The sequence below is a fragment of the Oncorhynchus keta genome, unplaced genomic scaffold (assembly GCF_023373465.1).
Source record: "Oncorhynchus keta strain PuntledgeMale-10-30-2019 unplaced genomic scaffold, Oket_V2 Un_scaffold_8670_pilon_pilon, whole genome shotgun sequence".
Lineage (NCBI taxonomy): Eukaryota > Metazoa > Chordata > Actinopteri > Salmoniformes > Salmonidae > Oncorhynchus > Oncorhynchus keta.
In genome coordinates this window covers 200,243-272,331 of record NW_026291010.1, presented here as the reverse complement: position 1 = coordinate 272,331, position 72,089 = coordinate 200,243, and the positions used below count along the sequence as shown (strand labels likewise).

General features: G+C 45.9%; 2 protein-coding genes across 2 annotated transcripts in view; both read right to left on the bottom strand.

Annotated features, from left to right (window-relative positions):
• The window catches only part of klhl40b (kelch-like family member 40b), a 33,979-nt gene extending 11,072 nt beyond the window's left edge, over positions 1-22,907 (bottom strand). The window contains exons 1-6 of the mRNA XM_052517595.1: positions 21,634-22,907; positions 16,009-16,458; positions 11,958-12,121; positions 8,934-9,041; positions 2,808-2,993; positions 2,340-2,489 (exon numbers count right to left, since the gene is read on the bottom strand). Of these exons, the coding sequence (XP_052373555.1) occupies positions 2,340-2,489; positions 2,808-2,993; positions 8,934-9,041; positions 11,958-12,121; positions 16,009-16,458; positions 21,634-22,338 (1,763 nt within the window). The 5' untranslated portion in view covers positions 22,339-22,907. The remainder of the gene's footprint in view (positions 1-2,339; positions 2,490-2,807; positions 2,994-8,933; positions 9,042-11,957; positions 12,122-16,008; positions 16,459-21,633) is intronic.
• Positions 22,908-27,030: 4,123 nt separating this feature from the next.
• hhatlb (hedgehog acyltransferase like, b) lies at positions 27,031-69,035 on the bottom strand. Its single transcript, XM_052517590.1, has 13 exons — positions 68,830-69,035; positions 48,604-48,762; positions 48,303-48,370; positions 48,067-48,180; positions 47,185-47,379; positions 40,563-40,772; positions 38,369-38,540; positions 34,751-34,895; positions 34,635-34,670; positions 31,810-32,011; positions 28,506-28,647; positions 27,209-27,297; positions 27,031-27,156 (listed from the first exon to the last, which is right to left on the bottom strand). The coding sequence occupies exons 2-13, from the start codon at positions 48,707-48,709 to the stop codon at positions 27,031-27,033; spliced, it is 1,605 nt and encodes a 534-aa protein (XP_052373550.1). The 5' UTR covers positions 48,710-48,762; positions 68,830-69,035.
• Between the last annotated feature and the right edge of the window lie 3,054 nt (positions 69,036-72,089).

The window sequence follows — 72,089 nt, the reverse complement described above, 5'->3', positions numbered from 1 at the left end:
TTTCAACCATAACCGTGACCTTCCCAGCCTCCAACCATAGCTCTGACCTTCCCTGCCTAAAACCATAGCTCTGACCTGCCCCACCTCCAACCATAGCCCTGACTTTCCCTGCCTCCAACCATAGCCCTGACCTTCCCTGCCTCCAACCATAGCCATGACCTTCTCTGCCTCCAACCATAGCCCTGACCTTCCCTGCCTCCAACCATAGCCCTGACCTTCCCTGCCTCCAACCATAGCCCTGACCTTCCCTGCCTCCAACCATAGTCCTGACCTTCCTTCCAACCATAGCCCTGACCTTCCCTGTCTCCAACCATAGCCATGACCTTCTCTGCCTCCAATCATAGCCCTGACCTTCCCTGCCTCCAACCACAGCCCTGACTCTCCCTGCCTCCAACCACAGCCATCACTCTCCCTGCCTCCAACCATAGCCCTGACTCCTCCTGCCCCCAACTATAGCCCTGACCTTCCCTGCCTCCAACCATTGCTCTGACTCTCCCTGCCTCCAACTATAGCCCTGATTTTCCCTGCCTCCAACCATAGCCCTGACCTTCCCTGCCTCCAATCATAGCCCTGACCTTCCCTGCCTCCAACCACAGCCCTGACTCTCCCTGCCTCCAACCATAGCCCTGAAATGATCTGCTTCCAACCATTACACTGACTCTCTCTGCCTCCAACCATAGCCCCGACCATCCCTGCCTCCAACAATAGCCCTGACTCTCCGTGCCTCCAACCATAGCCATCACTCTCCCTGCCTCCAACTATAGCCCTGACTCTCCCTGCCTCCAACCATAGACCTCACTCTCCCTGCCTCCAACTATAGCCCTGACCTTCCCTGCCTCGAACCATAGCCCTGACCTTCCCTGCCTCCAACCATAGCCCTGTCCTTCCCTGCTTCCAACAATAGCCCTCACTCTCTCTGCCTCTAACCATAGCCATCACTCTCCCTGCCTCCAACTATAGCCCTGACTCTCCCTGCCTCCAACCATAGCCCTGACCTTCCCGGCCTCCAACCATAGCTGTGACCTTCCCTGCCTCCAACCAGAGTCCTGACCTTCCTTCCAACCATAGCCCTGACCTTCCCCGCCTCCATCCATAGCCCCGATTTTCCATGCCTCCAACCATAGCTCTAACCTTCCCCGCAAACCAACCATAGCCCTGACTTTCCCTGCCTCCAACCATAGCCCTGAACTTCCCTGCCTCCAACTATAGCCCTGATTTTCCCTGCGTCCAACAATAGCCCTGAACTTCCCTGCCTCCAACCATAGTCCTGACCTTCCTTCCAGCCATAGCCCTGACCTTCCCTGCCTCCAATCACAGCCCTGACCTTCCCTGTCTCCAACCATAGCCCTGACCTCCCCTGCCTCCAATCATAGCCCTGACCTTCCCTGCCTCCAACCACAGCCCTGACTCTCCCTGCCTCCAACCATAGCCATCACTCTCCCTGCCTCCAACCATAGCCCTGAACTTTCCTGCCTCCAACCATAGCCCTGATTTTCCCTGCCTCCAACAATATCCCTGACCTTCCCTGCCTCCAACCATAGCCCTGACTCTCTCTGCCTCCAACCATAGCCCTGACTCTCCCTGCCTCCAACTATAGCCCTGACTCTCCCTGCCTCCAACCATAGCCCTGACTCTTCCCTCCAACCATAGCCCTGACTCTCCCTGCCTCCAACCATAGCCCTGACTCTCCCTGCCTCCAACCATAGCCCTGACTCTCCCTGCCTCCAACCATAGCCCTGACTCTCTCTGCCTCCAACCACAGCCCTGACTCTCCCTGCCTCCAACCATAGCCCTGACTCTCCCTGCCTCCAACCATAGCCCTGACTCTCCCTGCCTCCAACCACAGCCCTGACTCTCCCTGCCTCCAACCATAGCCCTGACTCTCTCTGCCTCCAACCATAGCCCTGACTCTCCCTGCCTCCAACCACAGCCCTGACTCTCCCTGCCTCCAACCACAGCCCTGACTCTCCCTGCCTCCAACTGTAGCCCTGACTCTCCCTGCCTCCAACCACAGCCCTGACTCTCCCTGCCTCCAACCACAGCCCTGACTCTCCCTGCCTCCAACCACAGCCCTGACTCTCCCTGCCTCCAACCACAGCCCTGACTCTCCCTGCCTCCAACCACAGCCCTGACTCTCCCTGCCTCCAACCACAGCCCTGACTCTCCCTGCCTCCAACCACAGCCCTGACTCTCCCTGCCTCCAACCACAGCCCTGACTCTCCCTGCCTCCAACCACAGCCCTGACTCTCCCTGCCTCCAACCACAGCCCTGACTCTCCCTGCCTCCAACCACAGCCCTGACTCTCCCTGCCTCCAACCCAACGTCAGTTTGTTGCTCACCTCCAGATGTCATTCATCTCCTTGGGGAGGAGTTCCTCCTTGTCCTCGCTGGGCATCATGGCGAAGCCTCCAACAGCGTAGAGACCCCCGGCCACCGATGCCAGACTGAGTGAGCTACGACCCTGAGGGAACTCCACAAAGTCTGACCACCTGGAGACACGGATTATGGGTTTAACAGCCATATGAGTAAAGGTGAATCAGGCACTGTTCATTGTTTTCTTGAATCATCATCAGCTCCCAGAGAGAATATGTTGGCAGCACAGTGAACTCAGACTTCGGGACACTTTTAGTAATGTGAAATCTGACTTGTTGGTGTTACTATCGTAGACCTCCACCAAGTCTGTCACACACACACACACACACACACACACACACACACACACACACACACACACACACACACACACACACACACACACACACACACACACCACACACACACTTTGAGGCTGCAGGCTTGCTACTGACTTGTTGGTGATGATGTCGTAGACCTCCATGGTGTCTGTCAGGCCGGTGTCTGTGACGCCTGCTGCTACGTAGATCTTGTCTTTATGGATGGTGGCTCCAAACAGAGAGCGGGCCAGCTGCATCGGAGCCAGCTCCTTCCACTCAAACCGCTGTGCGTAGTACACACACATCCTCTTCGTCACCTTCCTACAGGACAGACACACATCCTAGTAGTAGCAGCAGCAGTAGTAATGGTTGTTGTTGTTAGTGATCATACTGTCCTAACTGAGCTCTACACCGTGACTGAGCTGAACACGGTCACTGAGCTCTACACCGTGACTGAGCTCTACACCCTGACTGAGCTCTACACGGTGACTGAGCTCTACACCGTGACTGAGCTCTACACGGTGACTGAGCTCTACCCGTGACTGAGCTCTCCACGGTCACTGAGCTCTACACCGTGACTGAGCTCTACACCGTGACTGAGCTCTACACGGTCACTGAGCTCTACACTGTGACTGAGCTCTACACCGTGACTGAGCTGAACACCGTGACTGAGCTCTACACCGTGACTGAGCTCTACACCGTGACTGAGCTCTACACCGTGACTGAGCTGTACACCGTGACTGAGCTCTACACCGTGACTGAGCTCTACACGGTGACTGACACCACAGCTGAACACGGTCACTGAGCTCTACACCGTGACTGAGCTGAACACGGTGACTGAGCTCTCACCGTGACTGAGCTCTACACCGTGACTGAGCTGAACACGGTCACTGAGCTCTACACCGTGACTGAGCTCTACACCGTGACTGAGCTGTACACCGTGACTGAGCTCTACACCGTGACCACAGCTCTACACCGTGACTGAGCTCTACACCGTGACTGAGCTCTACACCGTGACTGAGCTCTACACCGTGACTGAGCTCTACACCGTGACTGAGCTGAACACGGTGACTGAGCTCTACACCGTGACTGAGCTCTACACCGTGACTGAGCTGAACACCGTGACTGAGCTCTACACCGTGACTGAGCTGAACACGGTGACTGAGCTCTACACCGTGACTGAGCTCTACACCGTGACTGAGCTCTACACCGTGACTGAGCTCTACACCGTGACTGAGCTCTACACCGTGACTGAGCTCTACACGGTGACTGTGCTCTACACCGTGACTGAGCTCTACACCGTGATATGAGCTGAACACGGTGACTGAGCTCTACACCGTGACTGAGCTCTACACCGTGACTGAGCTGTACACCAGTGACTGAGCTCTACACTGTGACTGAGCTCTACACCGTGACTGAGCTCTACACTGTGACTGAGCTCTACACCGTCACTGAGCTGTACACCGTGACTGAGCTCTACACTGTGACTGAGCTCTACACCGTGACTGAGCTGAACACGGTGACTGAGCTCTACACCGTGACTGAGCTCTACACACGTGACTGAGCTCTACACCGTGACTGAGCTCTACACTGTGACTGAGCTGAACACGGTGACTGAGCTCTACACTGTGACTGAGCTCTACACTGTGACTGAGCTCTACACTGTGACTGAGCTCTACACCGTCACTGAGCTGTACACCGTGACTGAGCTCTACACTGTGACTGAGCTCTACACCGTGACTGAGCTGAACACGGTGACTGAGCTCTACACCGTGACTGAGCTCTACACCGTGACTGAGCTCTACACCGTGACTGAGCTCTACACCGTGACTGAGCTCTACACCGTGACTGAGCTGAACACGGTGACTGAGCTCTACACCGTGACTGAGCTCTACACCGTGACTGAGCTCTACACTGTGACTGAGCTGAACACGGTGACTGAGCTCTACACCGTGACTGAGCTCTACACCGTGACTGAGCTGAACACGGTGACTGAGCTCTACACCGTGACTGAGCTGAACACGGTGACTGAGCTCTATACCGTGACTGAGCTCTACACCGTGACTGAGCTCTACACCGTGACTGAGCTGAACACTGTGACTGAGCTCTATACCGTGACTGAGCTCTACACCGTGACTGAGCTGAACACGGTGACTGAGCTCTATACCGTGACTGAGCTCTACACCGTGACTGAGCTCTACACCGTGACTGAGCTGAACACGGTGACTGAGCTCTATACCGTGACTGAGCTCTACACCGTGACTGAGCTCTACACCGTGACTGAGCTGAACACTGTGACTGAGCTGAACACGGTGACTGAGCTCTATACCATGACTGAGCTCTACACCGTGACTGAGCTGAACACGGTGACTGAGCTCTATACCGTGACTGAGCTCTACACCGTGACTGAGCTCTACACCGTGACTGAGCTGAACACGGTGACTGAGCTCTATACCGTGACTGAGCTCTACACGGTGACTGAGCTCTACACCGTGACTGAGCTGAACACCGTGACTGAGCTGAACACGGTGACTGAGCTCTACACTGTGACTGAGCTCTACACCGTGACTGAGCTCTATACCGTGACTGAGCTCTACACCGTCACTGAGCTCTACACCGTGACTGAGCTCTATACCGTGACTGAGCTCTACACGGTGACTGAGCTCTACACCGTGACTGAGCTGTACACCGTGACTGAGCTCTACACCGTGACTGAGCTCTACACCGTGACTGAGCTCTACACCGTGACTGAGCTCTACACCGTGACTGAGCTGTACACCGTGACTGAGCTGTACACCGTGACTGAGCTGTACACCGTGACTGAGCTCTACACCGTGACTGAGCTGTACACCGTGACTGAGCTCTACACCGTGACTGAGCTCTACACCGTGACTGAGCTGTACACCGTGACTGAGCTCTACACCGTGACTGAGCTCTACACCGTGACTGAGCTGTACACCGTGACTGAGCTCTACACCGTGACTGAGCTCTACACCGTGACTGAGCTCTACACCGTGACTGAGCTGTACACCGTGACTGAGCTCTACACCGTGACTGAGCTGAACACGGTGACTGAGCTCTACACCGTGACTGAGCTCTACACCGTGACTGAGCTGTACACCGTGACTGAGCTCTATACCGTGACTGAGCTCTACACCGTGACTGAGCTGAACACTGTGACTGAGCTGTACACCGTGACTGAGCTCTACACCGTGACTGAGCTCTACACCGTGACTGAGCTCTACACCGTGACTGAGCTCTACACGGTGACTGAGCTCTACACTGTGACTGAGCTGAACACAGTGACTGAGCTCTACACCGTGACTGAGCTGAACACAGTGACTGAGCTCTACACCGTGACTGAGCTGTACACCATGACTGAGCTCTACACCGTGACTGAGCTCTACACTGTGACTGAGCTGAACACAGTGACTGAGCTCTACACCGTGACTGAGCTCTACACCGTGACTGAGCTCTACACCGTGACTGAGCTCTACACCGTGACTGAGCTGAACACAGTGACTGAGCTCTACACCGTGACTGAGCTGAACACAGTGACTGAGCTCTACACCGTGACTGAGCTGTACACCATGACTGAGCTCTACACCGTGACTGAGCTCTACACCGTGACTGAGCTGTACACCGTGACTGAGCTCTACACCGTGACTGAGCTCTACACCGTGACTGAGCTCTACACCGTGACTGAGCTGTACACCGTGACTGAGCTGTACACCGTGACTGAGCTCTACACCGTGACTGAGCTCTACACCGTGACTGAGCTCTACACCGTGACTGAGCTCTACACGGTGACTGAGCTCTATACCGTGACTGAGCTCTACACGGTGACTGAGCTCTACACCGTGACTGAGCTCTACACCGTGACTGAGCTGAACACGGTGACTGAGCTCTATACCGTGACTGAGCTCTACACGGTGACTGAGCTCTACACCGTGACTGAGCTGTACACTGTCACTGAGCTCTACACCGTGACTGAGCTCTACACCGTGACTGAGCTCTACACCGTGACTGAGCTCTACACGGTGACTGAGCTGTACACCGTGACTGAGCTGTACACCGTGACTGAGCTGAACACCGTGACTGAGCTGTACACCGTGACTGAGCTGAACACGGTGACTGAGCTGAACACTGTGACTGAGCTCTACACCGTGACTGAGCTCTACACCGTGACTGAGCTGTACACCGTGACTGAGCTCTACACCGTGACTGAGCTGAACACGGTGACTGAGCTGAACACTGTGACTGAGCTCTACACCGTGACTGAGCTCTACACCGTGACTGAGCTGTACACCGTGACTGAGCTCTACACCGTGACTGAGCTCTATACCGTGACTGAGCTGTACACCGTGACTGAGCTCTACACCATGACTGAGCTCTACACCGTGACTGAGCTCTACACCGTGACTGAGCTGAACACTGTGACTGAGCTGTACACCGTGACTGAGCTCTACACTGTGACTGAGCTCTACACTGTGACTGAGCTCTACACCGTGACTGAGCTCTACACCGTGACTGAGCTCTACACCGTGACTGAGCTGTACACCGTGACTGAGCTCTACACCGTGACTGAGCTGAACACTGTGACTGAGCTCTACACCGTGACTGAGCTCTACACCGTGACTGAGCTGTACACCGTGACTGAGCTCTACACCGTGACTGAGCTCTACACCGTGACTGAGCTGAACACGGTGACTGAGCTCTACACCGTGACTGAGCTCTACACCGTGACTGAGCTCTACACCGTGACTGAGCTGAACACGGTGACTGAGCTCTACACCGTGACTGAGCTCTACACCGTGACTGAGCTCTACACCGTGACTGAGCTGAACACGGTGACTGAGCTCTACACCGTGACTGAGCTGAACACCGTGACTGAGCTCTACACCGTGACTGAGCTCTACACCGTGACTGAGCTGTACACTGTGACTGAGCTCTACACCGTGACTGAGCTGAACACTGTGACTGAGCTCTACACCGTGACTGGCTGAGCTCTGAGCTCACCGTGACTGAGCTCTACACTGTGACTGAGCTCTACACCGTGACTGAGCTCTACACGGTGACTGAGCTCTACACCGTGACTGAGCTCTACACTGTGACTGAGCTGAACACCGTGACTGAGCTGACTGAGCTCTACACTGTGACTGAGCTGAACACTGTGACTGAGCTCTACAGCTCGTGACTGAGCTCTACACTGTGACTGAGCTGAACACTGTGACTGAGCTCTAACACGGTGACTGAGCTCTACACCGTGACTGAGCTCTACACCGTGACTGAGCTCTACACCGTGACTGAGCTGTACACCGTGACTGAGCTCTACACCGTGACTGAGCTGAACACTGTGACTGAGCTCTACACCGTGACTGAGCTCTACACCGTGACTGAGCTCTACACCGTGACTGAGCTCTACACCGTGACTGAGCTCTACACCGTGACTGAGCTCTACACCGTGACTGAGCTCTACACCGTGACTGAGCTCTACACCGTGACTGAGCTCTACACCGTGACTGAGCTGAACACGGTGACTGAGCTCTACACCGTGACTGAGCTCTACACCGTGACTGAGCTCTACACCGTGACTGAGCTGAACACTGTGACTGAGCTCTACACTGTGACTGAGCTGAACACTGTGACTGAGCTCTACACCGTGACTGAGCTCTACACCGTGACTGAGCTCTACACCGTGACTGAGCTCTACACCGTGACTGAGCTCTACACCGTGACTGAGCTCTACACGGTGACTGAGCTCTACACTGTGACTGAGCTGAACACTGTGACTGAGCTCTACACGGTGACTGAGCTCTACACCGTGACTGAGCTCTACACCGTGACTGAGCTGAACACCGTGACTGAGCTCTACACCGTGACTGAGCTCTATACCGTGACTGAGCTCTACACCGTGACTGAGCTCTACACCGTGACTGAGCTCTACACGGTGACTGAGCTCTACACTGTGACTGAGCTGAACACTGTGACTGAGCTCTACACGGTGACTGAGCTCTACACCGTGACTGAGCTCTACACCGTGACTGAGCTGTACACTGTGACTGAGCTGAACACTGTGACTGAGCTCTACACCGTGACTGAGCTCTACACGGTGACTGAGCTCTACACCATGACTGAGCTCTACACCGTGACTGAGCTGAACACTGTGACTGAGCTCTACACCGTGACTGAGCTCTACACCGTGACTGAGCTGTACACCAACCGTGTGGAAGAGAATGCAGTATCACGTTAATAACTCACTTGCTATCCGATTTTCCTCCGATCACATAAATAAGACCGTTGTGAGACACAGTAGCGTGGCCGTAGACGGGGTACGGTATGGGGTCAGACTCGCCCCATTTAAAAGACCTGAGGAGGACAAACACAGAGAGGTACACATTAGACTGCTAGCTCAGACTACATTCTAACAATTTGACAACATCCTGATTACATCACTCCTCTGAGGATTACATCACTCCTCTGATGATTACATCACTCCTCTGATGATTACATCACTCCTCTGATGATTACATCACTCCTCTGATGATTACATCACTCCTCTGATGATTACATCACTCCTCTGATGATTACATCACTCCTCTGATGATTACATCACTCCTCTGAGGCAGCAGGTTGAATGACTCTTCCATTGTGTTGTGATTCATATCTCTATCTATCTATTTAACCAGGTAGGCTAGTTGAGAACACCTTTATTTAACCAGGGAGGCCAGTTGAGAACACCTTTATTTAACCAGGTAGGCCAGTTGAGAACACCTTTATTTAAACAGGGTAGGCCAGTTGAGAACAAGTTCTCATTTACAACTGCGACCTGGCCAAGGGCTATGTACAGATGGGCTATGTACAGATGGGCTATTTACAGATGGGCTATTTACAGATGGGCTATGTACAGATGGGGTATTTACAGATGGGATATTTACAGATGGGCTATGTACAGATGGGCTATGTACAGATGGGGTATTTACAGATGGGCTATGTACAGATGGGCTATGTACAGATGGGCTATGTACAGATGGGCTATGTACAGATGGGCTATGTACAGATGGGCTATTTACAGATGGGCTATTTACAGATGGGCTATGTACAGATGGGCTATGTACAGATGGGCTATGTACAGATGGGCTATTTACAGATGGGCTATGTACAGATGGGCTATGTACAGATGGGCTATGTACAGATGGGCTATGTACAGATGGGCTATGTACAGATGGGCTATGTACAGATGGGCTATGTACAGATGGGCTATTTACAGATGGGCTATGTACAGATGGGCTATGTACAGATGGGCTATGTACAGATGGGCTATGTACAGATGGGCTATGTACAGATGGGCTATTTACAGATGGGCTATGTACAGATGGGCTATGTACAGATGGGCTATGTACAGATGGGCTATGTACAGATGGGGTATGACAGATGGGCTATGTACAGATGCAGTGATGGTAAGTGTACAGATGGGCTATGTACAGATGGGCTATTCTACAGATGGGCTGATGTCAGATGGGCTATTCTAGCCATGGGCTATGTACAGATGGGCTCATTTATCCATTTGTTTTGTCTTGTTCCCTGATGGTTTCATGCCCCAATCACAGCATTCCTCTGTTCCCCCTCATGTCTTTGTGTGAGATGGGCTATGTTCAGATGGTTTTCATTCCAGATGGGCTATTCCTCTGATCCCCCTCATGTCTTTGTACAGATTGTTTTGTCTTGTTCCCTGATGGTTTTCATTCCCCAATCACACTGCATTCCTCTGTTCCCCCTCATGTCTTTGTGTGAGATTGTTTTGTCTTGTTCCCTGCTGGGCTAATCACAGATTCCTCTGTTCCCCTCATGTCTTTGTGTGAGATTGTTTTGTCTTGTTCCCTGCTGGTTTTCATTCCCCAATCACACTGCATTCCTCTGTTCCCCCTCATGTCTTTGTGTGAGATTGTTTTGTCTTGTTCCCTGCTGGTTTTCATTCCCCAATCACACTGCATTCCTCTGTTCCCCCTCATGTCTTTGTGTGAGATTGTTTTGTCTTGTTCCCTGCTGGTTTTCATGCCCCAATCACACTGCATTCCTCTGTTCCCCTCATGTCTTTGTGTGAGATTGTTTTGTCTTGTTCCCTGCTGGTTTTCATGCCCCAATCACACTGCATTCCTCTGTTCCCCCTCATGTCTTTGTGTGAGATTGTTTTGTCTTGTTCCCTGCTGGTTTTCATTCCCCAATCACACTGCATTCCTCTGTTCCCCCTCATGTCTTTGTGTGAGATTGTTTTGTCTTGTTCCCTGCTGGTTTTCATTCCCCAATCACACTGCATTCCTCTGTTCCCCCTCATGTCTTTGTGTGAGATTGTTTTGTCTTGTTCCCTGCTGGTTTTCATTCCCCAACATTTACATTTAAGCATTCCTCTGTTCCCCTTCATGTCTTTGTGTGAGATTGTTTTGTCTTACCCTGCTGGTTTCATTCCCCAATCACACTGCATTCCTCTGTTCCCCCTCATGTCTTTGTGTGAGATTGTTTTGTCTTGTTCCCTGCTGGTTTTCATTCATTTAACATTCCTTTGTTCCCCCTCATTTAGCTTTGTGTGCTTTATCTTGTTCCCTGCTGGTTTTCATTCCCCAATCACACTGCATTCCTCTGTTCCCCCTCATGTCTTTGTGTGAGATTGTTTTGTGTTACGTGTTGACGCTCTTTACTGGTATGCGTTTATTCCGTGTTTTATTTCACGAGGTATGTTATTGTGTTTATATAGTATTATTGTGACTGTTTTCACGTTTGCACTTTTGCCTGTGGGCTGGAGGTTATGACGCAGTGGCGTCAGTCTGTTGGTTTCTCCTGCCTAAATAAAGTGTGAGCCTGTTCACAACTCTCTGCTCTCCTGCACCTGACACCTGACGCACACACTTGACAGTAAGCTGCTCTGACAACTGATGTTTAAAGTTAGTGAGGTAGATATGATTCTCCAGCTTTCAGTGATTTTTGCAATTCGTTCCAGTCATTGGCAGCAGAGAACTGGAAGGACAGGCGGCCAAAGGAGGAATTGGCTTTGGGGGTGACCAGTGAGATATACCTGCTGGAGCAAGTGCTACGGGTGGGTGTTGCTGTGGTGACCAGTGAGCTGAGATAAGGGAGTGCTTTACCTAGCAAAGACTTATAGATGACCCGGAGCCAGTGGGTTTGTCGACGAATATGAAACGAGGGCCAGCCAACAAGAGCATTCAGGTCACATAGACAGGACAGTTACTGGGTGCTTTTACTGGTGCTGTCACATAGACTGTAACTTACTGTCTGTCATAGACCAGCACTGAGTCCAGTGTACTGGACTCCTGCTCCTTCAGCTCCTTCCCTCCCACCATGAAGATGCTGTTCTCCGCCTCAGCCAGGCCGAACAGGAAACGGGGCGAGGGGATGGGGGGCATGCCCAGCCAATCAGCACTCACTGGGTCGTACTGGGAGGTCACAGATGTCAGAGGTCAGAGACAGGGCAGCTGTCTACATGCTGAGATATTGACAGGACAGACAGATCTATGGACAGCCAGCCAGCCAGACAGACAGACAGAAAAACAGACAGGCAGCCAGCCAGACATCTCTGACAATGGAAATGCAGAAGATACATCTACAGGCAATGACTTGTAATGAAATGCAGAAGATACATCTACTCAATGACTTGGTGACCATGCAGAAGATACATCTACTCAATGACTTGGAATGACCATGTAAAGATAATAACTACTCAATGACTTGGTGACCATGCAGAAGATACATCTACTCAATGACTTATGACCATGCAGAAGATACATCTATCTACTCAATGACTTGGTGACCATGCAGAAGATACATCTACTCAATGACTTGGTGACCATGCAGAAGATACATCTACTCAATGACTTGGTGACCATGCAGAAGATACATCTACCTCAATGACTTGGTGACCATGCAGAAGATACCTCTACTCAATGACTTGGTGACCATGCAGAAGATACCTCTATCAATGACTTGGTGACCATGCAGAAGATACATCTACTCAATGACTTGGTGACCATGCAGAAGATACATCTACTCAATGACTTGGTGACCATGCAGAAGATACCTCTACTCAATGACTTGGTGACCATGCAGAAGATACATCTACTCAATGACTTGGTGACCATGCAGAAGATACATCTACTCAATGACTTGGTGACCATGCAGAAGATACATCTACTCAATGACTTGGTGACCATGCAGAAGATACATCTACTCAATGACTTGGTGACCATGCAGAAGATACATCTACTCAATGACTTGGTGACCATGCAGAAGATACATCTACTCAATGACTTGGTGACCATGCAGAAGATACATCTATCTACTCAATGACTTGGTGACCATGCAGAAGATACCATCTACCAATGACTTGGTGACCATGCAGAAGATACATCTATCTACTCAATGACTTGGTGACCATGCAGAAGATAACATCTACTCAATGACTTGGTGACCATGCAGAAGATACATCTATCTACTCAATGACTTGGTGACCATGCAGAAGATACATCTACTCAATGACTTGGTGACCATGCAGAAGATACATCTACTCAATGACTTGGTGACCATGCAGAAGATACATCTACTCAATGACTTGGTGACCATGCAGAAGATACATCTACCAATGACTTGGTGACCATGCAGAAGATACATCTACTCAATGACTTGGTGACCATGCAGAAGATACATCTACTCAATGACTTGGTGACCATGCAGAAGATACATCTACTCAATGACTTGGTGACCATGCAGAAGATACATCTACTCAATGACTTGGTGACCATGCAGAAGATACATCTACTCAATGACTTGGTGACCATGCAGAAGATACATCTACTCAATGACTTGGTGACCATGCAGAAGATACATCTATCTACTCAATGACTTGGTGACCATGCAGAAGATACATCTACTCAATGACTTGGTGACCATGCAGAAGATACATCTACTCAATGACTTGGTGACCATGCAGAAGATACATCTACTCAATGACTTGGTGACCATGCAGAAGATACCTCTACTCAATGACTTGGTGACCATGCAGAAGATACATCTACTCAATGACTTGGTGACCATGCAGAAGATACATCTACTCAATGACTTGGTGACCATGCAGAAGATACATCTACTCAATGACTTGGTGACCATGCAGAAGATACCTGTACTCAATGCAGATCCAAAGGAATTATCCAAGTAAAATTTGATAATAACATGATAATAACATCATATCTGTATTAATAACAGGTGTATAGTAATTATAACATCCTACCTGTATTAATAACAGGTGTATAGTAATTATAACATCCTACCTGTATTAATAACAGGTGTATAATAATTATAACATCCTACCTGTATTAATAACAGGTGTATAATAATTATAACATCATATCTGTATTAATAACAGGTGTATAGTAATTATAACATCCTACCTGTATTAATAACAGGTGTATAATAATTACAACATCCTACCTGTATTAATAACAGGTGTATAGTAATTATAACATCCTACCTGTATAAATAACAGGTGTATAATTATTATAACATCCTACCTGTATTAATAACAGGTGTATAATAATTATAACATCCTACCTGTATTAATAACAGGTGTATAATAATTATAACATCCTACCTGTATTAATAACAGGTATATAATAATTATAACATCCTACCTGTATTAATAACAGGTGTATAATAATTATAACATCCTACCTGTATTAATAACAGGTGTATAATAATTATAACATCCTACCTGTATTAATAACAGGTGTATAATGATTATAACATCCTACCTGTATTAATAACAGGTGTATAATAATTATAACATCCTACCTGTATTAATAACAGGTGTATAGTAATTATAACATCCTACCTGTATTAATAACAGGTGTATAATAATTATAACATCCTACCTGTATTAATAACAGGTTTATAGTAATTATAACATCCTACCTGTATTAATAACAGGTGTATAGTAATTACAACATCCTACCTGTATTAATAACAGGTGTATAATAATTATAACATCCTACCTGTATTAATAGCAGGTGTATAGTAATTATAACATCCTACCTGTATTAATAGCAGGTGTATAGTAATTATAACATCCTACCTGTATTAATAACAGGTGTATAGTAATTATAACATCCTACCTGTATTAATAACAGGTGTATAGTAATTATAACATCCTACCTGTATTAATAACAGGTGTATAGTAATTACAACATCCTACCTGTATTAATAACAGGTGTATAATAATTATAACATCCTACCTGTATTAATAACAGGTGTATAATGATTATAACATCCTACCTGTATTAATAACAGGTGTATAATAATTATAACATCCTACCTGTATTAATAACAGGTGTATAGTAATTATAACATCCTACCTGTATTAATAACAGGTGTATAATAATTATAACATCCTACCTGTATTAATAACAGGTTTATAGTAATTATAACATCCTACCTGTATTAATAACAGGTGTATAGTAATTACAACATCCTACCTGTATTAATAACAGGTGTATAGTAATTATAACATCCTACCTGTATTAATAACAGGTGTATAATAATTATAACATCCTACCTGTATTAATAACAGGTGTATAATAATTATAACATCATATCTGTATTAATAACAGGTGTATAGTAATTATAACATCCTACCTGTATTAATAACAGGTGTATAATAATCACAACATCCTACCTGTATTAATAACAGGTGTATAGTAATTATAACATCCTACCTGTATAAATAACAGGTGTATAATTATTATAACATCCTACCTGTATTAATAACAGGTGTATAATAATTATAACATCCTACCTGTATTAATAACAGGTGTATAATAATTATAACATCCTACCTGTATTAATAACAGGTATATAATAATTATAACATCCTACCTGTATTAATAACAGGTGTATAATAATTATAACATCCTACCTGTATTAATAACAGGTGTATAATAATTATAACATCCTACCTGTATTAATAACAGGTGTATAATGATTATAACATCCTACCTGTATTAATAGCAGGTGTATAGTAATTATAACATCCTACCTGTATTAATAGCAGGTGTATAGTAATTATAACATCCTACCTGTATTAATAACAGGTGTATAGTAATTATAACATCCTACCTGTATTAATAGCAGGTGTATAGTAATTATAACATCCTACCTGTATTAATAACAGGTGTATAGTAATTATAACATCCTACCTGTATTAATAACAGGTGTATAATAATTATAACATCCTACCTGTATTAATAACAGGTGTATAGTAATTATAACATCCTACCTGTAAGAAGTAGGAGCTGAGAGGATCCTCCTTGTTCAGCTCATTGTAGAACAGCCCCCCAGCAACAAAGATCTGGTTCTCTTTGGTGACAAGGGAGGCATGGTTCTTGGGGATCTGAGTGGAGAGCGAGGCGACGTAACAGTCGTTCCCTGTGGGGTCGTACGCCACCGCCCCCGTGTCACTCACCATGAACACCAGGTCTCTCAGGAACATCCCAAAACGCAGTTGATCATTCAAGATCCCCGGGAGTAGAGCCTCCTCCTCCTCCTCCTCCTCCTCCTCTCCCTCCTTCTCCTCTCCTCCCTTCTGCTCTGTCTTATTTTCTTCCGTCTTCTTCTTTGTTTTCTTCTGAGGCGGGAGGTCAGGCAGTTTTCCAGCATGAGCGTCTCTGACCATTTGAAGCCTCTTCTCCATTTCAGGGTTGGAGCAGATCCACTCATGCTTCTCCACCTGGTGGGACAGGGAGATTTATCAGAATCACCTGCTTCTCCACCTGGTGGGACAGGGAGATTTATCAGAATCACCTGCTTCTCCACCTGGTGGGACAGGGAGATTTATCAGAATCACCTGCTTCTCCACCTGGTGGGACAGGGAGATTTATCAGAATCACCTGCTTCTCCACCTGGTGGGACAGGGAGATTTATTAGTATCACCTGCTTCTCCACCTGGTGGGACAGGAGATTTATCAGAATCACCTGCTTCTCCACCTGGTGGGACAGGGAGATTTATCAGAATCACCTGCTTCTCCACCTGGTGGGACAGGGAGATTTATCAGAATCACCTGCTTCTCCACCTGGTGGGACAGGGAGATTTAATCAGAATCACCTGCTTCTCCACCTGGTGGGACAGGGAGATTTATCAGAATCACCTGCTTCTCCACCTGGTGGGACAGGGAGATTTATCAGAATCACCTGCTTCTCCACCTGGTGGGACAGGGAGATTTATCAGAATCACCTGCTTCTCCACCTGGTGGGACAGGGAGATTTAATACAGAATCACCTGCTTCTCCACCTGGTGGGACAGGGAGATTTATCAGAATCACCTGCTTCTCCACCTGGTGGGACAGGGAGATTTATCAGAATCACCTGCTTCTCCACCTGGTGGGACAGGGAGATTTATCAGAATCACCTGCTTCTCCACCTGGTGGGACAGGGAGATTTATCAGAATCACCTGCTTCTCCACCTGGTGGGACAGGGAGATTTATCAGAATCACCTGCTTCTCCACCTGGTGGGACAGGGAGATTTATTACAGAATCACCTGCTTCTCCACCTGGTGGGACAGGGAGATTTATCAGAATCACCTGCTTCTCCACCTGGTGGGACAGGGAGATTTATCAGAATCACCTGCTTCTCCACCTGGTGGGACAGGGAGATTTATCAGAATCACCTGCTTCTCCACCTGGTGGGACAGGGAGATTTATCAGAATCACCTGCTTCTCCACCTGGTGGGACAGGGAGATTTAATACAACAATCACCTGCTTCTCCACCTGGTGGGACAGGAGATTTATCAGAATCACCTGCTTCTCCACCTGGTGGGACAGGGAGATTTAATCAGAATCACCTGCTTCTCCACCTGGTGGGACAGGGAGATTTATCAGAATCACCTGCTTCTCCACCTGGTGGGACAGGGAGATTTATCAGAATCACCTGCTTCTCCACCTGGTGGGACAGGGAGATTTAATACAACAATCACCTGCTTCTCCACCTGGTGGGACAGGGAGATTTATCAGAATCACCTGCTTCTCCACCTGGTGGGACAGGGAGATTTATCAGAATCACCTGCTTCTCCACCTGGTGGGACAGGGAGATTTAATACAACAATCACCTGCTTCTCCACCTGGTGGGACAGGGAGATTTATCAGAATCACCTGCTTCTCCACCTGGTGGGACAGGGAGATTTATCAGAATCACCTGCTTCTCCACCTGGTGGGACAGGGAGATTTATCAGAATCACCTGCTTCTCCACCTGGTGGGACAGGGAGATTTATCAGAATCACCTGCTTCTCCACCTGGTGGGACAGGAGATTTATCAGAATCACCTGCTTCTCCACCTGGTGGGACAGGAGATTTATCAGAATCACCTGCTTCTCCACCTGGTGGGACAGGGAGATTTATCAGAATCACCTGCTTCTCCACCTGGTGGGACAGGGAGATTTATCAGAATCACCTGCTTCTCCACCTGGTGGGACAGGGAGATTTATCAGAATCACCTGCTTCTCCACCTGGTGGGACAGGAGATTTATCAGAATCACCTGCTTCTCCACCTGGTGGGACAGGAGATTTATCAGAATCACCTGCTTCTCCACCTGGTGGGACAGGGAGATTTATCAGAATCACCTGCTTCTCCACCTGGTGGGACAGGGAGATTTATCAGAATCACCTGCTTCTCCACCTGGTGGGACAGGGAGATTTATCAGAATCACCTGCTTCTCCACCTGGTGGGACAGGGAGAGATTCACCTACCTGGTGGGACAGAATCACCTGCTTCTCCACCTGGTGGGACAGGGAGATTTATCAGAATCACCTGCTTCTCCACCTGGTGGGACAGGGAGATTTATCAGAATCACCTGCTTCTCCACCTGGTGGGACAGGGAGATTTAATCAGAATCACCTGCTTCTCCACCTGGTGGGACAGGGAGATTTATCAGAATCACCTGCTTCTCCACCTGGTGGGACAGGGAGATTTATCAGAATCACCTGCTTCTCCACCTGGTGGGACAGGGAGATTTATCAGGGAGATTTATCAATCACCTGCTTCTCCACCTGGTGGGACAGGGAGATTTATCAGAATCACCTGCTTCTCCACCTGGTGGGACAGGGAGATTTATCAGAATCACCTGCTTCTCCACCTGGTGGGACAGGGAGATTTATCAGAATCACCTGCTTCTCCACCTGGTGGGACAGGGAGATTTATCAGTATCACCTGCTTCTCCACCTGGTGGGACAGGGAGATTTATCAGAATCACCTGCTTCTCCACCTGGTGGGACAGGGAGATTTATCAGAATCACCTGCTTCTCCACCTGGTGGGACAGGAGATTTATCAGAATCACCTGCTTCTCCACCTGGTGGGACAGGGAGATTTATCAGAATCACCTGCTTCTCCACCTGGTGGGACAGGGAGATTTATCAGAATCACCTGCTTCTCCACCTGGTGGGACAGGGAGATTTATCAGAATCACCTGCTTCTCCACCTGGTGGGACAGGGAGATTTATCAGAATCACCTGCTTCTCCACCTGGTGGGACAGGGAGATTTATCAGAATCACCTGCTTCTCCACCTGGTGGGACAGGGAGATTTATCAGAATCACCTGCTTCTCCACCTGGTGGGACAGGGAGATTTATCAGAATCACCTGCTTCTCCACCTGGTGGGACAGGGAGATTTATCAGAATCACCTGCTTCTCCACCTGGTGGGACAGGGAGATGTATTAGTATCACCTGCTTCTCCACCTGGTGGGACAGGGAGATTTAATACAACAATCACCTGCTTCTCCACCTGGTGGGACAGGGAGATTTATCAGAATCACCTGCTTCTCCACCTGGTGGGACAGGGAGATTTATCAGAATCACCTGCTTCTCCACCTGGTGGGACAGGGAGATTTATCAGAATCACCTGCTTCTCCACCTGGTGGGACAGGGAGATTTATCAGAATCACCTGCTTCTCCACCTGGTGGGACAGGGAGATTTATCAGAATCACCTGCTTCTCCACCTGGTGGGACAGGGAGATTTAATACAACAATCACCTGCTTCTCCACCTGGTGGGACAGAGAGATTTAATACAACAATCACCTGCTTCTCCACCTGGTGGGACAGGGAGATTTAATACAACAATCACCTGCTTCTCCACCTGGTGGGACAGGGAGATTTATCAGAATCACCTGCTTCTCCACCTGGTGGGACAGGGAGATTGATCAGAATCACCTGCTTCTCCACCTGGTGGGACAGGGAGATTTATCAGAATCACCTGCTTCTCCACCTGGTGGGACAGGGAGATTTATCAGAATCACCTGCTTCTCCACCTGGTGGGACAGGGAGATTTATCAGAATCACCTGCTTCTCCACCTGGTGGGACAGGGAGATTTATCAGAATCACCTGCTTCTCCACCTGGTGGGACAGGGAGATTTATCAGAATCACCTGCTTCTCCACCTGGTGGGACAGGGAGATGTATTAGTATCACCTGCTTCTCCACCTGGTGGGACAGGAGATTTATCAGAATCACCTGCTTCTCCACCTGGTGGGACAGGGAGATTTATCAGAATCACCTGCTTCTCCACCTGGTGGGACAGGGAGATTTATCAGAATCACCTGCTTCTCCACCTGGTGGGACAGGGAGATTTAATCAGAATCACCTGCTTCTCCACCTGGTGGGACAGGGAGATTTAATACAGTATCACCTGCTTCTCCACCTGGTGGGACAGGGAGATTTAATACAACAATCACCTGCTTCTCCACCTGGTGGGACAGGGAGATTTATCAGAATCACCTGCTTCTCCACCTGGTGGGACAGGAGATTTATCAGAATCACCTGCTTCTCCACCTGGTGGGACAGGGAGATTTATCAGAATCACCTGCTTCTCCACCTGGTGGGACAGGGAGATTTATCAGAATCACCTGCTTCTCCACCTGGTGGGACAGGGAGATTTATCAGAATCACCTGCTTCTCCACCTGGTGGGACAGGGAGATTTATCAGAATCACCTGCTTCTCCACCTGGTGGGACAGGGAGATTTATCAGAATCACCTGCTTCTCCACCTGGTGGGACAGGGAGATGTATTAGTATCACCTGCTTCTCCACCTGGTGGGACAGGGAGATTTAATACAACAATCACCTGCTTCTCCACCTGGTGGGACAGGGAGATTTATCAGAATCACCTGCTTCTCCACCTGGTGGGACAGGGAGATTTATCAGAATCACCTGCTTCTCCACCTGGTGGGACAGGGAGATTTATCAGAATCACCTGCTTCTCCACCTGGTGGGACAGGGAGATTTATCAGAATCACCTGCTTCTCCACCTGGTGGGACAGGGAGATTTATCAGAATCACCTGCTTCTCCACCTGGTGGGACAGGGAGATTTATCAGAATCACCTGCTTCTCCACCTGGTGGGACAGGGAGATTTATCAGAATCACCTGCTTCTCCACCTGGTGGGATAGGGAGATTTATCAGAATCACCTGCTTCTCCACCTGGTGGGACAGGGAGATTTATTAGTATCACCTGCTTCTCCACCTGGTGGGACAGGGAGATTTATCAGAATCACCTGCTTCTCCACCTGGTGGGACAGGGAGATTTATCAGAATCACCTGCTTCTCCACCTGGTGGGACAGGGAGATTTATCAGAATCACCTGCTTCTCCACCTGGTGGGACAGGAGATTTAATACAACAATCACCTGCTTCTCCACCTGGTGGGACAGGGAGATTTAATACAACAATCACCTGCTTCTCCACCTGGTGGGACAGGGAGATTTATCAGAATCACCTGCTTCTCCACCTGGTGGGACAGGGAGATTTATCAGAATCACCTGCTTCTCCACCTGGTGGGACAGGGAGATTTATCAGAATCACCTGCTTCTCCACCTGGTGGGACAGGGCGATTTAACACGAGACCATACTGCTCACCATCTCAGTAAAGTAGTCCTTGTGGACCAGTCTGAGTCTGACACAGTCCATCAGTCCGGGTAGTTCCTTCAGCCTGTTCTCCACATCTTGACCGACCCACTTCTCCACGGCCTCAAACACCTCTTCCTCCGTTTCTACATTCAGTGTGTCCGCTGTCAAGATAGCTGCCAGCTCGCTGGGCCCCAGCGTCAGGAACTCATCGTCACGGGAGATGAGCTGGAAGCGTTCGCAGGCGTAGTTGCGAGCGGAGACAGCGAGGCGAGGACAGTCCAGCATCAGGCCCAGTCTGAATATAGCCAGACAGTTACTTAGACTAAGTTTCTTCTGGAGGAAGGAGACACACACTGTGAAGATCGAGGGGATCTGGAACATGTTGGCTACAGAGAAGATGTCCTGGACATTCTGCTCTGTCACGTTAATGGTGGAGGTATAGAGGTACTTCAGAATCAGACCCATGACCCCCGGCTCTACATCCTCCAACACCACCTCTCTCTTCTTCTCCTCTTCCAGATCTGACAGGAACAGGGCCCTAAAGAAGGACGAGCAGGCACACAGCACCAGACGGTGGCAGGGGAACTCCTTGCCCTTGATCTTCAGGACACAGTCCACCAGCTTGTCATTCTCCAGTAGATCATAGAGTCCGTCCTGCAACAGGGTCTGCTGGTACATCCTGGGCTCCTCCGTTGGGTCGATGGACAGAGCCATGATGCCTCGGTCCAGGGGGACAACTCCCAGTCGATAAGCAGGGAACAAGAGACCTAGGGCGTTTTGGTCCTTGGTGTCTGTCCTGTCTGTTGGTCCTTGGTGTCTGTCCTGTCTGTCTTCTGTCCACACGGCAGAGCTCCGAGCTTAGGCTCCCTTCACTGCCCAGCCTGGAAAGAGGAGTATAGGGTTCGGCCTTTGTGGTATAAGGAGGCTCGGTCTTTGTGATTTGAACCATAAGGAGTGTACTCCGGGGCGGCTGGTCTCTCTCCCTCAGCTGTCCCGACCCTTTACCTCCTGCTGCAACTGGTAGGTTATATATAGCCTTGTTCTCAGTGTGGGGCACTCTGTGGAATCCATTCTGGAACATGTGAAATGTAATAGACCCCTCATCACCACCCGCCGTCCCCCTCCCCGCTCGGACAGCTGACACTGCCTCATGCGAGATCAGTTCTTCCTGAGTCATGTGGGGTTAAGTTAAAGTGGCTTCCTCCTCTCTGCTCCTTCCCTTCCCCCTTCCAACCTCTCTAGTCCTTCGTCTCCTCCTTCCTTCTCTCCACTCCTTCCCTTTCACCTTCCTCCTCTCCACTCCTTCCCTTCCACCTCTTTACCTTCCCATTCTCCTCTCCATTCCATCCAACGTCCTCCTCTCCACTCCTTCCCTTCCACCTTCCTCCTCTTCACTCCATCCCTTCCACCTTCCTCCTCTCCACTAATTCACTTCCTCCATTCTCCTCTCCTCTCCACTCCTTCCCTTCCTCCACCTTCCTCCTCTCCACTCTTTCCCTTCCAACAACCTCCTCTCATCTCCACTCCTTCCCTTCCATCTTTCTCCTCTCCACACCTTCTCTTCCACCTTCCGCCTCTACACTCCTTCCCTTCCACCTTCCTCCTCTCCACTCCTTCCACCTTCCCCCTCTCCACTCCTTCCACCTTCCTCCTCTCCACTCCTTCCCTTCAACCGTCCTCCTCTCCACTCATTCCCTTCAACCGTCCTCCTCTCCACTCATTCCCTTCATCCTTCCCCCTATCCACTATTCTATTCTCCTCCTTCAACAGCTGTGACAAGTTGTTTCTGAGCTGATCATACTTTTAGGTTTAACTTAGTGGGTAATGTCAGTGTCAGAGGCTATAATAATGTAGCTTAGATAGGCTTTTCTTGCCATATAATGAAGCAACTGAGTGTCCAGCTTGAAACTCGGCAATACTGCTTGCAGATTTAATCTTGTTTTATACATTTTGGTTTTGAAATAGGTGTACTACCGATCACATTTTTTAGAACACCTACTCATTCAAGGGTTTTTCTTTATTTTTTTACTATTTTCTACATCGTGGAATAATAGTGAAGACATCAAATAGCCACCCTTTGCCTTGATGGCAGTTTTGCCAATTCTTGGCATTCTCTCAACCAGTTTCATGAGGTAGTCACCTGGAATGCATTTCAATTAACAGGGGAGCCTTCTTAAAAGTTAATTTGTGGAATTTCTTTCCTTCTTAATGCATTTGAGCCAATCAGTTGTGTTGTGACAAGGTAAGGTGGTATACAGAATATATCCCTATTTGGTGAAAGACCAAGAACAAGCAAAGAGAAGAAGGAAGACGTTTTTTGTGTCCCCAACTGATTGTGTTTTTTTTTGTTCGTTTATTTGTGTTTCTTGGCACGAAGACAGCATTCAATGAGCTGTAATTCTGCCATAAGCAAACAAGAAAACACTCACCCAGAGGTGGGTGCTCCTAGTAGCCTGGGAATTTAATGCGGCGAAACTTCAATCCATTTCACCAAATATCTACCAGCATGTTAAATGTGCAACCAGAAGGAAAAAAAATTCTAGACCACCTTTATTCCACACACAGAGACACGTACAAATCTCTCCCTCACCCTCCATTTGGCAAATCGGACCTTAATTCTATCCTCCTGATTCCTGCAAAAATTAAATTATTCCACGATGTAGAAAATAGTACAAATAAAGAAAAACCCCTGAATGAGTAAAGTGTTCTAAAACGTTTGACCGGTAGTGTAGATTAAGTCAGGGTTACATTGAATTTTGTTGTATTTTGTTTACCTGTTTTTATGGACTCCTGACCCATGAGGAGGACTTCAATGGATTGTGAGCTGGTTGTGACTCTGAGGATTCCTATGAAGTTTTGTGTTCATCATTGAGTGGGACCTTAACAAACTTAATCTCGTACAAGACGGGGGTATTGGGGCTCGTGGATCCCCCGCCTTGTGGAGTATGTGGGGGGTGTGGGCCACACCAGTGAGAGTATTGAGATTGAGGTCATTCTCCATATTAGAGGGTGTAAGCGCGGACTCTGAGTCAGACGCAGGATCTACTACAGTGACTCAGTCATATTTATAGTGCTTATTAAGCCTCTGTCTCTCTGTTTCTCATGGTCTCTCTGATTGTCTCTCTTTCTCCCTCACACTGTCTCTCTGTTTCTCATGGTCTCTCTCATTGTCTCTCTGTTTCTCATGGTCTCTCTCATTGTCTCTCTATTTCTCATGGTCTCTCTCATTGTCTCTCTGATTCTCATGGTCTCTCTCATTGTCTCTCTGATTCTCACGGTCTCTCTCATTGTCTCTCTTTCTCCCTCACACTGTCTCTCTGTTTCTCATGGTCTCTCTCTCTGTCTCTCTGATTCTCACGGTCTCTCTCATTGTCTCTCTTTCTCCCTCACTCTGTCTCTCTGTTTCTCATGGTCTCTCTCATTGTCTCTCTGTTTCTCATGGTCTCTCTCATTGTCTCTCTGTTTCTCATGGTCTCTCTCATTGTCTCTCTTTCTCCCTCACACGGTCTCTCTGACTCTCTCTCTGTCTCTCTGACTCACGGTCTCTCTCATTGTCTATCTTTCTCCCTCACACTGTCTCTCTGTTTCTCATGGTCTCTCTCATTGTCTCTCTGTTTCTCACGGTCTCTCTCATTGTCTATCTTTCTCCCTCACACTGTCTCTCTGTTTCTCACGGTCTCTCTCATTGTCTCTCTTTCTCCCTCACACTGTCTCTCTGTTTCTCAAAGTCTCTCTCTCTGTCTCTCTGTTTCTCATGGTCTCTCTCATTGTCTCTCTGATATCTCATGGTCTCTCTCATTGTCTCTCTTTTCCCTCACACTGTCTCTCTGTTTCTCATGGTCTCTCTCATTGTCTCTCTGTTTCTCACGGTCTCTCTCATTGTCTCTCTTTCTCCCTCACACTGTCTCTCTGACTCTCACGGTCTCTCTCATTGTCTCTCTTTCTCCCTCACACTGTCTCTGTTTCTCATGGTCTCTCTCATTGTCTCTCTTTTCCCTCACACTGTCTCTCTGTTTCTCGTGGTCTCTCTCTCTCATTGTCTCTCTTTCTCCCTCACACTTTCTCCCTGACGGTCTCTCTCTCATTGTCTCTCTTTCTCCCTCACACTGTCTCTCTGACTCTCACGGTCTCTCTCATTGTCTCTCTTTCTCCCTCACACTGTCTCTGTTTCTCACGGTCTCTCTCATTGTCTCTCTTTCTCCCTCACACTGTCTCTCTGTTTCTCGTGGTCTCTCTCATTGTCTCTCTTTCTCCCTCACACTGTCTCTGTTTCTCACGGTCTCTCTCATTGTCTCTCTTTCTCCCTCACACTGTCTCACTGACTATCACAGTCTCTCTCATTGTCTCTCTTTCTCCCTCACACTGTCTCTCTGACTCTCTCACGGTCTCTCTCATTGTCTCTCTTGTTCCCACACACTATCTCTCTCTGACTCTCTCACAGTCTCTCTCATTGTCTCTCTTTCTCCCTCACACTCTCTCTCTGACTCTCTCACGGTCTCTCTCATTCTTTCTCTGTCTCTTTCTTTCTCTCTCTCTTCTCTCTCATCTTTCTCAAATAGTTTTTACAGTTACAGCATCAGAGAGGTCAATGGTCACATTCTTTAAATGAGAATGAAGTAAAAGAGACAAAAAGTTGGAGTCACGTATCAGTAAATCAATATATTATATTTGGATGTACAGTACATTTGACAGGAAAGGAGTGTCTAAGCTCCACAGAGTTGAAGCCCTTTCTATTCTATCCAGAGGTGTGTATCTTAGTTAAAACCAGAGGTGTGGAACAGGTTAAAACCAGAGGTGTGTATCTTAGTTAAAAACAGAGGTGTGGATCTTAGTTACAACCAGAGGTGTGGATCTTAGTTACAACCAGAGGTGTGTATCTTAGTTAAAACCAGAGGTGTGTATCTTAGTTAAAACCAGAGGTGTGTATCTTAGTTAAAACCAGAGGTGTGTATCTTAGTTAAAACCAGAGGTGTGTATCTTAGTTAAAACCAGAGGTGTGGATCTTAGTTAAAACCAGAGGTGTGGATCTTAGTTAAAACCAGAGGTGTGGATCTTAGGTAAAATCACATCTTTGAGCACCACTTAGAGGATTTAATTACAATAAAGGCAGTTTTACATGATTAGCAATGAAACACAACTTCTGATTAAAACATTGTAGAACATCTATATTGATGACAGCACTCTCAGGGTGTTTTAGGCAGTAGCCTGAGTAGAAATCTTAGATATTGCTCTTTGTCGATATTACAGTAGATAGATATTGCTGCTCAATAGATTTTATTGCTATGAAGAACTTCTAAATATACCTGGTCGGTTAACTGTAGCCTCGCCATCTCCATGATGACACAGAGGAAACCATGACTCATAAAGACATTTGGGACTTTGACAGACACTGTCACCTTCCAATCACTACTCTGCTTTCTCCTTGCTGGGGTCCACCACCGGCTGAATGGGGGCTGTGGATGTGACTGTTGTGGGGGCGGGGGCGGGGGCGGGGGCGGGGGCGGGGGGAAGATCGATCAGAGCCTGGATGAGCTGGGGGTCACTATGAAGGGATGGGGTGATGGGGAAGCCTCATCATCAGAGCCTGTCTTCTAATAACAAAATCTCTCTCCTTGATGAGCTGGACAAGACAATAGGTCACTATGAAGACAGTGATGGTGGTGATGGGGAAGCCTGGAGGGGGAGGAACAAGTCAACATGGGACACTAATAACTATATCATAATAACAAGTAACATACTAGTTATCAACACAGTGATGGTGGTGGTGGGGAAGCCTGGAGGGGGAGGAACAAGTCAACATAGTCTAATAACAATATATACATTAACATACTAGTTATCAACACAGTGATGGTGGTGATGTGAAGCCTGGAGGGGGAGGAACAAGTCAACATAGTCTAATAACTATATATACATTAACATACTAGTTATCATCACAGTGATAGTGGTGATTGGAAGCCTGGAGGGGGAGGAACAAGTCAACATAGTCTAATAACAATATATACATTAACATACTAGTTATCATCACAGTGATGGTGGTGATGGTGAAGCCTGGAGGGGGAGGAACAAGTCAACATAGTCTAATAACAATATATACATTAACATACTAGTTATCATCACAGTGATGGTGGTGATGGGAAGCCTGGAGGGGGAGGAACAAGTCAACATAGTCTAATAACAATATATACATTAACATACTAGTTATCATCACAGTGATGGTGGTGATGGTGAAGCCTGGAGGGGGAGGAACAAGTCAACATAGTCTAATAACAATATATACATTAACATACTAGTTATCAACACAGTGATGGTGGTGATGGTGAAGCCTGGAGGGGGAGGAACAAGTCAACATAGTCTAATAACAATATATACATTAACATACTAGTTATCATCACAGTGATGGTGGTGATGGTGAAGCCTGGAGGGGGAGGAACAAGTCAACATAGTCTAATAACAATATATACATTAACATACTAGTTATCATCACAGTGATGGTGGTGATGGTGAAGCCTGGAGGGGGAGGAACAAGTCAACATAGTCTAATAACAATATATACATTAACATACTAGTTATCATCACAGTGATGGTGGTGATGGGAAAGCCTGGAGGGGGAGGAGTCAGTCATAGTGTGTCTACTGTTACTCAAGGAAATACTAGGTCTAGTTACTACATAACATAGTAACATATAGTGTGATCATAGTATGCCAGTACCAAAACCAAAACAGTTGTTCAATATCATGTTCAGTATGAGCATTGACATTCTTCAACATCGAGATCAAGAGACAGGTCAGAAGGAAATCTATCTGTTACCTTTAAGCAGCAGTCTCCTGGTGACCAGCTTAGTGAACTCCAGGCTGTTGAGGGGAAATCTATCTATCTGTTACCTTTAAGCAGCAGTCTCCTGGCGACCAGCTTAGTGAACTCCAGGCTGTTGAGAGCGATGATGTTGTAGAGGACGATGGTCCAGAAGTTAAAGGTGTTGAACACAGCTCTGATCCTACGAGACATGGCAGGAGACATCGCCATCTAGAGGAGGGGAGAGGGAGATGTTAAACAGAGCTCTGATCCTATGAGACATGGCAGGAGACATCGCCATCTATAGGAGGGGAGAGGGAGATGTTAAACAGAGCTCTGATCCTATGAGACATGGCAGGAGACATCGCCATCTATAGGAGGGGAGAGGGAGATGTTAAACAGAGCTCTGATCCTATGAGACATGGCAGGAGACATCGCCATCTATAGGAGGGGAGAGGGAGATGTTAAACAGAGCTCTGATCCTATGAGACATGGCAGGAGACATCGCCATCTATAGGAGGGGAGAGGGAGATGTTAAACAGAGCTCTGATCCTATGAGACATGGCAGGAGATATCGCCATCTCGAGGAGAGGACAGGATGAGGGAGAGGAAGAGAGAGATGTTAAACAGAGCTCTGAGCATACGAAACAGCAGGAGACATCACCATCGAGAAGAGAGGAGAGGGAGAGGGAAAGATGTTAAACAGACTTTTGATCATAGGAGACACAGCGCCATCTGGAGGAGAGGAGAGGAGAGGGGAGGAGAGGGGAGGAGAGGAGAGGAGAGGAGAGGAGAGGAGAGGAGAGGAGAGGAGAGGAGAGATGTTAAACAGAGATCTGATCATACGAGACACAGCAGGAGACATCGCCATCTAGAGAGAGAGAGAGTTAACCTCTTGAACCTCTGGGGGCAGTATTTCATTTTTTGATGAAAAACGTTCCCGTTTTAAACAAGATATTTTGTCACAAAAAGATGCTCGACTATGCATATAATTGACAGCTTTGTAAGGAAAACACTCTGACGTTTCCAAAACTGCAAAGATATTGTCTGTGAGTGCCACAGAACTAATGCTACAGGCGAAACCAAGATGAAACTTCAAACAGGAAGTGAGACAGATTTTTGAGGCGCTGTGTTCCAATGTCTCCTTATATGGCTGTGAATGCGCCAGGAACGAGCCTACACTTTCTGTCGTTTCCCCGAGGTGTCTGCAGCATTGTGACGTATTTGTAGGCATATCATTGGAAGATTGACCATAAGAGTCTACATTTACCAGGTGTCCGCTTGGTGTCCTCCGTCGAAATTGGTGCGTAATCTCCAGCTGCATGTATTTTTCCATGTGATTCAGAGGAGAAACCAAACTGCCACGAATGACTTATCATCGAATAGATATGTGAAAAACACCTTGAGGATTGATTCTAAACAACGTTTGCCATGTTTCTGTCGATATTATGGAGTTAATTTGGAAAAAAGTTTGGCGTTTTGATGACTGAATTTTCGGGGTTTTTCTTAGCCAAACGTGATGAACAAAATGGAGCGATTTCTCCTACACAAATAATATTTTTGGAAAAACTGAACATTTGCTATCTAACTGAGAGTCTCCTCATTGAAAACATCAGAAGTTCTTCAAAGGTAAATTATTTTATTTGAATGCTTTTCTTGTTTTTGTGAAAATGTTGCCTGCTGAATGCTAGGCTTAATGCTATGCTAGCTATCAATACTCTTACACAAATGCTTGTTTTGCTATGGTTGAAAAGCATATATTGAAAATCTGAGATGACAGTGTTTTAACCTCTTAAGACTAGGCCTCAATACTGCCCCCTTTGGAGGAAGTGCGTGCCCATAGTAAACTGAAAATATTTTCCCCCAAAATTGCTAATATATGCATATAACAATTATTATTGAATAGAAAACACTCTAAAGTTTCTAAAACCGTTTAAATTATGTCTGTATGTAAAGTAGAACTCTCAGGGCAGCCTTTCTCCCAAACTCTCTCTTGTCAAGAGAAAAGTTGGGTCAACTTTGACGTCATCGCCCCCACCCTTCCCAGGCAGCTACCGATCTGGGAACAGTATGTATGTGTTCAGCGCGATGCCTGCTTTCAAATGGCGCGTTCATTATGAGAATCCCGCGAGCCCTCGTCGTTTGGCGGGCGAAAATGTTAGTGTCACTCTCAAATACATGCACTCTATTGCGCGCGGCCGATTTGGGGCACGTTCTTTTCCAAGTAACAGCAATTGAAGGCGGTTTGTCTGTTCGCGCTGATCATTGTTTTACATGTTAAAAACATCATAAAGCTCAATTCTGCACATAGTTTGACCAGTTTAGTCGACATATAATATGTCAATTTTAAGTTTTGATGTGCAAGAGTGCGGGACCAGAAGTCATTTTGGGTGCATTTCAGCTGAAGCTGATAGCATATGCTAATACAGAGACACACAACGTGAAACCAAACGATGTATTGGGTAAGTATGACTCCTTCTACGTCTTCTGATGGAAGAACATCAAAGGTAAGGGAATATTTATGTGGTTATTTTGGGTTTCTGTGGACTCCAAACGTAGAGGAGACATAATGCTAATATCTGAGCGCCGTCTCATTGTATAGCCAGTGAACGAATTCTGAAACGTTAAAAATAAATGTAATACAGCGGTTGCATTAAGAAGAAGTGTATCTTTGTAACTATATGTAGAACATGTATATTTAGTCATGTTTATTGCTTGTTATCTGACGTTATCTGTCGGAGCTATCATCATTTCTCCTGACATTTGAGTAGCATTTTTTGAAATGTCGTCATTGTAAACAGAGATTTATGGATATAAATGGCATATTATTGAAAAAAAAATGTATTGTGTAACATGTACTATTACTGTCATCTGATGAAGATTTTCAAAAGGTTAGTGAATGATTTATTTTTTTAATCCTGCTTTTATAATTGTATATTTTCTGGGACAAAATGGCTGCCTCTCGTCTTTTGTTTCGGTGGTGGTCTAATATAAATATGTGCTATGTTTTCGCCGTAAAACATTTTAGAAATCTGACTTGCTGGGTAGATGAACAAGGTGTTTATCTTTCATTTGAGCTATTGGACTTGTTAATGTGTGGAGGTTAAATATTTCTAAGAATATTTTTTTTGCATTTTGCGTTATGCTAATGAGCTTGAGCCGTAGTCACGATACCGGATCCGGGTCGCCGCAAGAATTAAAGGTGTTGAAGGGATTTTGACAGAGGCCCTTTACCTACTTCCCTAGAGTCAGATGAACTCGTGGTGGATACCATTTTAATGTCTCTTGTGTCCAGTAGGGAGGATGTTTATGGTTATTTGCGAGCCAATGCTAACTAGCAATAGCGCAATGATTGGAGGTTTGTAGGTATCGACTAGCATTGCTCTCTCTTACCTCTATAGAAGCAAAGGGTTCCATGCAGACGAACTTGGCAGTCCAGAGCTCGAAGTTGAGTCCGAAGCAGTTGAAGAAGGCCCAGATGAACACCACCTGACAGGGTCCCAGCCACAGCACAGTGATGCCAAAAGTACACAGCGTAGCAATGGCCTCATCCCACACAGTGTCATGCTTCCCTCCCAGGTAGTTATACACATACCTGGAGACACAGACACAGGTAATTATACACATACCTGGAGACACAGACACAGGTAATCATACACATACCTGGAGACACAGACACAGGTAATTATACACATACCTGGAGACACAGACACAGGTAATCATACACATACCTGGAGACACAGACACAGGTAATTATACACATACCTGGAGACACAGACACATACCTGGAGACACAGACACATACCTGGAGACACAGAAACATACCTGGAGACACAGACACAGGTAATCATACACATACCTGGAGACACAGACACAGGTAATCATACACATACCTGGAGACACAGACACAGGTAATCATACACATACCTGGAGACACAGACACATACCTGGAGACACAGACACATACCTGGAGACACAGACACAGGTAATCATAAACATACCTGGAGACACAGACACATACCTGGAGAGACAGACACAGGTAATCATAAACATACCTGGAGACACAGACACATACCTGGAGAGACAGACACAGGTAATCATAAACATACCTGGAGACACAGACACATACCTGGAGAGACAGACACAGGTAATCATACACATACCTGGAGACACTTACACAGGTAATCATAAACATACCTGGAGACACAGACACATACCTGGAGAGACAGACACAGGTAATCATACACATACCTGGAGACACAGACACAGGTAATCATACACATACCTGGAGACACAGACACAGGTAATCATACACATACCTGGAGACACAGACACAGGTAATCATACACATACCTGGAGACACAGACACATACCTGGAGAGACAGACACAGGTAATCATAAACATACCTGGAGACACAGACACATACCTGGAGACACAGACACATACCTGGAGACACAGACACAGGTAATTATACACATACCTGGAGACACAGACACAGGTAATCATAAACATACCTGGAGACACAGACACATACCTGGAGAGACAGACACAGGTAATCATACACATACCTGGAGACACAGACACATACCTGGAGAGACAGACACAGGTAATCATAAACATACCTGGAGACACAGACACATACCTGGAGAGACAGACACAGGTAATCATAAACATACCTGGAGACACAGACACAGGTAATCATACACATACCTGGAGACACAGACACAGGTAATCATACACATACCTGGAGACACAGACACAGGTAATCATACACATACCTGGAGACACAGACACAGGTAATCATACAAATACCTGGAGACACTTACACAGGTAATCATACACATACCTGGAGACACAGACACAGGTAATCATACACATACCTGGAGACACAGACACATACCTGGAGAGACAGACACAGGTAATCATAAACATACCTGGAGACACAGACACATACCTGGAGAGACAGACACAGGTAATCATAAACATACCTGGAGAGACAGACACAGGTAATCATACACATACCTGGAGACACAGACACATACCTGGAGAGACAGACACAGGTAATCATAAACATACCTGGAGACACAGACACATACCTGGAGAGACAGACACAGGTAATCATAAACATACCTGGAGACACAGACACATACCTGGAGAGACAGACACAGGTAATCATACACATACCTGGAGACACAGACACAGGTAATCATACACATACCTGGAGACACAGACACAGGTAATTATACACATACCTGGAGACACTTACACAGGTAATCATACACATACCTGGAGACACAGACACATACCTGGAGAGACAGACACAGGTAATCATAAACATACCTGGAGACACAGACACAGGTAATCATACACATACCTGGAGACACAGACACAGGTAATCATACACATACCTGGAGACACAGACACAGGTAATCATACACATACCTGGAGACACAGACACATACCTGGAGACACAGACACAGGTAATCATACACATACCTGGAGACACAGACACAGGTAATCATAAACATACCTGGAGACACAGACACATACCTGGAGACACAGACACATACCTGGAGACACAGACACAGGTAATCATACACATACCTGGAGACACAGACACAGGTAATCATAAACATACCTGGAGACACAGACACATACCTGGAGACACAGACACATACCTGGAGACACAGACACAGGTAATTATACACATACCTGGAGACACAGACACAGGTAATCATAAACATACCTGGAGACACAGACACATACCTGGAGAGACAGACACAGGTAATCATAAACATACCTGGAGACACAGACACATACCTGGAGAGACAGACACAGGTAATCATAAACATACCTGGAGACACAGACACATACCTGGAGAGACAGACACAGGTAATCATACACATACCTGGAGACACAGACACATACCTGGAGAGACAGACACAGGTAATCATACACATACCTGGAGACACAGACACAGGTAATCATACACATACCTGGAGACACAGACACAGGTAATCATACACATACCTGGAGACACAGACACAGGTAATCATACACATACCTGGAGACACAGACACAGGTAATCATACACATACCTGGAGACACAGACACAGGTAATCATACACATACCTGGAGACACAGACACATACCTGGAGACACAGACAGACACAGCTCTGATGTTTGCTATGAATGAAGTTACATGCCGGTGACTTACTTGGACAGCCAGTCATTTATTCCTCTGTCAAAGTGTCTATGAGGGAGAGAAATAACAAATGATTTGGTTGAAAACAGAAAGATGTGGAGAAGGGAGAAGGTGTGATGTTGACGTACGTCTCAGAGAAGACGTAGAGCATTGTGATACATTTTGGAGGTTGAGGAGGGTCCAGATGATCCAGTCTAGACACAGTGTTGATCACCCCAAACATCACCGCTGCCTTCACCCAGTCGTACACCAGGTTACAGTAGGACAGACCAACTACAGGAGACAGAGAGACCAGACAGACACCAGGTTACAGTAGGACAGACCAACTACAGGAGACAGAGAGACCAGACATACACCAGGTTACAGTAGGACAGACCAACTACAGGAGACAGAGAGACCAGCCAGACACCAGGTTACAGTAGGACAGACCAACTACAGGAGACAGAGAGACCAGACATACACCAGGTTACAGTAGGACAGACCAACTACAGGAGACAGAGAGACCAGCCAGACACCAGGTTACAGTAGGACAGACCAACTACAGGAGACAGAGAGACCAGCCAGACACCAGGTTACAGTAGGACAGACCAACTACAGGAGACAGAGAGACCAGACATACACCAGGTTACAGTAGGACAGACCAACTACAGGAGACAGAGAGACCAAACAGACACCAGGTTACAGTAGGCCAGACCAACTACAGGAGACAGAGAGACCAGACATACACCAGGTTACAGTAGGACAGACCAACTACAGGAGACAGAGAGACCAGACAGACACCAGGTTACAGTAGGACAGACCAACTACAGGAGACAGAGAGACCAGACATACACCAGGTTACAGTAGGCCAGACCAACTACAGGAGACAGAGAGACCAGACAGACACCAGGTTACAGTAGGACAGACCAACTACAGGAGACAGAGAGACCAGACAGACACCAGGTTACAGTAGGACAGACCAACTACAGGAGACAGAGAGACCAGACAGACACCAGGTTACAGTAGGACAGACCAACTACAGGAGACAGAGAGACCAGACAGACACCAGGTTACAGTAGGCCAGACCAACTACAGGAGACAGAGAGACCAGACAGACACCAGGTTACAGTAGGACAGACCAACTACAGGAGACAGAGAGACCAGACATACACCAGGTTACAGTAGGACAGACCAACTACAGGAGACAGAGAGACCAGACAGACACCAGGTTACAGTAGGACAGACCAACTACAGGAGACAGAGAGACCAGACATACACCAGGTTACAGTAGGACAGACCAACTACAGGAGACAGAGAGACCAGACAGACACCAGGTTACAGTAGGACAGACCAACTACAGGAGACAGAGAGACCAGACAGACACCAGGTTACAGTAGGACAGACCAACTACAGGAGACAGAGAGACCAGACAGACACCAGGTTACAGTAGGCCAGACCAACTACAGGAGACAGACAGACCAGACATACACCAGGTTACAGTAGGCCAGACCAACTACAGGAGACAGAGAGACCAGACAGACACCAGGTTACAGTAGGACAGACCAACTACAGGAGACAGAGAGACCAGACAGACACCAGGTTACAGTAGGACAGACCAACTACAGGAGACAGAGAGACCAGACAGACACCAGGTTACAGTAGGACAGACCAACTACAGGAGACAGAGAGACCAGACATACACCAGGTTACAGTAGGACAGACCAACTACAGGAGACAGAGAGACCAGACAGACACCAGGTTACAGTAGGACAGACCAACTACAGGAGACAGAGAGACCAGACAGACACCAGGTTACAGTAGGCCAGACCAACTACAGGAGACAGAGAGACCAGACAGACACCAGGTTACAGTAGGACAGACCAACTACAGGAGACAGAGAGACCAGACAGACACCAGGTTACAGTAGGACAGACCAACTACAGGAGACAGAGAGACCAGACATACGCCAGGTTACAGTAGGACAGACCAACTACAGGAGACAGAGAGACCAGACAGACATGTTACTGTTACAGACCTACAGCCCAGTCAGTCATGTTACTGTTACAGACCTACAGCCCAGTCAGACATGTTACTGTTACAGACCTACAGCCCAGTCAGACATGTTACTGTTACAGACCTACAGCCCAGTCAGACATGTTACTGTTACAGACCTACAGCCCAGTCAGACATGTTACTGTTACAGACCTACAGCCCAGTCAGACATGTTACTGTTACAGACCTACAGCCCAGTCAGACATGTTACTGTTACAGACCTACAGCCCAGTCAGACATGTTACAGACCTACAGCCCAGTCAGACATGTTACTGTTACAGACCTACAGCCCAGTCAGACATGTTACAGACCTACAGCCCAGTCAGTCATGTTACTGTTACAGACCTACAGCCCAGTCAGTCATGTTACTGTTACAGACCTACAGCCCAGTCAGACATGTTACTGTTACAGACCTACAGCCCAGTCAGTCATGTTAATGTTACAGACCTACAGCCCAGTCAGACATGTTACTGTTACAGACCTACAGCCCAGTCAGACATGTTACTGTTACAGACCTACAGCCCAGTCAGTCATGTTACTGTTACAGACCTACAGCCCAGTCAGTCATGTTACTGTTACAGACCTACAGCCCAGTCAGTCATGTTTCTGTTACAGACCTACAGCCCAGTCAGACATGTTACTGTTACAGACCTACAGCCCAGTCAGACATGTTACTGTTACAGACCTACAGCCCAGTCAGACATGTTACTGTTACAGACCTACAGCCCAGTCAGACATGTTACTGTTACAGACCTACAGCCCAGTCAGACATGTTACTGTTACAGACCTACAGCCCAGTCAGACATGTTACTGTTACAGACCTACAGCCCAGTCAGACATGTTACAGACCTACAGCCCAGTCAGACATGTTACTGTTACAGACCTACAGCCCAGTCAGACATGTTACAGACCTACAGCCCAGTCAGTCATGTTACTGTTACAGACCTACAGCCCAGTCAGTCATGTTACTGTTACAGACCTACAGCCCAGTCAGACATGTTACTGTTACAGACCTACAGCCCAGTCAGTCATGTTAATGTTACAGACCTACAGCCCAGTCAGACATGTTACTGTTACAGACCTACAGCCCAGTCAGACATGTTACTGTTACAGACCTACAGCCCAGTCAGTCATGTTACTGTTACAGACCTACAGCCCAGTCAGTCATGTTACTGTTACAGACCTACAGCCCAGTCAGTCATGTTACTGTTACAGACCTACAGCCCAGTCAGACATGTTACTGTTACAGACCTACAGCCCAGTCAGACATGTTACTGTTACAGACCTACAGCCCAGTCAGACATGTTACTGTTACAGACCTACAGCCCAGTCAGACATGTTACTGTTACAGACCTACAGCCCAGTCAGACATGTTACAGACCTACAGCCCAGTCAGACATGTTACAGACCTACAGCCCAGTCAGTCATGTTACTGTTACAGACCTACAGCCCAGTCAGTCATGTTACTGTTACAGACCTACAGCCCAGTCAGTCATGTTACTGTTACAGACCTACAGCCCAGTCAGACATGTTAATGTTACAGACCTACAGCCCAGTCAGTCATGTTACTGTTACAGACCTACAGCCCAGTCAGACATGTTACTGTTACAGACCTACAGCCCAGTCAGACATGTTACTGTTACAGACCTACAGCCCAGTCAGTCATGTTACTGTTACAGACCTACAGCCCAGTCAGTCATGTTACTGTTACAGACCTACAGCCCAGTCAGACGTGTGTTTGAGCAGCTTCATGTCCGTGGGGATGCTCAGGATGTACAGGAAGTGGAAGAGGATGTCCACTGTTAATATGGCCCCCAGGTGAATGAGTCCCTGCAGAGATATGTTCCATATCGCCCCCTCCTTACGGGTCAGGTCAGCCTTGTTGGCCTGGAGGAGAGACACAGACGCACGCACACACACGCACACACACACACACACACACACACACACACACACACACACACACACACACACACACACACACACACACACACACACACACACACACACACACACACACACACACACACACAGGTAAGATGAGCCTATAGATGACAGGAGACATCAAAAATGCCAGTCACCGATGCTCTCTGCATTTTGCATATCGGTGACTGATATTCTGTGTGCATATACATAATGTTTACCTGACCATAGCACTGAATCCATGATGTGTACCTGACCATAGCAATGAATCCATGATGTTTACCTGACCATAGCACTGAATCCATGATGTTTACCTGACCATAGCACTGAATCCGTAGGTTACATAATGTTTACCTGACCATAGCACTGAATCCGTAGGTTACATAATGTTTACCTGAATATAGCACTGAATCCGTAGGTTACATAATGTGTACCTGACCATAGCACTGAATCCATTATGTGTACCTGACCATAGCACTGAATCCATGATGTTTACCTGACCATAGCACTGAATCCATGATGTGTACCTGAACATAGCACTGAATCCATGATGTTTACCTGACCATAGCACTGAATCCATGATATGTACCTGACCATAGCACTGAATCCATAGGTTGCATGATGTTTACCTGACCATAGCACTGAATCCATAGGTTGCATGATGTTTACCTGAACATAGCACTGAATCCATGATGTTTGCCTGACCATAGCACTGAATCCATGATGTTTACCTGACCATAGCACTGAATCCATGATGTTTACCTGACCATAGCACTGAATCCATAGGTTACATGATGTTTATCTGACCATAGCACTGAATCCATGATGTTTACCTGACCATAGCACTGTATCCATAGGTTACATGATGTTTACCTGACCATAGCACTGAATCCATGATGTTTACCTGACCATAGCACTGAATCCATGATGTTTACCTGACCATAGCACTGTATCCATAGGTTACATGATGTTTACCTGACCATAGCACTGAATCCATGATGTTTACCTGACCATAGCACTGAATCCATGATGTGTACCTGACCATAGCACTGAATCCATGATGTTTACCTGACCATAGCACTGAATCCATGATGTGTACCTGACCATAGCACTGAATCCATGATGTTTACCTGACCATAGCACTGAATCCATGATGTGTACCTGACCATAGCACTGAATCCATGATGTTTATCTGATCATAGCACTGAATCCATGATGTTTGCCTGACCATAGCACTGAATCCATGATGTGTACCAGACCATAGCACTGAATCCATGATGTTTACCTGACCATAGCACTGAATCCATGATGTTTACCTGACCATAGCACTGAATCCATAGGTTGCATGATGTTTACCTGACCATAGCACTGAATCCATAGGTTGCATGATGTTTACCTGACCATAGCACTGAATCCATGATGTTTACCTGACCATATCACTGAATCCATTATGTTTACCTGACCATAGCACTGAATCCATAGGTTACATGACGTGTACCTGACCATAGCACTGAATCCATGATGTTTACCTGAACATAGCACTGAATCCGTAGGTTACATAATGTTTACCTGACCATAGCACTGAATCCATTATGTTTACCTGACCATAGCACTGAATCCATGATGTTTACCTGAACATAGCACTGAATCCGTAGGTTACATAATGTTTACCTGACCATAGCACTGAATCCATGATGTTTACCTGACCATAGCAATGAATCCATGATGTTTACCTGACCATAGCAATGAATCCATGATGTTTACCTGACCATAGCACTGAATCCATAATGTGTACCTGACCATAGTACTGAATCCATCGGTTACATGATGTTTACCTGAATATAGCACTGAAATCGTAGGTTACATAATGTTTACCTGAATATAGCACTGAAATCGTAGGTTACATAATGTTTACCTGAACATAGCACTGAATCCATGATGTTTACCTGAACATAGCACTGAATCCGTAGGTTACATGATGTGTACCTGAGCGTAGAACTTGTCGAAGGTCATAATTGGTCCGAAGTAGAAGAAGGGCAGGTAGAAGTTGTACTTGAGGAGTTCCAGGATGCTGTAGTTCCCTTCTTTCTTCTCACAGTTCTCCAGAGCAAAACTCATACAGCGCATGATGGTGAACCCACAACCGCCGTAGAACAGGACAGAACGGAGCTCAAAATCCCCCGTCACAAAACCAGCCTGGTGGAGAGGGAGAGGAAGAGGAGGGTTAGAGTGGAGGAGGGAGAGGAAAGAGAGGAAGAGGAGGGTTAGAGGGGAGGAGGGAGAGGAGATAGAGGAAGAGGAGGGTTAGAGGGGAGGAAGAGAAGTGTTAGAGGGGAGGAGGAAGAGGAAGAGGAAAGAGAGGAAGAGGAGGGTTAGAGGCGAGCAGGGAGAGGACGGAGAGGGAGACAACAGAGAGGAAGAGGAGGGTTGTTGGAGAGGACAGAAGGAGGGGAAAGAGAGGAAGAGGAGGGTTGTAGGAGAGGACGGAGAGGGAGACCAAAGAGAAGAAGAGGAGGGTTGTTGGAGAGGACAGAAGGAGGGGAAAGAGAGGAAGAGGAGGGTTGTAGGAGAGGATGGAGAGGGAGAGGAAAGAGAGGAAAAGGATGGTTAGAGTGATAGTACAACATTACAGTTTTAGTAAAGTAATAGCATAGTGGTATTATAGTAGTAGTATAGTAGGAGTGTAGTACAGCGGTAGTATAGTAATATTATAGTGTAAGTATAGTAATCGTTGAGCTGTAGTATGTTAGTAGTATGGTAATAGTACAGTGGTAGTAGTAGAGTAATATTACACTAATATTATAGTGGTAGCTTAGTAATAGTATAGTAGCTGCATAGTAATGGTAGTAGTAGTATAATGGTACAGTAATATTATAGCAGTAGTAGTATAACGGTAGCATATAAATAGTACTGGCATAGTATGGTAATAGTATAGTAGTAGTAGTACAGTAGCAGTATAGTAATACCATAGTACTACCATGGTAATAGCATAGTAATAGTATAGTATACGTAGTACATTAATAGTATAGTAATAGTATAGTGGTAGCATAGTAATAGTATAGTATAAGTAGTACATTAATAGTATAGTACTAGTATAGTGGTAGCATAGTAATAGTATAGTATAAGTAGTACATTAATAGTATAGTAATAGTATAGTGGTAGCATAGTAATAGTATAGTATAAGTAGTACATTAATAGTATAGTACTAGTATAGTGGTAGCATAGTAATAGTATAGTGGTAGCATAGTAATAGTATAGTGGTAGCATAGTAATAGTATAGTGGTAGCATAGTAATAGTATAGTGGTAGCATAGTAATAGTATAGTGGTAGCATAGTAATAGTATAGTATAAGTAGTACATTAATAGTATAGTAATAGTCTAGTGGTAGCATAGTAATAGTATAGTATAAGTAGTACATTAATAGTATAGTACTAGTATAGTGGTAGCATAGTAATAGTATAGTATAAGTAGTACATTAATAGTATAGTACTAGTATAGTGGTAGCATAGTAATAGTATAGTATAAGTAGTACATTAATAGTATAGTACTAGTATAGTGGTAGCATAGTAATAGTATAGTGGTAGCATAGTAATAGTATAGTGGTAGCATAGTAATAGTATAGTGGTAGCATAGTAATAGTATAGTATAAGTAGTACATTAATAGTATAGTAATAGTATAGTGGTAGCATAGTAATACTATAGTATAAGTAGTACATTAATAGTATAGTAATAGTCTAGTGGTAGCATAGTAATAGTATAGTATAAGTAGTACATTAATAGTATAGTAATAGTCTAGTGGTAGCATAGTAGTTACAGTGATAATATAGTAATATAAATACAGTAAAAGGATAGTAATAGTATTGTTTTAGCAAAGTAATGTAATAGTATTATTATAGTGATTGTGCAGTAGCAGTAGTATAGTAACAGTATAGGTGTAGCACAGTAATTGCATAGTAGCAGTGCAGTAATAGTATAGAAACAGAATTGTAATAGTATAGTAAAGTATTAAAAGTAGTACAGTAATAGTAGAGTAGTAGCAGTGCAGTAATAGTATAGAAACAGAATATCAATAGTATAGTAAAGTATTAAAAGTAGTACAGTAATAGTAGAGTAGTCGCAGTGCAGTAATATTATAGAAATATAATTGTAATAGTAGTGTAAAGTATTAAAAGTAGTACAGTAATAGTAGAGTAGTAGCAGTGCAGTAATAGTATATAAACAGAATTGTAATAGTATAGTAAAGTATTAAAAGTAGTACAGTAATAGTAGAGTAGTAGCAGTGCAGTAATAGTATAGAAACAGAATTGTAATAGTATAGTAAAGTATTAAAAGTAGTACAGTAATAGTAGAGTAGTAGCAGTGCAGTAATAGTATAGAAACAGAATATCAATAGTATAGTAAAGTATTAAAAGTAGTACAGTAATAGTAGAGTAGTAGCAGTGCAGTAATAGTATAGAAACAGACTATCAATAGTATATTAAAGCAGTGCAGTAATAGTTTAGTAGTAGCAGTGTAGTACTGTTATAGTAATAGTATAGTAGCAGTATAGTAATAGTAGAGTAATAGTATAGTCATATTAGTACACCAATAGTATCATGGTAACATATTAAAAGTATGGTTGCAGTATAGTAATAGTATGATGATAGTATAGCAATATCATAATGGTAGCATAGTAATAGTATAGCAGCAGTGCACTAAGAGTATGGCAAAAGTGTAGTAATAGTACAGCAGCAGTACAGTAAGAGTATGGCAATAGTGTAGTAATAGTACAGCAGCAGTACACTAAGAGTATGGCAAAAGTGTAGTAATAGTATAACAGCAGTACAGTAAGAGTATGGCAATAGTGTAGTAATCGTATAGGAGCAGCATAGTCCGTTTATTAATAGTATATTAGCAGTATAGTAATAGTATAGTGGTATCATAGTGATAGTATAGTTGCAGCTGTGGTAATAGTGGTAGTATAGTGGAAGCATAGTATTTGTATAGTAACAGCATAGTAATAGTATAGGAGCAGTATAGTAGTAGTACAGAGGTAGCATAGCAATATTATAGTAATGGTATAGTGATAAAATAGTGGTAGCGGAGGGGTGGCATAGTAGTATAGTAGTAGTGCAGAAATAGTATAGTGGTAGTATAGTAGCAGTAGTGGTAATGGAATATTGGCAGTATAGTATAGTGATAGATAGTAATGGTATAGTAATAGTAAGTAACACATTGTAATAGTATGGTAACATTATATTAATATATAGTTGTGGAATAGTAATAGTATTATAAATAGTACAGCGATTGTATAGTAGTAGTAGTAGTAGTATAGTAATATCATAGTGGTAGCGTAGTAATATTATAGTAGCAGTATAGTACTTGTATAGTAGCAGTATAGTAGTGGTTTGGTAATAGTATAATACTAGTATATCAGCAGTATAGTAACAGTACAGTAATAGTATAGTAATATCATAGTATCAGTATAGTACATCGGTAGCATAGCAATAGTATAGTACCAGTATATCAATATTATAGTGGTAGTACCGTAACAGTATATTACACATGTAGTAATACTATAGTAGTAGTATAGTAATAGTTTAGTGGTGGCGATATAGTAGTAGTGTAGTAGCAGTTCAGTAATATTATTATAGTAGTGTATTAATAGTATGGTTGTATATAGTAATGCTATAGTGATAGTATAGTACCAGTGTAGTTGTACCATGGTGTTAGTATAGTAGAAATAGTATAGTAGCAGTATGGTAGTATTATAGTAATAATACAGCAACAGCATAGTAATATTGTTGTAGTATAGCAGCAGTGTTGTAATAGTGTAGTAATAGTATTGCCATAGTATAGTATTAGTTTACTAGTATATAGATTTAGTGTTGTGGTAGTGTAGTAATAGTATTGCCATAGTATAGTATTAGTTTACTAGTATATAACTTTAGTGTTGTAATAGTGTAGTAATAGTATTGCCATAGTATAGTATTAGTTTACTAGTATATAGCTTTAGTGTTGTAATAGTGTAGTAATAGTATTGCCATAGTATAGTATTAGTTTACTAGTATATAGCTTTAGTGTTGTGGTAGTGTAGTAATAGTATTGCCATAGTATAGTATTAGTTTACTAGTATATAGCTTTAGTGTTGTGGTAGTGTAGTAATAGTATTGCCATAGTATAGTATTGGTTTACTAGTATATAGCTTTAGTGTTGTGGTAGTGTAGTAATAGTATTGCCATAGTATAGTATTAGTTTACTAGTATATAGCTTTAGTGTTGTGGTAGTGTAGTAATAGTATTGCCATAGTATAGTATTAGTTTACTAGTATATAGCTTTGGTACAGTGGTAGTGTAGTAATAGTGCAGTAGTAGCTTAGTAACAGTATAGTGGTATTATAGTGATAGTACATTAATACTGGTGTAGTAGTATAGTCATGGTATATTAGTAATAGTATAGTAGCAGTATGTTACTCGTATACTGTTAGGTTCTAATATAACCTAGTAAAACTCACTGACGATTAGTAAAGTATAAACCAAGTTTATTCACCCACTGGGTCGATACAGCTGCATAAGACAAAGACATATTTACACCAGTGGTAAAAAAAAAACGACTTGGGTCTCCTCCTTCCTTCTAAACAGCTTTATTACTAGGCAGGAAGTTAAGTAATACGGCCCTCAAACTGTTCATTCTCCCTTAAGGTGACCTGACATGTCCTAAACCCCCTTCCTCACTACTCCACAGCTCTCCTGCCATTATCATCAGTGACTGCAATCATGCGATTGCCTCTCCTCTACTCAGCATCTCCCAAAGCCCCCTGACTCCTATCCAACTTGACCCTCCTACAGATACCCATTCACTTCTGGTGAAGAAACCAGACTATGGCACTCTTCATGTCTCTAGTTTAACTGACGATTAACAATGTTTAAAGTTTGAAATACGAACCCATCAATAGTAATAGTATGGTAAAAGTATAGTACTAAAACAGTAATAATATAGTAGCAGTATAATAATAGGGTTAGCCTAGTAGTAGTATAGTAGTAATATTACATTAATACTATAGTAGTAGCAGTATAGTAATATGATAGTAGTAGTAGTAGTAGTATAGTACTAAAACAGTAATAATATAGTAGAAGTATAATAATAGGGTTAGCCTAGTAGTAGTATAGTAGTAATATTACATTAATACTATAGTAGTAGCAGTATAGTAATAGGGTTAGCCTAGTAGTAGTATAGTAGTAATATTACATTAATACTATAGTAGTAGCAGTATAATAATAGGGTTAGCCTAGTAGTAGTATAGTAGTAATATTACATTAATACTATAGTAGTAGCAGTATAATAATAGGGTTAGCCTAGTAGTAGTATAGTAGTAATATTACATTAATACTATAGTAGTAGCAGTATAGTAATATGATAGTAGTAGTAGTATAGTAGCAATAGTACAGTAATAATAGTAGCGGTATAGTAGCATTATAGTAGCAGTATAGCAATATGATAGTAGTAGTATAGTAGTAATATTAATACTATAGTAGTAGCAGTATAGTAATATGATAGTAGTAGTATAGCAATATGATAGTAGTAGTATAGTAGTAATATTAATACTATAGTAGTAGCAGTATAGTAATATGATAGTAGTAGTATAGCAATATGATAGTAGTAGTATAGTAGTAATATTAATACTATAGTAGTAGCAGTATAGTAATATGATAGTAGTAGTATAGCAATATGATAGTAGTAGTATAGTAGTAATATTAATACTATAGTAGTAGCAGTATAGTAATATGATAGTAGTAGTAGTATAGTAGCAATGGTACAGTAATAGTAGTAGTAGTATAGTAGCATTATAGTAGCAGTATAGCAATATGATAGTAGTAGTATAGTAGTAATATTAATACTATAGTAGTAGCAATAACCCTAACCCAACACTGGACGCCCTAATCCTAACCCTAATCCTAACTCTAACCCTAACCCTAACCCTAACCCTAACCTCTAACCTCTAACCCTAACCCAACACTGGACGCCCTAACCCTAACTCTGACCTCTAACCCTAACCCTAACCTCTAACCTCTAACCTCTAACCCTAACCCAACACTGGACGCCCTAACCCTAACTCTAACCTCTAACCTCTAACCTCTAACCCTAACCCTAACCCAACACTGGACTCCTTAACCCTAACTCTAACCTCTAACCCTAACCCAACACTGGACACCCTAACCCCAACCTCTAACCTCTAACCCTAACCCTAACCCAACACTGGACACCCTAACCATAACCCTAACCCAACACTGGACGCCTTAACCCTAACCCTAAACCAACACTGGACACCTTAACCCTAACTCTAACCTCTTACCTTAACCCTAACCCAACACTGAACGCCCTAACCCTAACCTCTAACCCTAACCCTAACCCTAACCTCTAACCTCTAATCCTAACCCTGTTGAGGGGGGTTAAGTGTTTTACTCAAGGGTACAAAGGCAGGAAAAGGCATCTAGGATTTGAAACCAGCAGCTTTCCAGTTGCCAGCTCACTTCCCGTCAGAATTCTCCCCTCCAGTTGCTGGCTCACCTCTCTAACCACGAGGCTACCTGCCACCCAGTAGTAATGTATTGTAGTGTATTCTTCTTACCTGCCAGGATATGAATGGTTCCATCTTGAATGTGGACAGGGTGGTGAGTCCAGCTAGGAAGCAGAGCCAGCGCAGTTTAACCAGAGAGATACTGTAGAGCAGCACACAGTGGGACAGGATCAGAGTGGTGTAGGTCCAACCCATAGTGACCAGCACCGCCAGGGTACCGTAACACAGGTACATCAGGCTCCTATGCTGTGGACAGACAGACAGACAGGGGTACCACAACACAGGTACATCAGGCTCCTATGCTGTGGACAGACAGACTGACAGACAGACAGACAGACAGACAGACAGACAGACAGACAGACAGACAGACAGACAGACAGACAGACAGACTGACTGACTGACTGACTGACTGACTGACTGACTGACTGACTGACTGACTCACTCACTCACTCACTCACTCACTCACTCACTCACTCACTCACTCACTCACTCACTCACTCACTCACTCACTCACTCACTCTGTAAGCATACACAGAGACAAATCTATGGATAGATCTTTATGTACTGTATATATTTAAACGTATGGATATATGTATATTTCTGAAGAACCTTGTCCTCCCTCCCTCCCTCCCTCCCTCCCTCCCTCCCTCCCTCCCTCCCTCCCTCCCTCCCTCCCTCCCTCCCTCCCTCCCTCCCTCCCTCCCTCCCTCCCTCCCTCCACCTGTCCCCTCCCATCACTAAGTATCTAAAGATATTAAAAGCTACTGTACAGTGTAGCATGGCTTTGGAGGGTGACAAAACTGGTTCCAAAGGATGATGAAGCTGATATTCTAAATTGGTAAGATGATGCCTGTGTCCTAAATGGTACCCTATTCCCTACATAGGGCACTACATTTGACCATTTTGGATACAGGGTTGCAGATGTAAATCCACCTGTGGAGCCAGCATGGAGCAGATCTTAGCGAAGATCACATGACCAGACAGGGCGAAGAGGATGTGGTCTCGGAACGTGGAGAACCACATCACCCACTCAAAGTCAGCCGTATCCTGCAGCCAGATAAAATAAGAGTAGGGATCTCAGTCATATCAGAGGATGATTTGGATCTCAGTTGTTACTAACATATAAAAGGTACACAAGTCACAGCCTGAATCTAAAGCGTTCCTCTCACCATCCTCCTGCCGAAGTAGTACCATCCTGGTGTCACACTGGACTTGAACGACTTTCTGTTGGCATTCGCTGGAAAAATAAAACTTCGATTAGCTTAGATTTTAAGTTAGAAAAAATGTGACACAAAAAAATCCATTCTGTAATGCTTAGGACCGTGTGTGTGTGTGTGTGTGTGTGTGTGTGTGTGTGTGTGTGTGTGTGTGTGTGTGTGCGTGCGCGTGCGCGTGCGCGTGTGCGTGTGTGTGTTTGTGTTTGTGCGCGCGTGCGTGTGTGTGTGCGTGTGTGTGTGTGCGTATACTTACAGCTGGACACATCAAAGATCCAGCTGGCAGCCCACAACAAGCCCAGATAGACCACTGTGTTATAGAAGTACAGCTCATATCTGGGCAGGGCTGCCTTGATCCCCATGGTGACCGATCAGCTGGTGGAACCCACACACTCAGAACCTGGAGGGTAGGGAACTGCAGAGGTGGAACAATCACTATCACCAGTTAACATCACTAACATCAGTTAATATCAGTTAACATCACTAATATCAGTTACCATCACTAACATCAGTTAACATCACTACTATCAGTTAACATCAGTTAACATCACTAATATCTGTTAACATCAGTTAACATCACTACTATCAGTTAACATCAGTTAACATCACTAATATCTGTTAACATCAGTTAACATCACTAATATCAGTTAACATCACTAACATCTGTTAACATCACTAACATCACTAACATCAGTTAACATCACTAATATCAGTTAACATCAGTTAACATCACTAATATCAGTTAACATCAGTTAACATCAGTTAACATCACTAACATCAGTTAACATCAGTTAACATCACTAACATCAGTTAACATCAGTTAATATCACTAACATCAGTTAACAGCAGTTAACATCACTAATATCAGTTAACATCACTAACATCAGTTAACATCACTGACATCAGTTAACATCAGTTAACATCACTAACATCAGTTAACATCAGTTAACATCACTAACATCAGTTAACATCACTAACATCAGTTAACATCAGTTAACATCACTAATATCAGTTAACATCACTAATGTCAGTTAACATCAGTTAACATCAGTTAACATCACTAATATCAGTTAACATCACTAATATCAGTTAACATCACTAACATCAGTTTACATCACTAACATCAGTTAACATCACTACTATCAGTTAACATCAGTTAACATCAGTTAACATCACTAATATCAGTTAACATCAGTTAACATCAGTTAACATCAGTTAACATCACTAACATCAGTTAACATCACTAACATCAGTTAACATCACTAACATCAGTTAACATCAGTTAACATCAGTTAACATCACTAACATCAGTTAACACCACTAATATCAGTTAACATCACTAACATCACTAATATCAGTTAACATCACTAACATCAGTTAACATCAGTTAACATCAGTTAACATCACTAACATCACTAATATCAGTTAACATCACTAACATCAGTTAACATCACTACTATCAGTTAACATCAGTTAACATCAGTTAACATCACTAATATCAGTTAACATCAGTTAACATCAGTTAACATCAGTTAACATCACTAAAATCAGTTAACATCAGTTAACATCAGTTAACATCACTAACATCCGTTAACATCACTAACATCACTTAACATCAGTTAACATCACTAATATCAGTTAACATCACTAATATCAGTTAACCACACTAACATCACTAATATCAGTTAACATCACTAATATCAGTTAACATCACTAATATCAGTTAACATCACTAACATCAGTTAACATCAGTTAACATCACTAACATCAGTTAACATCACTAACATCAGTTAACATCAGTTAACATCACTAATATCAATTAACATCAGTTAACATCACTAACATCAGTTAACATCACTAACATCAGTTAACATCACTACTATCAGTTAACATCAGTTAACATCACTAATATCTGTTAACATCAGTTAACATCGGTTAACATCACTAACATCAGTTAACATCACTAACATCAGTTAACATCACTAACATCAGTTAACATCACTACTATCAGTTAACATCAGTTGTCATCACTAATATCTGTTAACATCAGTTAACATCACTAATATCAGTTAACATCACTAATATCAGTTAACATCAGTTAACATCAGTTAACATCACTACTATCAGTTAACATCAGTTAACATCACTAATATCTGTTAACATCAGTTAACATCACTAATATCAGTTAACATCACTAACATCAGTTAACATCACTAATATCAGTTAACATCGGTTAACATCAGTTAACATCACTAATATCAGTTAACATCACGAACATCAGTTAGCATCAGTTAACATCAGTTAACATCACTAACATCAGTTAACATCACTAACATCAGTTAACATCACTAACATCAGTTAACATCACTAACATCAGTTAACATCACTAATATCAGTTAACATCACTAACATCAGTTAACATCACTAACATCAGTTAACATCACTAACATCACTAATATCAGTTAATATCACTAACATCAGTTAACATCACTAATATCAGTTAACATCAGTTAACATCACTAACATCACTAACACCAGTTAACATCACTAATATCAGTTAATATCAGTTAACATCACTAACATCAGTTAACATCACTAACATCACTAATATCAGTTAACATCAGTTAACATCACTAACATCACTAATATCAGTTAACATCACTAACATCAGTTAGCATCAGTTAACATCACTAACATCAGTTAACATCACTAACATCAGTTAACATCACTAACATCAGTTAACATCACTAATATCAGTTAACATCAGTTAACATCAGTTAACATCACTAACATCAGTTAACATCAGTTAACATCACTAATATCAGTTAACATCAGTTAACATCACTAATATCAGTTAACATCAGTTAACATCAGTTAACATCACTAACATCAGTTAACATCAGTTAACATCACTAACATCAGTTAACATCAGTTAACATCACTAATATCAGTTACCACTAATATCAGTTAACATCACTAACATCGGTTAACATCAGTCAACATCACTATCATCAGTTAACATCACTAATATCAGTTAGCATCAGTTAACATCAGTGGGGTAACATCTCACAGCAAGAACTGGCAAATCTGGTGCAGTCCATGAGGAGGAGATGCACTGCAGTACTTAATGCAGCTGGTGGCCACACCAGATACTAACTGTTACTTTTGATTTTGACCTCCCCTTTGTTCAGGGACACATTATTCCATTTCTGTTAGTCACATGTCTGTGGAACATGTTCAGTTTATGTCTCAGTTGATGAATCTTGTTATGTTCATACGTATTTTTACACATGTTAAGTTTGCTGAAAATAAATGCAGTTGACAGTGAGAGGACATTTATTTTTTGCTGAGTTTATGCACAGTATATATGTACAGGATGTACTGTATTCTAGTCAGAGACTTGATTGATCCAAGAAACACGCACAATGGACATTAGACTGGTGGAACTCTGTCCTTAGGTCTGATGAGTCCACATTAGATTGACATTAGACTGGTGGAACTCTGTCCTTAGGTCTGATGAGTCCACATTAGATTGACATTAGACTGGTGGAACTCTGTTCTTAGGTCTGATGAGACCACATTAGATTGACATTAGACTGGTGGAACTCTGTCCTTAGGTCTGATGAGTCCACATTAGATTGACATTAGACTGGTGGAAATCTGTTCTTAGGTCTGATGAGTCCACATTAGATTGACATTAGACTGGTGGAACTCTGTTCTTAGGTCTGATGAGACCACATTAGATTGACATTAGACTGGTGGAACTCTGTCCTGAGGTCTGATGAGACCACATTAGATTGACATTAGACTGGTGGAACTCTGTTCTTAGGTCTGATGAGACCACATTAGATTGACATTAGACTGGTGGAACTCTGTTCTTAGGTCTGATGAGACCACATTAGATTGACATTAGACTGGTGGAACTCTGTCCTTAGGTCTGATGAGACCACATTAGATTGACATTAGACTGGTGGAACTCTGTCATTAGGTCTGATGAGACCACATTAGATTGACATTAGACTGGTGGAACTCTGTTCTTAGGTCTGATGAGACCACATTAGATTGACATTAGACTGGTGGAACTCTGTCATTAGGTCTGATGAGACCACATTAGATTGACATTAGACTGGTGGAACTCTGTCATTAGGTCTGATGAGACCACATTAGATTGACATTAGACTGGTGGAACTCTGTCATTAGTTCTGATGAGACCACATTAGATTGACATTAGACTGGTGGAACTCTGTTCTTAGGTCTGATGAGACCACATTAGATTGACATTAGACTGGTGGAACTCTGTTCTTAGGTCTGATGAGACCACATTAGATTGACATTAGACTGGTGGAACTCTGTCCTTAGGTCTGATGAGACCACATTAGATTGACATTAGACTGGTGGAACTCTGTTCTTAGGTCTGATGAGACCACATTAGATTGACATTAGACTGGTGGAACTCTGTTCTTAGGTCTGATGAGACCACATTAGATTGACATTAGACTGGTGGAACTCTGTTCTTAGGTCTGATGAGACCACATTTGATGTTTGTTTACAACCGCTGTGTCTTTGTGAGAAGCAGAGTAGGTGAACGGATGATTACCACATGCGTGCTTCCCACCGTGAAGCATGGAGGAAGAGGTATGATGGTATGGGGGTGCTTTGCTGGTGACACTGTCTGTGATTTATTTACAATTCAAGGCACACTTAACCAGCATGGCTGACACAGAATTCTGCAGCGATATGCCATCCTAACTGGTTTGCGCTTAGTGGGACAATCATTTGTTTTTCAACAGGACAATGACCCAACACAACTCCAGGCTGTGTATGGGCTATTTGACCAAGAAGGAGAGTGATTGAGTGCTGCATCAGCCAACCTCAACCCAATTGAGATGGTTTGGGATGAATTGGACCGCAGAGTGAAGAAAAAGCAGTCAACAAGTGCTCAGCATATGTGGGAACTACTTCAAGACTGTTGGAAAAGCATTCCAGGTGAAGCTGGTTGAGAGAATGCCAAGAGTGTGAAAAGCTGTCATCAAGGTACGTTGAAGAATCTGTATTTTGATATGGTTAACACTTATGTGGTTACTACATAATTCCATATGTGTTATTTCATCGTTTTAATGTCTTCACTATTATTCTACAATGTAGAAGATAGTAAAAATAAAGACAAAACCCTGGAATGAGTAGGTGTGTCCAAACTATTGACTGGTCCTGTATATCTATTCCAGACTCTGATATTTGTAACTTTGTGCATTCAGTGTGTATTGTTATTGTGTTGATATATATTATTGCTCTATTGGAGCTAGAAACATTAGCATTTCACAGCATCTGCGATAACAAGTTACTTTGATATGATTTGAACATCTGTGAATCTGTGTAGGTGACCAATAAACATTGATTGAATTGGACTTCCTCTTTCCTAAACCTTTTCTGACCTTAGGGCTCTATTCAATCCGTATAAATTCATCTTCATAGTGAAATTGACAATTATTGGCAAAATGTTCCCGTGGTGTCGGAGACGACTGTACATTCACGGTAAATGCTGCATATGTCAGGTCAATGGGAAATCACCTTCACATTTCTAGCGGGCAATCTGTAACGCGTCAGTGACCCCGATTGAATAGAGTCTCTCTCTCACTCTCTCAAAGTGAACAAATGTCACATTGTAGCTCATCTATCTGTAAAGCTAGCAATTGTCTCTGTTAGCACCAGCCCCATGTCGTCAACAGGCTAGGGTTGTGTCCCAAATGGCACCCTATTGCCTAAAGCTCTTGGTCAAAAGTAGTGCACTAAATATGGAATAGTGTCCCATTTGAGATGCAGTCGGGCCTGGTCTATAGTTACCACTGTTTCAATCAGAGTCAGATATCAATGTGATTGAGCGGCAGGCATAAAAATAGTCCCTCGCCCTCCAGTTTACATTCAGGTCAGTGTCACGTTTGGACAAACTACTGTATTTGGCTGCAGTACTAGTAGTCTAATGACTACTGTATTCACAGTAACTCTCCCTCTCTGAGTTATACGAAGTGGTCATTTATATACACTAGTGTTATCAGAGACGGTAGAGAACCTGGAGACCTCTCTCTCTTTCTCTGGAATTATATACAGTAGTGTTATTAGAGATGGTAGAGAACCTAGAGACCTCTCTCTCTTTCTCTGGAATTATATACAGTAGTGTTATCAGAGATAGTAGAGAACATAGAGACCTCTCTTTCTCTGGAATTATATACAGGAGTGTTATTAGAGATGGTAGAGAACATAGAGACCTCTCTCTTTCTCTGGAATTATATACACTAGTGTTATTAGAGATAGTAGAGAACCTAGAGACCTTTCTCTTTCTCTGGAATTATATACACTAGTGTTATTAGAGATGGTAGAGAACCTAGAGACCTCTCTCTTTCTCTGGAATTATATACACTAGTGTTATTAGAGATGGTAGAGAACATAGAGACCTCTCTCTTTCTCTGGAATTATATACAGTAGTGTTATCAGAGATAGTAGAGAACCTAGAGACCTCTCTCTTTCTCTGGAATTATATACACTAGTGTTATTAGAGATAGTATAGAACCTAGAGACCTCTCTCTCTTTCTCTGGAATTATATACACTAGTGTTATTAGATACGTCCTTTCATGGGCAATGTTAGCTAGTTAACATTAGCTTTCTACATCTAGCTACATATTGAACTTCCATCCTCTCAGTCCAGGGGCACAATGTATTTTACGGGTGGATCAGAGTCGCTGATGGACATTTCAACTAGCTAGCTTTTGATAGCTATTTTGTCCTGGGAGATGAACATCGGGTTGTTATTTTACCTTGACATGCATATGGTCCGATGTACGGCACGTCTTCCTCCATTTAGATGTTGTGTAGATACTAGATCATATTACCATATTATTACTACAAGATACTGATCACTTGTCAACGTTTGTCCAGACACAGGACGGATAGGCTGTCATCAGCTTTATATCTGACTGGACCTTTAATATAATGTCTTTGAACATGGTTCATGTGTATCTAGAAGGAGAGGAACAACGGGACAGACAAGGACTCTGAGAGGTCATCTATTCCTATACAGCAGCTGTTGCCTATTTGGAGCAAACTGCAGAACATTTCAGACACTGGTTTGTTATATATATATATATATATAGACTACCGTTCAAAAGTTTGGGGTCACTGAGAAATGTCCTTGTTTTTGAAAGAAAGGCATATTTTTTGTCCATTAAAATAACATCAAATTGATCAGAAATACAGTGTAGACATTGTTAATGTTGTAAATGACTATTGTAGCTGGAAATGGCAGATTTTTTATGGAATATCTACAGAGGCCCATTATCAGCAACCATCAGTCCTGTGTTCCAACGGCACGTTGTGTTAGCTAATCCAAGTTTATCATTTTAAAAGGCTAATTGATCATTAGAAAACCCTTTTGTAATTATGTTAGCACAGCTGAAAACGGTTGTTCTGGTTAAAGAAGCAATAAAACGGGCCTTCTTTAGACTAGTTGAGTATCTGGAGCATCAGCATTTGTGGGTTCGATTACAGGCTCAAAATGGACAGAAACAAAGACCTTTTTTCTGAAACTCGTCAGTCTATTCTTGTACTGAGAAATGAAGGCTATTCCATGTGAGAAATTCCCAAGAAAATGAAGATCTCGTACAACGCTGTGTACTACTCCCTTCACAGAAAAGCGCAAACTGGCTCTAACCAGAATAGAAAAAGGAGTGGGAGGCATCGGTGCACAACTGAGCAAGAGGACAAGTACATTAGAGCGTCTAGTTCGAGAAACAGACGCCTCACAAGTCCTCAACTGGCAGCTTCATTAAATAGTACCCGCAAAACACCAGTCTCAACGTCAACTGTGAAGAGGCGACTCCGGGATGCTGGCCTTCTAGGCAGAGTTGCAAAGTGAAAAGCCATATCTCAGACTGGCCAATAAAAATAAAATATTAAGATGGGCAAAATAACACAGACACTTGACAGAGGAAGATTGGAAAAAAGTGTTATGGAGAGACTAATGTAAGTTTGACGTGTTCGGATAACAAAGAAGAACATTATTGAGACGTAGAAAAAATGAAAAGATGGTGGAGGAGTGACGTCATCTGTCAAGCATGGTGGAGGCAATGTGATGGTCTGGGGGAGGTGGAGGCAATGTGATGGTCTGGGGGAGGTGGAGGCAATGTGGTGGTCTGGGGGAGGTGGAGGCAATGTGGTGGTCTGGTGGAGGTGGAGGCAATGTGATGGTCTGGGGGAGGTGGAGGCAATGTGATGGTCTGGGGGAGGTGGAGGCAATGTGATGGTCTGGGGGAGGTGGAGGCAATGTGATGGTCTGGGGGAGGTGGAGGCAATGTGATGGTCTGGGGGAGGTGGAGGCAATGTGATGGTCTGGGGGAGGTGGAGGCAATGTGATGGTCTGGGGGAGGTGGAGGCAATGTGATGGTCTGGGGAGGTGGAGGCAATGTGATGGTCTGGGGGAGGTGGAGGCAATGTGATGGTCTGGGGGAGGTGGAGGCAATGTGATGGTCTGGGGGAGGTGGAGGCAATGTGATGGTCTGGGGGAGGTGGAGGCAATGTGATGGTCTGGGGGAGGTGGAGGCAATGTGATGGTCTGGGGGAGGTGGAGGCAATGTGATGGTCTGGGGGAGGTGGAGGCAATGTGATGGTCTGGGGGAGGTGGAGGCAATGTGATGGTCTGGGGGAGGTGGAGGCAATGTGATGGTCTGGGGGAGGTGGAGACAATGTGATGGTCTGGGGGAGGTGGAGGCAATGTGATGGTCTGGGGAGGTGGAGGCAATGTGATGGTCTGGGGGAGGTGGAGGCAATGTGATGGTCTGGGGAGGTGGAGGCAATGTGATGGTCTGGGGGAGGTGGAGACAATGTGATGGTCTGGGGGAGGTGGAGGCAATGTGATGGTCTGGGGGAGGTGGAGGCAATGTGATGGTCTGGGGGAGGTGGAGGCAATGTGATGGTCTGGGGGAGGTGGAGGCAATGTGATGGTCTGGGGGAGGTGGAGGCAATGTGATGGTCTGGGGGAGGTGGAGGCAATGTGATGGTCTGGGGGAGGTGGAGGCAATGTGATGGTCTGGGGAGGTGGAGGCAATGTGATGGTCTGGGGGAGGTGGAGGCAATGTGATGGTCTGGGGGAGGTGGAGGCAATGTGATGGTCTGGGGAGGTGGAGGCAATGTGATGGTCTGGGGGAGGTGGAGGCAATGTGATGGTCTGGGGGATGCGGAGGCAGGGTGGTGGTCTGGGGAGGTGGAGGCAATGTGATGGTCTGGGGGAGGGAATGTGATGGTCTGGGGGAGGTGGAGGCAATGTGATGGTCTGGGGGAGGTGGAGGCAATGTGATGGTCTGGGGGAGGTGGAAGCAATGTGGTGGTCTGGGGGAGGTGGAGGGAATGTGATGGTCTGGGGGAGGTGGAGGCAATGTGATGGTCTGGGGGAGGTGGAGGCAATGTGATGGTCTGGGGGAGGTGGAGGCAATGTGATGGTCTGGGGGAGGTGGAGGCAATGTGATGGTCTGGGGGAGGTGGAGGCAATGTGATGGTCTAGGGGAGGTGGAGGCAATGTGATGGTCTGGGGGTGGTGGAGGCAATGTGGTGGTCTGGGGGAGGTGGAGGCAATGTGGTGGTCTGGGGGAGGTGGAGGCAATGTGATGGTCTGGGGGAGGTGGAGGCAATGTGATGGTCTGGGGGAGGTGGAGGCAATGTGATGGTCTGGGGTGGTGGAGGCAATGTGGTGGTCTGGGGGAGGTGGAGGCAATGTGATGGTCTGGGGGAGGTGGAGGCAATGTGATGTTCTGGGGAGATGGAGGCAATGTGATGGTCTGGGGGAGGTGGAAGCAATGTGATGGTCTGGGGGAGGTGGAGGCAATGTGATGTTCTGGGGGAGGTGGAGGCAATGTGATGGTCTGGGGGAGGTGGAGGCAATGTGATGGTCTGGGGGAGGTGGAGGCAATGTGATGGTCTGGGGGAGGTGGAGGCAATGTGATGGTCTGGGGGAGGTGGAGACAATGTGGTGGTCTGGGGGAGGTGGAGGCAATGTGATGGTCTGGGGGAGGTGGAGGCAATGTGATGGTCTGGGGGAGGTGGAGGCAATGTGATGGTCTGGGGAGGTGGAGGCAATGTGATGGTCTGGGGGAGGTGGAGGCAATGTGATGGTCTGGGGGAGGTGGAGGCAATGTGATGGTCTGGGGGAGGTGGAGGCAATGTGATGGTCTGGGGGAGGTGGAGGCAATGTGATGGTCTGGGGGTGGTGGAGGCAATGTGATGGTCTGGGGGAGGTGGAGGCAATGTGATGGTCTGGGGGAGGTGGAGGCAATGTGATGGTCTGGGGGAGGTGGAGCCAATGTGATGGTCTGGGGGAGGTGGAGGCAATGTGATGGTCTGGGGGAGGTGGAGACAATGTGATGGTCTGGAGGAGGCAATGTGATGGTCTGGGGGAGGTGGAGGCAATGTGATGGTCTGGGGGAGGTGGAGGCAATGTGATGGTCTGGGGAGGTGGAGTCAATGTGATGGTCAGGGGGAGGTGGAGGCAATGTGATGGTCTGGAGGAGGCAATGTGATGGTCTGGGGGAGGTGGAGGCAATGTGATGGTCTGGGGGAGGTGGAGGCAATGTGATGGTCTGGGGGAGGTGGAGGCAATGTGATGGTCAGGGGGAGGTGGAGGCAATGTGATGGTCTGGGGGAGGTGGAGGCAATGTGATGGTCTGGGGGAGGTGGAGGCAATGTGATGGTCTGGGGGAGGTGGAGACAATGTGGTGGTCTGGGGGAGGTGGAGGCAATGTGATGGTCTGGGGGAGGTGGAGGCAATGTGATGTTCTGGGGGAGGTGGAGGCAATGTGATGGTCTGGGGGAGGTGGAAGCAATGTGATGGTCTGGGGGAGGTGGAGGCAATGTGATGTTCTGGGGGAGGTGGAGGCAATGTGATGGTCTGGGGGAGGTGTAGGCAATGTGATGGTCTGGGGAGGTGGAGGCAATGTGATGGTCTGGGGGAGGTGGAGGCAATGTGATGGTCTGGGGGAGGTGGAGGCAATGTGATGGTCTGGGGGAGGTGGAGACAATGTGATGGTCTGGGGGAGGTGGAGGCAATGTGATGTTCTGGGGGAGGTGGAGGCAATGTGATGGTCTGGGGGAGGTGTAGGCAATGTGATGGTCTGGGGGAGGTGGAGGCAATGTGATGGTCTGGGGGAGGTGGAGGCAATGTGATGGTCTGGGGGAGGTGGAGGCAATGTGATGGTCTGGGGGAGGTGGAGACAATGTGATGGTCTGGGGAGGTGGAGGCAATGTGATGGTCTGGGGGAGGTGGAGACAATGTGATGGTCTGGGGTGGTGGAGGCAATGTGATGGTCTGGGGAGGTGGAGGCAATGTGATGGTCTGGAGGAGGCAATGTGATGGTCTGGGGGAGGTGGAGGCAATGTGATGGTCTGGGGGAGGTGGAGACAATGTGATGGTCTGGAGGAGGCAATGTGATGGTCTGGGGGAGGTGGAGGCAATGTGATGGTCTGGGGGAGGTGGAGGCAATGTGATGGTCTGGGGGAGGTGGAGACAATGTGATGGTCTGGGGGAGGTGGAGGCAATGTGATGGTCTGGGGGAGGTGGAGACAATGTGATGGTCTGGGGGTGGTGGAGGCAATGTGATGGTCTGGGGGAGGTGGAGGCAATGTGATGGTCTGGAGGAGGCAATGTGATGGTCTGGGGGAGGTGGAGGCAATGTGATGGTCTGGGGGAGGTGGAGACAATGTGATGGTCTGGAGGAGGCAATGTGATGGTCTGGGGGAGGTGGAGGCAATGTGATGGTCTGGGGGAGGTGGAGGCAATGTGATGGTCTGGGGGAGGTGGAGACAATGTGATGGTCTGGAGGAGGCAATGTGATGGTCTGGGGGAGGTGGAGGCAATGTGATGGTCTGGGGGAGGTGGAGGCAATGTGATGGTCAGGGGGAGGTGGAGGCAATGTGATGGTCTGGAGGAGGCAATGTGATGGTCTGGGGGAGGTGGAGGCAATGTGATGGTCTGGGGGAGGTGGAGGCAATGTGATGGTCTGGGGGAGGTGGAGGCAATGTGATGGTCTGGGGGAGGTGGAGGCAATGTGATGGTCTGGGGGAGGTGGAGGCAATGTGATGGTCTGGGGGAGGTGGAGGCAATGTGATGGTCTGGGGGAGGTGGAGACAATGTGGTGGTCTGGGGGAGGTGGAGGCAATGTGATGGTCTGGGGGAGGTGGAGGCAATGTGATGGTCTGGGGGAGGTGGAGGCAATGTGATGTTCTGGGGGAGGTGGAGGCAATGTGATGGTCTGGGGAGGTGGAGGCAATGTGATGGTCTGGGGGAGGTGGAGGCAATGTGATGGTCTGGGGGAGGTGGAGGCAATGTGATGGTCTGGGGGAGGTGGAGGCAATGTGATGGTCTGGGGGAGGTGGAGACAATGTGATGGTCTGGGGGAGGTGGAGGCAATGTGATGTTCTGGGGGAGGTGGAGGCAATGTGATGGTCTGGGGGAGGTGGAGGCAATGTGATGGTCTGGGGGAGGTGGAGGCAATGTGATGGTCTGGGGGTGGAGGTGGAGGCAATGTGATGGTCTGGGGGAGGTGGAGGCAATGTGATGGTCTGGGGGAGGTGGAGGCAATGTGATGGTCTGGGGGAGGTGGAGGCAATGTGATGGTCTGGGGGAGGTGGAGGCAATGTGATGGTCTGGGGGAGGTGGAGGCAATGTGATGGTCTGGGGGGAGGTGGAGGCAATGTGATGGTCTAGGGGAGGTGGAGGCAATGTGACGGTCTGGGGGAGGTGGAGGCAATGTGACGGTCTGGGGGAGGTGGAGGCAATGTGACGGTCTGGGGGAGGCAATGGTGGTCTGGGGAGGTGGAGGCAATGTGACGGTCTGGGGGAGGTGGAGGCAATGTGATGGTCTGGGGGAGGTGGAGGCAATGTGATGGTCTGGGGGAGGTGGAGGCAATGTGATGGTCTGGGGGAGGTGGAGGCAATGTGATGGTCTGGGGGAGGTGGAGGCAATGTGATGGTCTGGGGGAGGTGGAGGCAATGTGATGGTCTGGGGGAGGTGGAGGCAATGGGATGGTCTGGGGGAGGTGGAGGCAATGTGATGGTCTGGGGGAGGTGGAGGCAATGTGATGGTCTGGGGGGTGGAGGCAATGTGATGGTCTGGGGGAGGTGGAGGCAATGTGATGGTCTGGGGAGGTGGAGGCAATGTGATGGTCTGGGGAGGTGGAGGCAATGTGATGGTCTGGGGAGGTGGAGGCAATGTGATGGTCTGGGGAGGTGGAGGCAATGTGATGGTCTGGGGGAGGTGGAGGCAATGTGATGGTCTGGGGGAGGTGGAGGCAATGTGATGGTCTGGGGAGGTGGAGGCAATGTGATGGTCTGGGGGAGGTGGAGGCAATGTGATGGTCTGGGGGAGGTGGAGGAATGTGATGGTCTGGGGGAGGTGGAGGCAATGTGATGGTCTGGGGAGGTGGAGGCAATGTGATGGTCTGGGGGAGGTGGAGGCAATGTGATGGTCTGGGGGAGGTGGAGGCAATGTGATGGTCTGGGGGAGGTGGAGGCAATGTGATGGTCTGGGGGAGGTGGAGGCAATGTGATGGTCTGGGGGAGGTGGAGGCAATGTGATGGTCTGGGGGAGGTGGAGGCAATGTGATGGTCTGGGGGAGGTGGAGACAATGTGATGGTCTGGGGGAGGTGGAGGCAATGTGATGGTCTGGGGAGGTGGAGGCAATGTGATGGTCTGGGGGAGGTGGAGGCAATGTGATGGTCTGGGGGAGGTGGAGGCAATGTGATGGTCTGGGGGAGGTGGAGACAATGATGGTCTGGGGGAGGTGGAGGCAATGTGATGGTCTGGGGGAGGTGGAGGCAATGTGATGGTCTGGGGGAGGTGGAGGCAATGTGATGGTCTGGGGGAGGTGGAGGCAATGTGATGGTCTGGGGGAGGTGGAGGCAATGTGATGGTCTGGGGGAGGTGGAGGCAATGTGATGGTCTGGGGGAGGTGGAGGCAATGTGATGGTCTGGGGGAGGTGGAGGCAATGTGATGGTCTGGGGGAGGTGGAGGCAATGTGATGGTCTGGGGAGGGGTGAGGTCTGGAGGCAATGTGATGGTCTGGGGGAGGTGGAGGCAATGTGATGGTCTGGGGGAGGTGGAGGCAATGTGATGGTCTGGGGGAGGTGGAGGCAATGTGATGGTCTGGGGGAGGTGGAGGCAATGTGATGGTCTGGGGGAGGTGGAGGCAATGTGATGGTCTGGGGGTGGTGGAGGCAATGTGATGGTCTGGGGGAGGTGGAGGCAATGTGATGGTCTGGGGGAGGTGGAGGCAATGTGTGATGGTCTGGGGGAGGTGGAGACAAGGTGATGGTCTGGGGGAGGTGGTGGCAATGTGATGGTCTGGGGGAGGTGGAGGCAATGTGATGGTCTGGGGGTGGTGGAGGCAATGTGATGGTCTGGGGGAGGCAATGTGATGGTCTGGGGGAGGTGGAGGCAATGTGATGGTCTGGGGGAGGTGGAGACAATGTGATGGTCTGGAGGAGGCAATGTGATGGTCTGGGGGAGGTGGAGGCAATGTGATGGTCTGGGGGAGGTGGAGGCAATGTGATGGTCTGGGGGAGGTGGAGTCAATGTGATGGTCAGGGGGAGGTGGAGGCAATGTGATGGTCTGGAGGAGACAATGTGATGGTCTGGGGGAGGTGGAGGCAATGTGATGGTCTGGGGGAGGTGGAGGCAATTTGATGGTCTGGGGGAGGTGGAGGCAATGTGATGGTCAGGGGGAGGTGGAGGCAATGTGATGGTCTGGGGAGGTGGAGGCAATGTGATGGTCTGGGGGAGGTGGAGGCAATGTGATGGTCTGGGGGAGTTGGAGACAATGTGGTGGTCTGGGGGAGGTGGAGGCAATGTGATGGTCTGGGGGAGGTGGAGGCAATGTGATGTTCTGGGGGAGGTGGAGGCAATGTGATGGTCTGGGGGAGGTGGAGGCAATGTGATGGTCTGGGGGAGGTGGAGGCAACATGATGTTCTGGGGGAGGTGGAGGCAATGTGATGGTCTGGGGGAGGTGGAGGCAATGTGATGGTCTGGGGGAGGTGGAGGCAATGTGATGGTCTGGGGGAGGTGGAGGCAATGTGATGGTCTGGGGGAGGTGGAGGCAATGTGATGGTCTGGGGGAGGTGGAGACAATGTGATGGTCTGGGGGAGGTGGAGGCAATGTGATGTTCTGGGGGAGGTGGAGGCAATGTGATGGTCTGGGGGAGGTGGAGGCAATGTGATGGTCTGGGGGAGGTGGAGGCAATGTGATGGTCTGGGGGAGGTGGAGGCAATGTGATGGTCTGGGGGAGGTGGAGGCAATGTGATGGTCTGGGGGAGGTGGAGGCAATGTGATGGTCTGGGGGAGGTGGAGGCAATGTGATGGTCTGGGGGAGGTGGAGGCAATGTGACGGTCTGGGGGAGGTGGAGGCAATGTGATGGTCTGGGGGAGGTGGAGGCAATGTGATGGTCTGGGGAGGTGGAGGCAATGTGATGGTCTGGGGGAGGTGGAGGCAATGTGATGGTCTGGGGGAGGTGGAGGCAATGTGATGGTCTGGGGGAGGGGCAATGTGATGGTCTGGGGGAGGTGGAGGCAATGTGATGGTCTGGGGGAGGTGGAGGCAATGTGATGGTCTGGGGAGGTGGAAGCAATGTGGTGGTCTGGGGGAGGTGGAGGGGAATGTGATGGTCTGGGGAGGTGGAGGCAATGTGATGGTCTGGGGGAGGTGGAGGCAATGTGATGGTCTGGGGGAGGTGGAGGCAATGTGATGGTCTGGGGGAGGTGGAGGCAATGTGATGGTCTGGGGAGGTGGAGGCAATGTGATGGTCTAGGGAGGTGGAGGCAATGTGATGGTCTGGGGGTGGTGGAGGCAATGTGGTGGTCTGGGGGAGGTGGAGGCAATGTGGTGGTCTGGGGGAGGTGGAGGCAATGTGATGGTCTGGGGGAGGTGGAGGCAATGTGATGGTCTGGGGGAGGTGGAGGCAATGTGATGGTCTGGGGTGGTGGAGGCAATGTGGTGGTCTGGGGGAGGTGGAGGCAATGTGATGGTCTGGGGGAGGTGGAGGCAATGTGATGGTCTGGGGGAGGTGGAGGCAATGTGATGGTCTGGGGGAGGTGGAGGCAATGTGATGGTCTGGGGGAGGTGGAGGCAATGTGATGGTCTGGGGGAGGTGGAGGCAATGTTATGGTCTGGGGGAGGTGGAGGCAATGTGATGGTCTGGGGGAGGTGGAGGCAATGTGATGGTCTGGGGGTGGTGGAGGCAATGTGATGGTCTGGGGGAGGTGGAGGCAATGTGATGGTCTGGGGGAGGTGGAGGCAATGTGATGGTCTGGGGGAGGTGGAGGCAATGTGATGGTCTGGGGGAGGTGGAGGCAATCTGGTGGTCTGGGGGTGCTTTGGTGGTGGTAAAGTGGGAGAGTTGTTCAGGGTAAAAGGGATCTTGAAGAAGGAAGGCTATCACTCCATTTTGCAACGCCATGCCATACCCTGTGGACGGTCCTTAATTGGAGACAATTTCCTCCTACAACAGGACAATGACCCAAAGCACAGCTCCAAACTATGCAAGAACTATTTAGGGAAGAAGCAGTCAGCTGGTATTCTGTCTATAATGGAGTGGCCAGCACAGTCACCAGATCTCAACTCTATTGAGCTGTGGTGGGAGCAGCTTGACCGTATAGTAACTATGTAGGGAGCCAGCAGTCAGCTGGTATTCTGTCTATAATGGAGTGGCCAGCACAGTCACCTGATCTCAACCCTATTGAGGTGTTGTGGAAGCAGCTTGACCGTATGGTACGTAAGAAGTGCCCATCAAGCCAATCCAACTGGGGGGAGGAGCTTCAGGAAGCATGGGGTGAAATCTCTTCAGATTTCCTCAACAAATTGACAACTTTAATTGCTAGATTGTAATCTGAACACTGACGCGTTTAAATAGACTTTCATAAAAACGTTTTGTTATATGTCCAGATCGTAAACACTTGGTTTAGCAGTTTAGGCAGTTCCATATATGTTACAATGTCATTTGAGACCAAAAAAGCACCAATGTAATGTACACACACCACTGTTTCAAAGGGGTCACTTAGAAATGTCCTTGTTTTCCATGAAAACATACATGAAATTAGTTGCAAAATGAATAGGAAATATAGTCAAGACGTTGACAAGGTTATAAATAATGACTTTTAATGGAAATAATAATTGTGTCCTTCAAACTTTGCGTTCGTCAAAGAATGCTACTTTTGCAGCAATTAAAGTTGTCAATTTGTTGAGGAAATCTGGAGAGATTTCACCCCATGCTTCCTGAAGCACCTCTTAGTTATGGACTAGTTATCCTCAGTCTTTAGTTATGGACTAGTTATCCTCAGTCTTTAGTTATGGACTAGTTATCCTCAGTCTTTAGTTATGGACTAGTTATCCTCAGTCTTTAGTTATGGACTAGTTATCCTCAGTCCTTAGTTATGGACTAGTTATCCTCAGTCTTTAGTTATGGACTAGTTATCCTCAGTCTTTAGTTATGGACTAGTTATCCTCAGTCTTTAGTTATGGACTAGTTATCCTCAGTCTTTAGTTATGGACTAGTTATCCTCAGTCTTTAGTTATGGACTAGTTATCCTCAGTCTTTAGTTATGGACTAGTTATCCTCAGTCTTTAGTTATGGACTAGTTATCCTCAGTCCTTAGTTATGGACTAGTTATCCTCAGTCTTTAGTTATGGACTAGTTATCCTCAGTCTTTAGTTATGGACTAGTTATCCTCAGTCTTTAGTTATGGACTAGTTATCCTCAGTCTTTAGTTATGGACTAGTTATCCTCAGTCTTTAGTTATGGACTAGTTATCCTCAGTCCTTAGTTATGGACTAGTTATCCTCAGTCTTTAGTTATGGACTAGTTATCCTCAGTCTTTAGTTATGGACTAGTTATCCTCAGTCTTTAGTTATGGACTAGTTATCCCCAGTCTTTAGTTATGGACTAGTTATCCTCAGTCCTTAGTTATGGACTAGTTATCCTCAGTCTTTAGTTATGGACTAGTTATCCTCAGTCTTTAGTTATGGACTAGTTATCCTCAGTATTTAGTTATGTCCTAGTTATCCTCAGTCTTTAGTTATGGACTAGTTATCCCCAGTCTTTAGTTATGGACTAGTTATCCTCAGTCCTTAGTTATGGACTAGTTATCCTCAGTCTTTAGTTATGGACTAGTTATCCTCAGTCTTTAGTTATGGACTAGTTATCCTCAGTCTTTAGTTATGGACTAGTTATCCTCAGTCTTTAGTTATGGACTAGTTATCCTCAGTCTTTAGTTATGGACTAGTTATCCTCAGTCTTTAGTTATGGACTAGTTATCCTCAGTCTTTAGTTATGGACTAGTTATCCTCAGTCTTTAGTTATGGACTAGTTATCCTCAGTCTTTAGTTATGGACTAGTTATCCTCAGTCTTTAGTTATGGACTAGTTATCCTCAGTCTTTAGTTATGGACTAGTTATCCTCAGTCTTTAGTTATGGACTAGTTATCCTCAGTCTTTAGTTATGGACTAGTTATCCTCAGTCTTTAGTTATGGACTAGTTATCCTCAGTCTTTAGTTATGGACTAGTTATCCTCAGTCTTTAGTTATGGACTAGTTATCCTCAAAATTGTGTCCTAAAAATCCAGGATAAAGGGCCACATCAGAACAAGTCAAAATACACTGGTTTGTGAAGTGATTAGAAATTCCTATCTGAATCCAGCCAAAGAGAGAGCATCCAACAATTGAAATACCCCACAATCTGCACTCATTATTACTGCTATGGCAATTGACATATCAAACAGTACTAGCTCAACCATGTCAACTGGAAAAACCATCTCAGTAATGGGTACAATAAATCCAACCCCTTTCAGATTGGATTCGTTTTCGGGTGCAATATGTCCAACCCCTTTCAGATTGGATTAGTTTTCGGATGCAATATGTCCATCCCCTTTCAGATTGGATTCGTTTTCGGATGCAATATGTCCAACCCCTTTCAGATTGGATTCGTTTTCAGGTGCAATATGTCCAACCCCTTTCAGATTGGATTCGTTTTCAGGTGCAATATGTCCAACCCCTTTCAGATTGGATTAGTTTTCGGATGCAATATGTCCATCCCCTTTCAGATTGGATTCGTTTTCGGATGCAATATGTCCAACCCCTTTCAGATTGGATTCGTTTTCAGGTGCAATATGTCCAACCCCTTTCAGATTGGATTCGTTTTCGGGTGCAATATGTCCAACCCCTTTCAGATTGGATTCGTTTTCAGATGCAATATGTCCATCCCCTTTCAGATTGGATTCGTTTTCGGATGCAATATGTCCAACCCCTTTCAGATTGGATTCGTTTTCAGGTGCAATATGTCCAACCCCTTTCAGATTGGATTCGTTTTCGGGTGCAATATGTCCAACCCATTTCAGATTGGATTCGTTTTCGGATGCAATATGTCCAACCCCTTTCAGATTGGATTCGTTTTCAGGTGCAATATGTCCAACCCCTTTCAGATTGGATTCGTTTTCAGGTGCAATATGTCCAACCCCTTTCAGATTGGATTCGTTTTCGGGTGCAATATGTAAAACCCCTTTACAGATTGGATTATTTTAGAAAAATGTAAGTTATTTATCTTTGTATAGTAAAATATCAATAAATCAATCAACATACATGATAAAACCATAGATATTAAAACAAACTATTCTAAAAACTAACCTGCAACAAAGCATGCTGTGAAATATGATGATGAGGCCCCTTTCACGTCTTTTTCACTCTAGAAAGTTGATGGTGATTAACTCAATACAGTCAAGTAAAAACAACAACATGCGGTTAAACCTATTTATTGAATCAAATGTCCTGTTCAGTTGTCCTGAAATGTAGATAAGGTGACAGACATTCATAAAACTGATCTGAAAAAGAAAATCAATGGAAAGTCACATACATTTCTAATGACTAAATACACTCTAAACAGGACAATGTCACATACATTTCTAATGACTAAATACACTCTAAACAGGACAATGTGAAAGTAAACACTTATGTTTAAAATCTGAATACTTTGCAGAGGTAGGTGTTATCCTGGTTGGAAACGGACTGGAAAAAGATGACTATAGTGTTTAATCTAGCATGCTAAACACTTATTGGCTAATATAAATGCTTTATCTTTAAGTTTTAAACACTCTGGTATTTCGGTTATGAACGTGTCACGTTTCATGGTTTTCCAGTGTAGCCTGTTGTATTAGTGGAAGGGTCATTGACTAGTGACCAATTTTAGTCTACTTAATATTTTTACTAGGCTACTTTATTCTGCTTGCTAGGAATAATAGCCCACATTGCATTAAACATTCACATTTGATCTCCATAATGAAAACTGTCGCTGCTATTAAAATCACTTCTCTGTGATGTTAGCTGGTTAAATGTCACATGGTCATGCATTGCAATTTGTAACCTTATTGCGCTTATAATAGCAACAACTGTTGCGGTACTGACCTTGAGGAGGCAAAGTAGCTGTAACCCCCAAACAAGTCAACAAAGTAAATGCAATCCCCCTTAAAACGAAATAAAAATACCAAATGGAAAATGAAGGTAGGGAAAGAAAGCAGTCTCGTGCATCTGCAGTGTTGTTAACGGTCCTGTGGTGTGGTCGGCGCGCGGGACCACTGACTCCCGGGGAGGAAGCGGACAACAATTAAAGTTGCGTCTGAATTTATTTATTTTCTCAGAGGGGGCGGACCCGTTTTAGTGCCTGTCACAACAAAATATAGTGGTAACTGTAGCTCACCGTTATATCTGTTGCCCAGTAATATCTCTAATTTAACTATTATTATCTGTCAATTCATCTTGTATCAAATAGATAAAGGTTCATTGTGTTTCCAAGTCCAGGTTATACAGAAGAGCTCTGTTGGTTCTGGAACTCATGACCAGGATGAGCTGAAACAAGGGAGGGTCATGACCAGGATGAGCTGAAACAAGGGAGAGAGGGGCATAGCCAGGATGAGCTGAAACAAGGGAGGGTCATGACCAGGATGAGCTGAAACAAGGGAGAGAGGGTCATAGCCAGGATGAGCTGAAACAAGGGAGAGAGGGTCATAGCCAGGATGAGCTGAAACAAGGGAGAGAGGGTCATAGCCAGGATGAGCTGAAACAAGGGAGAGAGGGTCATAGCCAGGATGAGCTGAAACAAGGGAGAGAGGGTCATGACCAGGATGAGCTGAAACAAGGGATAGAGGGTCATAGCCAGGATGAGCTGAAACAAGGGAGAGAGGGTCATAGCCAGGATGAGCTGAAACAAGGGAGAGAGGGTCATGACCAGGATGAGCTGAAACAAGGGAGAGAGGGTCATAGCCAGGATGAGCTGAAACAAGGGAGAGAGGGTCATGACCAGGATGAGCTGAAACAAGGGAGAGAGGGTCATAGCCAGGATGAGCTGAAACAAGGGAGAGAGGGTCATAGCCAGGATGAGCTGAAACAAGGGAGAGAGGGTCATAGCCAGGATGAGCTGAAACAAGGGAGAGAGGGTCATAGCCAGGATGAGCTGAAACAAGGGAGAGAGGGTCATAGCCAGGATGAGCTGAAACAAGGGAGAGAGGGTCATAGCCAGGATGAGCTGAAACAAGGGAGAGAGGGTCATAGCCAGGATGAGCTGAAACAAGGGAGAGAGGGTCATAGCCAGGATGAGCTGAAACAAGGGAGAGAGGGTCATAGCCAGGATGAGCTGAAACAAGGGAGAGAGGGTCATAGCCAGGATGAGCTGAAACAAGGGAGAGAGGGTCATGACCAGGATGAGCTGAAACAGGGGAGAGAGGGTCATAGCCAGGATGAGCTGAAACAAGGGAGAGAGGGTCATAGCCAGGATGAGCTGAAACAAGGGAGAGAGGGTCATAGCCAGGATGAGCTGAAACAAGGGAGAGAGGGTCATAGCCAGGATGAGCTGAAACAAGGGAGAGAGGGTCATGACCAGGATGAGCTGAAACAGGGGAGAGAGGGTCATGACCAGGATGAGCTGAAACAAGGGAGATAGGGTCATGACCAGGATGAGCTAAAACATGGGAGAGAGGGTCATGACCAGGATGAGCTGAAAAAGGGGAGAGAGGGTCATGACCAGAATGAGCTGAACCAAGGGAGAGAGGGTCATGACCAGGATGAGCTAAAACATGGGAGAGAGGGTCATGACCAGGATGAGCTGAAATAGGGGAGAGAGGGTCATGACCAGAATGAGCTGAAACAAGGGTGAGAGGGTCATGACCAGGATGAGCGGAAACAAGGGAGAGAGGGTCATGACCAGGATGAGCTGAAACAGGGGAGAGAGGGTCATGACCAGGATGAGCTGAAACAAGGGAGAGAGGGTCATGACCAGGATGAGCTGAAACAGGGGAGAGAGAGTCATGACCAGGATGAGCTGAAACAAGGGAGAGAGGGTCATGACCAGGATGAGCTGAAACAAGGGAGAGAGGGTCATGACCAGGATGAGAAGAAACAAGGGTGAGAGGGTCATGACCAGGATGAGCTGAAACAAGGGAGAGAGGGTCATGACCAGGATGAGAAGAAACAAGGGTGAGAGGGTCATGACCAGGATGAGCTGAAACAAGGGAGAGAGGGTCATAGCCAGGATGAGCTGAAACAGGGGACATGGTTACATAGCCAGGATGTGCCTAAACAGGGGAGATAGTTACATAGCCAGGATGTGCCTAAACAGGGGAGATAGTTACATAGCCAGGATGTGCCTAAACAGGGTAGAGAGGGTCATAGCCAGGATGAGCTGAAACAGGGGAGATAGTTTCATAGCCAGGATGTGCTGAAACAGGGGAGATAGTTACATAGCCAGGATGTGCCTAAACAGGGGAGATAGTTACATAGCCAGGATGTGCCTAAACAGGGTAGAGGGTCATAGCCAGGATGAGCTGAAACAGGGGAGATAGTTTCACAGCCAGGATGTGCTGAAACAGGGGAGATAGTTACATAGCCAGGATGTGCCTAAACAGGGGAGATAGTTACATAGCCAGGATGTGCCTAAACAGGGGAGATAGTTACATAGCCAGGATGTGCCTAAACAGGGTAGAGAGGGTCATAGCCAGGATGAGCTGAAACAGGAGATAGTTTCATAGCCAGGATGTGCCTAAACAGGGAGAGAGGGTCATAGCCAGGATGAGCTGAAACAGTGGACATAGTTACATAGCCAGGATGTGCCTAAACAGGGGAGAGAGGGTCATAGCCAGGATGTGCCTAAACAGGGGAGATAGTTACATAGCCAGGATGTGCCTAAACAGGGTAGAGGGTCATAGCCAGGATGAGCTGAAACAGGGGAGATAGTTTCACAGCCAGGATGTGCTGAAACAGGGGAGATAGTTACATAGCAAGGATGTGCCTAAACAGGGGAGATAGTTACATAGCCAGGATGTGCCTAAACAGGGTAGAGGGTCATAGCCAGGATGAGCTGAAACAGGGGAGATAGTTTCACAGCCAGGATGTGCTGAAACAGGGGAGATAGTTACATAGCCAGGATGTGCCTAAAAAGGGGAGATAGTTACATAGCCAGGATGTGCCTAAACAGGGTAGAGGGTCATAGCCAGGATGAGCTGAAACAGGGAGATAGTTACATAGCCAGGATGAGCTAAACAGGGGAGATAGTTACATAGCCAGGATGTGCCTAAACAGGGTAGAGGGTCATAGCCAGGATGTGCCGAAACAGGAGAGAGGGTCATAGCCAGGATGTGCCAAAACAGGGAGATAGTTACATAGCCAGGATGAGC

Bases quoted from the DNA above. Each gene is read 5' to 3' on its own strand.
- hhatlb (XM_052517590.1), bottom strand. From the start codon at position 48,709: ATGGGGATCAAGGCAGCCCTGCCCAGATATGAGCTGTACTTCTATAAC. The intron at 48,371-48,603 runs GTAAGTATACGC...TTATTTTTCCAG, and splicing joins GATCTTTGATGTGTCCAGCT to CGAATGCCAACAGAAAGTCG. The intron at 47,380-48,066 runs GTGGATTTACAT...GTCTGTCCACAG, and splicing joins GCTCCATGCTGGCTCCACAG to CATAGGAGCCTGATGTACCT.